The sequence below is a fragment of the Amblyomma americanum genome, chromosome 8 (assembly GCF_052857255.1).
Source record: "Amblyomma americanum isolate KBUSLIRL-KWMA chromosome 8, ASM5285725v1, whole genome shotgun sequence".
In the NCBI taxonomy this organism is placed as follows: domain Eukaryota; kingdom Metazoa; phylum Arthropoda; class Arachnida; order Ixodida; family Ixodidae; genus Amblyomma; species Amblyomma americanum.
In genome coordinates this window covers 56824332-56896420 of record NC_135504.1, presented here as the reverse complement: position 1 = coordinate 56896420, position 72089 = coordinate 56824332, and the positions used below count along the sequence as shown (strand labels likewise).

Genomic DNA, 72089 nt, shown 5'->3' with positions numbered 1-72089 from the left:
ACAGCAGTAACAGAACTACGGGATATCCTCTAGACGTCGACCAGCCGGCGGAGGCTGGGTGTGTCCTGCCATTTGAGAGGAACGCATCAACTCGATGGACACATCCTAAGGCGTACGGACGGAGCGCCAACGCTGGAGCGCATACCCTGGAGCCTGTCAGCGCGTGCTCGAGCAGGGCGCTGATATCTGTGCATCGTAGACGCCAGCGCCTGAGCGCGCGTCGGAAGCAGGGTCTCGAGGACTGTTTTTTCATGGCTTGTGGAGCTCTTTTAGGTTCCCCCTACAAACCCCTTTTCTTCGCGCCTTGAAATTCCTTCTGTCGGCTTGAGAGGCGAAGCGAGCCAGCGCCAGGAGAATGGAGATGAAAACCCCTTTCGACGTCCGTCGAGGCACGGCGCGGCGCTAGGCGCGAAGGCGCTCCGCCCGTGGGCGAGGAAGTGTTCATTGAGTTAAAGCGACAACTCCAAAGGCGCTTCCTGAACGTTGTTTACTAGGAAGCGCAAAAAAACGGACGACGGACGGAGTAGGGACACAAAAACACGTTTACGCCCCCTACTCTGTACTTGATCCGTTTTTGCGCTTCCTAGTAAACAGCATGCACCACCAACAAGCCCGGCAGCTTGCTCTCCTTCCCGGACGTACGCGGCATACGCCGGAAACGGTCTGCGCATGCACACTGCAGGAAACGCCAGGGAACACAGGCGAGGTGCCGTGAGCTTTCCATGCTAGATATCGGCGCCTGCGCACGGGCCCTCGCGAGTGCGTCAGAAGCGCCGTCCGGTTTACAACAATCGGGGGACAGAGGAGCTCTCGGTAACCCTTCATGGCTTGAAGCTCTTTCAGGTTCCCCCAACTTTTCTTGGAATCATTTTAGCTTCCCAACCTCTTGTGCTCATGGCTTGTCATTCTTTCAGGCGGCTCGAGAAGAGAGAAGCGACAACTTTCAGAATATCGTTTCTGTATTTCCAACCGAAAACCATCGTCCGCAGACGGCAATCTCGCACTGTTGTTCGAAAAGGGAGAAGGGGGATGTCCCTTTATCTCTATGAGAGGGAGGTACTTGAATGTACACAATAGAGCAGGCTTTGAGAACGCCAGGAACGGGCCGAGACAGCTACTCGTCAAGGGAATGCATCATTGTAACCTTTGGAAAATTTCCCCTTATGCTGTACCTGGAAAGCTGGTGCAGACAGTCATGGCTATGGGTTCACGCAGATTAGAGGGCAACCCCCCTTCACGATAACGCCTATCGTCAGCGGAGCAGAAAGTGAAAAAGCGGTCTGCGAACGGGAGTCTTTGGTTGCAAAAAAACTTTCCTGCAGTCAGCTTCCCTACAATGAGCTGTCTATTAAAAAACCTGCCGAGATAAGTCCATGCCACATAACGGTACCACCAAAAGGGCGCTTACGCGCGCTTCAAAAGCGGTGTACCGTTCCAAACACCAATTCCGAAAGCCGCTAGAGAGTTTTAGTTTCACGTACGTAAAGCACTTACGGGTGACCAGTGCGCATGCGCAGAACGCAAAGGGTATGCGCGAGTCTCACGTACGTACGTGAGATTCGGATTTTTACGTTGCGGTCTTTGCGTTGCTTGCGTATAGCGTTGACAAACATGGCGGCGCCCTGTCCGCCGTTTCACAGCGATAACGGCTTCGTCGCTAATCCCTCGACGCGATATCGTGTTTTAAACTGCTGTTTCGCCATCCATTTGCCCATTCTTACCCTCGCATAAAGTTTCAAGCGACAAATAGCTTTTGTTTTTCAGGTATAATGGCGATTTCCCAGCTCTTAAGCCTAACGAAGCAGGGCTCCGACGCCATAGAGTTTCTTACTATTAACTAGAGGGAAAGCTGGCGCCCCGCCTATGGGAGTTGGCGTGGAGCTTCCTCGAGACAACCTGGACCACCATGGGCGCTATAAGCATCATGGGGCGGAGAGCTACCGACTGCAGAACTACAACTTTTGGCCAAAAAATAATGAAGAAACAAATGTTCGATAATAAATAATGTCCCAAAATTCAATGTCCTGTCTATAAATTGCAACAAACGAGCACAAAAGCATGTAAATGCAAAGTTTCACAATATTAAACGATGGCTTGCTCTCCTATTGGTCAAGCATTGCAGACCACAAAAGCCAATATTTCGTGCTTAACATTCGCACTATTAAAAAGAAATATGTTCTTGAAAAAAATGTTGTCGTTTCAGCAAATTGAAAGGTTTTCCACAGCATTTCGGAAAACAAAAAAAACCTTTTATTCGCGTCGTGTGCTCTTACGGTCTCGTTGCTATGGCTTTCGCGCACTACTTTTGCGCCAAATTCGTCTGCGCGCGTAGCGCGCCGTGGATATGGAATGGGACATCTATGTAACGCCACTCTGTGTCCCTGAAAAAAACCTACTCTCCTGCACCAAGTAGCTCATCGCCCCATGATGCTTTGCGCTCCCGTGGAGGTACAGGTGCAGTGCCGCCAGCTTTCCCTCTAGTTAATAGTGAGAAACTATGTCCGACGCAGTTCGACTGGTTTTTCTTTGACTTGTCTTAGAGTGGCTACAGCAGTGTCTTCATCTGTCAGTAGATGGCGCTAGGAAGAACGCGCGACATCTGTCGCGTACGTGCAACTAAAAGTGTTTGAAACGACATGCGCGCATGCTACGTAGACTTTTCACGTTTGCGTACGCGAACTCTGTACGCACGTGAAATTAAAACTCTCTACTATTTGAGATCTTACCTGAGCAATGTCTTCGGTACTGTCCCCCACAGGGGACTCCATTACGAGCTCAAGGGCATCGCTGACCGGGCTTAGATCTGTGGACGAAAAAAGCATGCTACAGCACATTCCCGCGTTTATGGGAAACGCAGTGTCCTTATTTATATTTACTACCGCAACACTACAGACGCATGGCCAGACGCATTGCCAGAGCATGATCGTAATGAATGTTATGCCAACAGATGCAAGATTATCAACCACTCTAGCCGCCGCGGTGGTTCAGGGGTTATGGCTCTCGGCTGCTCACCCGAAAGACGAGGATTCGACCCCAGCCGCGGCGGTCCAATTTCGATGGAGGCAAAATTCTAGAGGCCGTGTAATTTGCGATGTCAGTGCCCCTTAAAGAACCCCATGCGGCCGAAATTTACGAAGCCCTTAACTACGGCATTCATCATAGCCTGAGTCGATTTGGAATGTTAAGACCCGCAAAAACCATAAACGAAAATGAACTACGCTGTAAGTGGCTGCAGGGCCACCCAGCCGGCAAGAGGATATTATAGGTCTGTGCGGTTCATCGTAGCGCTCGAGCTCCTTATAGAAGATACTACTGGAAAATCGCTTACTTAGGATCGATGTCAGGGCCTTCGTGGCCAGGGATAGCTTCCAGGCGAGCCACGAAGCCCATCCTAGCCTCCGATTCTTGCAGGTAAGAGAGCAGCCGGATTCCGACGACGTTGGTGGCACCGACGCGAAGGGCTCCATGACAAATGTCTGTGATAGACTTCTCGGTGAAGAGGGAATAGAGCCGTACAGGGCTCCCTATTTAAATCAAACCCCGCCCTATAGACTTCTCGGTGAAGAGTGAATAGAGCCGTACAGGGCTCCCTATTTAAAGCAAACCCCACCCTAGCTCATTGGTTTGTCGGAAAAAGTAGCGGAGAGGGGCCATACGGAATTCGCTCCGCCCATGGCGCCCTCTCCCTAATCCCGATTCGTGCTTACATCGTTCTCTTTTGCATGTCCAGTCAGGGACAGCACTGGGCGAAAGTGACTTCCCGTTTCTGCTGCGTAAAAGGCTTCAGACAGCTGGCCAACACAAAAGATAGCCCACTCAAGAGACACAAAGGGATACACGTCCCGCCAGGAGTCCAGGAATGGCTGTGGTTTATCGAGGCTCTTTTGCCCATCTCAGATGACAAGTGCAGCCTTTGGACAAGTGCAGAGGGATTAGTCTGCATGTGAGAGTGCATGGGCCTGACATTTCGGAAAGTGCATCTGTCCATGACCAAAGGCTTTTCTGGAAAGCCTAGCCTAATCTCCTCTCCCTGTGGGCGTGGTGATAACCAGTGTTTGTTAAGCCATGACTCACTGGCCACATCCGCACCATCCATGAGATAAAGTGCCATTTTCGAGGGATGGTTATAAGACCAACAAAAAAAAACGAGTCAAAGATATTCTTTTCCAATTATTCAAAGAAATAAACGCCACGAACCAGCGAAAATGGCTGTTCGTTTTCTCCAAGTCAACTCAGATATGAACTTGCTATGTGAATAGGCGGATACACTTAAGTACCACAAAAAGGAGGTAAGTCCTATTCCACCTCCAGCTGTGTAAATTGCACCGCGACACAAAAGCAGTAGATCTTAGGCGTACAAAAATATCGGACAGAACTTTTCGTGGATATTCGGCCAAAGCTCGGAAACTGAAGCACAAAAGAAGTAACCCCTCTCAAGCTTAAGTTTCTTCGCACCTTCTCTGCTAAGATTAATTTACAATGATGGGGTGGGGTTCCTTTGCATCCAGTATTTTATTTTATTTATTTAATTTACAGATACCTTAGAGACCTCCGGAGAGGCATTTTGTCAGGGGGGTCAAATACAAAAGCTTGTGAAAAATAGGTTAGAAATCAAAAAGCATAGTAAAGTACAGGAAAACACAAAAAACTGGTGAGTGTAGATGCTATATCGCAGTTCACAAAAAGAGATAAAAATAAAAAGCAACTATGCGTCAGGTAACAAAAATAGGGCACATGCACAAAAAGTTATACAAAAGCAAAAGAGTATATCAGGCATACATAAGGAAAGCTGCGCATCAACAGAACCAAAGAGGAAATAGTCTCAAGCAGCTGAAAACGAAGTTATACGCACCGTGAGTATATAAATGACGCGCTAAGCGTTATCAATGAAGTGCTCGAGTAGATGTTTGCGAAAGGTATCACGATTACCCTGCTGGGCGATGCAGTCCGGAAGATCGTTCCAGAGACGGATGGCACGCGGGAGTGATGAGAAGTTAAAAGCATGCGTGTTGCCATAAATGCAGGCATAGCTATATTTATTATGTAATCTATGTGATAAGTAGGAGGGACGTTGCAGATGTGCTGGCGGTGAATCAGTGGCACGGACGTATTTGTGAAAGATAGATAAAAGGGCAATCTCACGATGAATTTGCAACGAATGGAGCGAAATTTCGATCTTCAGTTAAGATACACTGGAATGATAATTGTAATTTTGCGAAATGAAACGACAAGCCCTATTCTGGACCGCTTCCATCTTCTGTATTGGATATTTCTGATGGGTTGACCAGATGGATGAAGTGTACTCTAGCTGCGGTCTGACAAAAGTAATATAGGCTTGTTTACGCACGTGAGCGGTTGTGCACTTCAGGTTACGGCGAAGGAAACCTAATGACCGGGAAGCATTAGCGAAAATGGTGTTTATGTGTTCAGCCCAATAAAGGTTTGATGAAATATGGACGCCTAGATACTTATACTGCGTAGTCCGAGCCAATGTATCGTTATTAATGTGGTAGGGAAAATCCGAATTGACTGATTTACGGGTAAAGGAAATTATCTTACACTTAGAAATGTTTAAGGTCATTAACCACGTTTTACACCAGTCGTTAATGCGATCGAGGTCTCTTTGAAGTGCAAGGTGGTCGTTAGTACTTTTTATTGGTCGATGAATAATGCAGCCGTTAGAAAATATGCGTATCCAAGATGAGATGCTTACTGGCGGGTCATTAATGTAAATTAAGAAGAGCACTGGAGCAAGGATGCTTCCTTGCGTAACGCCCGATGTGACGTCGGAGAGAAGAGAGGAATAATTATTAACAGCAGTCAACTGCTGGCGATTAGAAAGAAAATTACGAACCCATGACAGAGTTAAAGAATCTAATTTGAGCGCAGAAAGTTTAGATATTAGTTGTCAATGTGCTACCCGATCAAATGCTTTGGCAAAGTCCAAAAAGATGAAATCAGTTTGTAAGTTATACTGTTCATGTTGAAGTGTAGGTCGGTTGTAAACTCAAATAACTGCGTCTCCAAGAAAAGCCTTTTCTGAAACCATGCTGCTTAGTGAAAAAAAAAATAATTAGACCCCAGGTGATCGGAGATGTGTGATGCGAAAATGTGTTCAAGCATCTTGCAACAGATGCAAGTAAGTGAGATTTGCCGGTAGTTTTCGTGTGAGTGTTTGTTGCCACATTTTTAAAACCGGTACAACCTTTCCTATTTTCCAATCGGACGGGAGCCCACCTGTAGATGTTGACTGCTTAAAGATATAAAGTAAGATGATGCTGGAGACAGAAATGGTATTTTTTAGTATATTTGAATTAACTTCATCAACACCAGAGGAAGAGAATACTTTAAGTTTATTTATCAGGTGTACTATGCCATCGTGTATAATGTCAACTGGTGCCATGTAGGTGTAACCAACATCTGGCACATACGGGATGTTGGAATTATCTTCTTCGGTGAAAACAGATGCGAAAAACGAGTTCAATGCTTTATGGCAGTCAGCATCAGAGTAAGGGGTGGTGTTTACGTCGTATACTGAGATATCATTACTGACGCTATTCCGAGGTTTTGTTCTTCAGAACTTGTTTGGATTATTCTTATGTAGTGCAGGAAGGTCTCGTGAAAAATATTTACTTTTTGCATTACAAAGGGCGGAACAATATAGGCTTAGGTAGCTTTTATATTTACCCCACGCGCATGGCGTACATTCCTGCCTTGCATTTTTGTGCAACCATTTTTTTCTTATTTCTCATCTGTTGATTCTTTCTTGTAGACCAGGGATTAGATTTGTCATTTGATAGTGTGATAAGTGGAACATGTTTTTCTACAAGTTCGGAGAGCTTGTATCTAAAAAGAATCCAGCTATCTTCTTCTGACCCGTCTTGAAAACAGGGCATCATGATATTATCATAATACACTTAAAGTTCATCATTTATTCGAATGTAATCTCCTCTGTTAGTTTTTTTCCTCGTGATGCCAGTGAACGGAAGTGGAATGTTAATTGTCACTTCAAGTAAACTGTGGTCGCTCAAACCGTCTTAGTTTATGTCACACACTGTATCAGGGGCTGATGTAAAGATGAGGTCTAATGTATTGGCACCACGGGTGGGTTGGGTAACTAGTTGAAAAAGTTTGAAATCTAAAGTCAAATTTATGAAGCTTGTTGAAGCAGTACAAGGGGATGAGAGCTTTGCCCAGTCGATCTGTGGAAAATTAGTCTTCGAGTAGATAAGTTACATGAGCCTGGAACAGCTCAAATGCGATCGTAAGGCTTACACCTAGCTTATCTGAGAATGAGTCATCGGAGTTCGGTGCGCGGTAACAGTTGTCTACCAAAAGTTTGACGGAGGAAGAAATGCAAGCTGTCCAAATAATCTCAAGATCGGAATCGGTATTGATAGCAAATGATGCGATAATTTTTTTATGCGTACGAGTACACCCTCGCCTCGCTTATGAATGCGGTCAAGCCTGTATATATTATATGAGTTGGAGCCAGAAAGAACTTCGCTCTTTTATATGGGGATTTAGCCATGTTTCGGTGAAAGATATAATATCGGAGTCACTGTCTTCCAGAAAAGATTAGGCATGAGCGCTCTTGGATAAGATACTTCGGATATTAGTAAATGATTCCGATAAAGGGGAAGATATGAAAGGTTTAGTTTTTTTTTTTTGTGGATATGCGTACTACTGCCTCGTATGATTGGTTTGGTTTATGGGGTTTTTTACGTCCCAAAGCAACTCAGGCTATGAGGGACGCCGTAGTGGAGGGCTCCCGAAATTTCGACCACCTGGGGTTTTTTAATGTGCACTGACATCGCACAGTACACGGGCCTCTAGAATTTCGCCTCCATCGAAATTCGACTGCCGCGGCCGGGATCGAACCCGCGTCTTTCGGGTCAGCAGCCGAGCGCCGTAACCACTGAGCCACCGCGGCGGCTATTGCCTCGTATGATCTACTGACCTAACTGCACGACAGCGTCAGTAGCTACATTGTAGATGTACGTTTTTGAGCCCATACGCAGTTTATCAACTGCTAACTTATACTTCAACTTATGCTGCTTTGCGAACTTGGTCAGCTTTGACCTTGCCTTGCGCGTTTTAAGCGAAAAATCCTCACGGACTGCAATATCTCTTCCCTTAGGCTTAGGCCGCGATGACAGGAGCAGTTCTTTGTCCTTAAAAAAGGTAAACTTTGCAATTATTGGCCTCCGCTTCTCAGCGTTATATTTACCCAGTCGGCGAACCCGCTCAAACTGATGGTTGGTAGCGGTAATTTCTAACTTTTCCGTGCAGAAATTTATAATTTTCTCCACCGACATTGCCCGGTCTACATACGATTCATCTTCTATTTCGCCTAGCCACAAAAGATAGGCGCGAGTCATTTTGTGAACCACCCTGGGCACACCGCCCCCATAATACAGTATATGTTTGAGGCCGGCACATATTCCGCCGTGGCCACGCGGAATACAAGCCAGGTGGCCGTGCATGAGTGTTGACCTTATTGACGGAAGGAGAGCAACCCATTGGCATCGTGTGCTCCTGAACTTTTACATGTAGTGCTCCTGAACCTTTATCGTGCGAGCTAATGGACACTATGTGTTTGCGCTCTTAATGTTTTGCATTGTCCGTGATCTTGTTGACCTTACTTTTCGGTAAATCACACGGCCAATGCTTTTTTGAGAGGGTAATAATGCCGCGCAACTGTAAAATCAAATGCCGCGCAAAAAGGCAGAAATAGTTGAGAAATACAACCAAAGCAAAATAAAAAGGAAAGAAGGAAGTGAAGTTCATTCAAGTTCCAAGAAAAACCTGCGCGCACTAATAAAGACAACCAGGAAGTTGGTGGTAGAGTGTAGTAGAGACAAAATAGACTGACGCAAGAGGCAGCCATGTCGTATAAGTTAAATTTGGCGCACATTTCAAATGCCCGCAGAAAATACATGCACAAATTTCGTTGCCAATAAAACGCAAGCAATAGGTTCAATATAAATGAAAACTGTTGCATAACAATCAAGAAATAGACGAAGAGAAGAAACTTTTTACTGGGGAAATTTGGATATTTAGCTTAGTTTTTCCACAACATAACATGAAAGACCAACATATATTTAAGCACATTTTTTTGGACATTTACCTCGGTTGTGTAAAAAATATGAAACAGAAAATAAGAACTGTCCGCAACACTTCCCCGTCTAACTAAAGACTAAAGCGCTGCCACAAACTCCGCGAAAATTGCACCCCATTTGGACTGCGCTGCAATGGTCCTATGGACACTGGCACTGGTGAACCCTTTGACAGCATACCCTTTCCAGTTCTTCGAAATTCGGCAGGGATTCATTAGCCTGCGCTTAAGCCCAGCCATCTATCCACAAAGCAAGGCAGTACACCTGTACAGACTATGGCCCTTACCTTCTGAAACAATTCCCGTTATTTTTTTAATTGGTTTTTTTGGAGGGAAAGGAAATGGCGCAGCATCTGTCTCATATATCGTTGGACACCTGAACCGCGCCGTAAGGGAAGGGATAAAGGAGGGAGTGAAAGAAGAAAGGAAAAGAGAGGTGCCGTAGTGGAGGGCTCCGGAATAATTTCGACCACCTGGGGATCTTTAACGTGCACTGACATCGCACAGCACACGGGCGCCTTAGCGTTTTTCCTCCATAAAAACACAGCCGCCGCGGTCGGGTTCGAACCCCGGAGCTCCGGATCAGTAGTCGAGCGCCCTAACCACTGAGCCACCGCGGCGGGTCGATTGCCGTTATTGGTTCGCTTTCTGGCACATTCTAGGGCTAGAAATAAAACAATGGACTTTCGCATCATCTCCGCTCGCCTACAACAAAATAGACCATTGATCGCGCCTTGAGCGCTGCACTGGACAACTGCATTGATTTCCACAGTGCATTCCAATTTTCTGTCTCCGCTCTCGGCTGCAGTTTTCGGGACGGGCGTGCAGTAAAGGGGCTGGAGGGTGGACTTTCTTCGGGTTTTCGCCATCCCGTGGACAAGAGAGCGTGTATGGTGCTGCTGCGCGGGACAAAATGCGCGCTTACTTCACGTGCAATGGGGCTTTGTCATGGCAGCGAGAGTCTGGCAATTTTGGCACAATATTCCCACAGCCGAGCACTCAAGAGAAGTGAACTGTGGGACTGAATTGTGCAACTGTGACTAAGAAGACAAATATTCAACACAATTTGTGCTGCACAGGGCGATGAAATAAATAAAAAATGCTGGAGGACTCCAATGCTCCGCTTACGAGTTGACGCGATTTCTCGCTTCGTCTGATGATGCGACTCTTAAAAAATTTTTTTCTGAACAATCTTTTATTAGAACGACAATAAAACTGGTAGTTAGCCGCAGCGGTGGCTGAGAGGTTACGGCACTCGGCTGCTGGCCCGTAAGACGCGGGTTCCATCCCGGTCGCGGCGGTCGAATATCGATGGAGGCGAAATTCTAGAGGCCCGGTTACTGTGCGATGTGAGTGCACGTTAAACAACCCCAGGTGGTTGAAATTCCCGAAACCCTTCACTACGGCGTCTCTCATGGCCTGAGTCGCTTCGGGAAGTTAAACCCCCATAAACCAAACTAAACCGACCAAATCTGGTAGTTAGCATGATCAGCATACATTGGCTTTCCATTCTGAGGAGTTTGACACCTTTGAATGCATTTTTACTGTTTTACATAAGTAATTGATCAATTAAACCCGCTTGATATTCTTAATTAGAATGACCAAGCACTGCCTTTTCATTCTGAGCACTTTGCCACCTTTGAGCTTCCCTTTTTTTGTTTTTGATTATCTGATTAATCAATTAATTACAATGATTTCATTAACTCGTCATCGCATATCTCTAACGAATGAGTCATCAGTCACTGGAACTGCTGAGAATAACAGGGCTGCACAAGGAACATACTGCTGTTATTCCCAGAAGTATGTACCAACTAGCTCAACGCTCCGTTTTACTGGAATCACCGAAACCACAAGCTACCATGATACGACTTTTTTGTTTACGCAGCCCCCGATTATTTGCGACACGCGGTGCCGACTACGCCGACGGCTTTTCGACCGAACGAGCTGAATACGCTGTCGCGTAAAAATCGGTAAGCCAACGCCTGGACCATTTATTCTCTGCCGAAGTGTATTTGTAGCACATCAAGGGATTCCTTTCTGGCAGCGAATAAGCTTTATAGCACTTAGACATCATCATATCGCGGATGTTTTTTGCAAAGTGTTCACGGCATAGCTGCCCTCCGCTGGCTGCACTGCCCCGCAATGGTTGCGAGTAAACGCTCAGATGCTCCTCCCACTTCTCTGAGCGCCTGCTTTGTTTGGTCCTTGTGGCCAAGGGTGACAGGCTTGCTGGGCCGAGCAGAACAAAGGCTGCTGGCGTAGGAGTAGCTTATGCACTGAGGTTTTAATGCATGGAATTTTCGATAAATGGAAGTATTAAGGCGAAAACATTTAATGGCTCATGCTCGCGTTCGCCCGTCCGTCCATTATACTATTGCGCCCATTGCCTCCGAGAGCACGCACCATGGCCATAATCTCGGAGGCCATGTTGCGCCACTGCTAGTTCACTGCGCATACGGAAGATAGCGGCACCTGTGCGCGCGCCGCGCTTCGGCCTTGCAGCTGTCGACGGAGTCGGGTGTCGCGCAACATGCCTCCTTGCGCAACGCGTATGTAGCAAGAATTGTGTACTTAATTTACATCTTAACTACACATCACTGACACAAGCAGCAACCACTCGCTAAAGGCTTTCGCCGCACCGCACTTTAGGTCAACAAAGTGCCCCCCTGAATTTTTTTTAAATCCCTTTCGTGTTCGATATATCCAGGTTCGACTATTAACTCAAACAAAGAAACAAGGCAGACAAAGACACTGTGCTTCGGTAGAAAGGATCAAGTGGTTGAAGTACAGGAGGAAGAGAACGTTCGCTTTCGTTCTCCCGTAAGCACTGTGCTGAGTATTTAAATATTTTTTTTTTCTTTTTCAATTTCTTACTCTCCGGTTCTCTCATCGTGCAGCGCCGGTGACAGCACAACACCGCCTTTCTTTCCCACTCTCTCGGATTCGTCTCCCCTCTGTGCCGCAGCCTGCTCGAAAGGTCACACTGAATCGAATGACATTAGTTTTCTGAATCCACCATCCTGACATTTTGTTTCAGGTAACAGCAACGTGTAGGTATCATGGAACATTCTAAAGCTCAAAGCGGATCATCGTTGAGACCTCCTTAAAGAGCAGCTAGCCCTCAACAGTTGCCTGACTTTCCAAAAACACAAAACAGTGGGCATAATGTTAGCCGAATGAACATAATTTATTACTTCGGTCGAAAATGATGTCAAAGCTTTTCTTGCACGTGATGCGCAAGGTAAGCGCAGCAGCCATCTTGAGATATCTTGATGAAACCAGGAGATAGCAGAGTGGCGGATCATGCAGTGCGAACTAGGAAACGGCGTCCTCTTCTAAGCCTGTAAATATTGGAGGAAATGGGGGCAAGATTAGCCAAAGCCTTCGTGAATTCAAATGGTAAGATAAGGACAACGCAGCGAGCTTTGGAAAAAAATGGTAGTCGTTACATCAAGATACGGGAAGAGGGCAGAGTGGGTCAGCGAACAAGGGCGAGTTAATGAGATAGTCAAAATCAAGAGGAAGAAATGGCCTTAGACAAGGCATGCAGTGCGAAGGCAAAATAATCAATCGTGCTTAACGGTAACGGACTCGATTCCCTGAGAAGGCAAGCGTAGCAGGGGCCGGCAGAATGTTACGGGGATGGATGAGATTAAGAAGTTGTGCGGATATGGTAGCTGCAGTTGGCAAAGGCCCTTGTTAATTGGAGCGACGTGGCAGAGGCCTTTGCCCAGGAATGGGCGAAGTCAGACTGATGATGAGAGATGTAACAGGTGCTGGTGCAAGTAGCACAAGTATCACATCAGCACTAGTGCTTTAAAGTGTCGTCTCCAAACAACGATAGAAAAGAGTGACGCAACAGCTGCACCAAAAAAACTGCGGGATGTACACTATAGGCATCGACCAGTCGGCGGAGGCAGGGTGTGTCCTGCCATCAAAGGGTAATGGGTAACGGTTGCGAATGTGATACAGGTAACATTGGCCAGTTGCCCATGGCTAAGCTGGCTGAGTTGGCATCACTGAGCTGGCATCAGTGAAGGCTCCGCATTACTTGTGCACACCTTGAGGAAACCAGCAATAAGGCAAGAGTGACTAAACGAACAGAGGTTACGCAAAACTGCGCTTCCAACAGCCGAAGCATAAACGAGGCCCGCGACAAACTTCTTAGGACTTCATCCCTCCTTGGAATCAACCCCATTATAAGCACGCAGGTTGCGAAAGCAGCACACAAATAAAAGCTGGTAAGCCTAGGTGGGCAGCCATTTGTAAGCTCGTACTGAGATCTATCAGCTCATACCACCTACGAATTACAAAAAGTGCAAAGACAGATCCTAAAAATCAAAATTTGAAGAGTAAAGAATTAGCGTTCTTACCTGAACAATTCCTTCAGTACTGTTCCTTGCGGACGACTCCGTTTGCACAGTCCTTATTCCGCTGATCCGGCTGCGGTTGAAATTTGAGAAAAAAACAGTATGCCACCGTAAGCACATTCCTGCGTTTATAAAAGAAACTTAGTGCCCTCGCCTACAGTACAGCACCACTACAGACTCATGGAAGCCGTCATTGCGAACACGGCATGGCGATATCATGCCAAAAGGTGCAAGGGTATCAACCACGCCGTCATGACAATCTCTCGATGCCACTGGCTGTTCTGGCATATGTCGCTTCATTTTTTAGGCGAACAGAGTACATAATCAATACTGGGAATAGTAGGTGATGATTCCACTGAAGAATCGCTTACCCATCATCGATGCTAGTGTTCTGGTGACTAGGGAAAGCCTGTATGCCAGTCATGACGCCCACCCTCCATGGACTCGGGCTGCAGCGGGCAGGCGAGCTGGAGTACCCTGCCGCAGGAGACAGCGTCATAGTCACGACCTGAAGCGGCTTCTCGACTGAGATAGTTGTTTCAGCCTGTCCGCTCATTGGCTTGACAGCAACAGTCCGGGAGAGAGGCCAAAGTGACGTGCCGCCTCAATTCGCGCACCCTTCCGCATTGTCCCCAAGCAGGATTCGCCACTCTTTTGAAGCCCAGAAACCACTCTTCCGTTCCCTGCCTAAGATTTCCCTGCACGCTCAGTTCCCCATCCTGCATCTTCGTCCAGACGATGGCTTGTACCTAAGAACTAGAATTTCCCCGCAAGAGCGGAGTTAGGTGGCCCCCAGAGCAATGTTAATTATCGTGGCTTGCCGTGACCAAGCAGAAGAAGCGTCCAGCTTTGCTGTACCTGGCCACGGAGTCACTTGTCGGCGCGGCAAGTCCCGCAGTTTACCGCCGCGCTCGTTAAAGGATTTTCGTGTACAAACAAGGGATGTTGGGCCTTGGGGGGAAATACCTTAAAAAAACGAAGCAGTGCATGACTGATCAGTAACAAAGGAACTAAAATTCAACAAAACCAATAAAAGTACAAAAATAATAATAACAACCTTAAACACTGGCTCAGTAATCGCCCCATAAAATAAATGCAGGGGTCCGAACAGGAGATTACTGGCCTAAAATACCTAAAAAGTGCTAAAAGTTGCAAGAGGTGTCGAGGGAAAAGCCTACAGGTCACCAGCTGCGCGAAGCGGCTAAGCATGATGTTGCTTCCCGCGAGTCCTAGCAGAGACCCATCCAAGGACGGCCTTTGTAAGACCAAGGACCCCACCAACCTTGGCGGTGTCCCTGCAGAGCATTTACCGGGCCCCGAAAGCCATCCCCCAAAACTTGACAGTCTCACCCGGGAAATGAAGGCGGAGCTTCTCATACTTTGCTGCCTTGTAGGCACGCATGCTTTTTAGGATACAGACATTGGTATCCCAGGTGACGGCAATGTCTACTACGTGAACAATCCCGTCCTTCCGAACAATCATGTCAGGGCGCAGTCGGGAGCCACTGGAGGTGTGAATGGTTACTCACGTTTAATAATCGCAGTGGGGTCATTTTCCAAGATCATCCTGGCGACATTCTTTGCTATCAAGTTATGGCGCTCGGTGCGATGCAGAGAAATGGATGTGCACACCTGCAAAATATGGTATACACTTTCAGGAGCGCCCCCGCAGCGCCGGTATAGACGATCGTCAGGATTTTCTGAATGGTTGGACAAAGTTCTGGTTGGGTAAAGGCTGGTACGCAACAGCAGTGCCTTTATCTTATCGCCATTTTTCTTCAGATTTGAGTTGCAGAAAACTGGTCTTTGAAGGCAATCTGATATTTGTTAGAATATTTTGCCGCCAGCTTCTTCCACCAACGAACTGAACCCTTCTTGATATCTAGCGTGAGTTCTTTGCGAGATGCGATCCCGTCAGGAACTCCAAACTGCTGAGCAATTCGATTGAAGCAAGTTTGAAAGACATGTTCGAAAATAATGTCTACGAAGTCGTCTCCTAGGCGAATGAGATGACCTAGGGCGTTAAGCTAAACTGCTTGAGCAACGCGCTGCAATTGCCGGATGCCGAGTCCACCACATCTCGGCGGCAACCACAAGTGGGTGTTTGGAAAGCTGTGTGGTAGATGCAGGGCTTTTTTCACTATACCGCCCAGCAATTTGTCGAGGCTTCCAGCCTCACTTCGGAGGTTCAATGTGTTAGATGCCGTATACAGAAGAGCTGGGACCTCCAGCTGACGGAAGCAATGAAGCTTCTGAAAAGGCTTCAAACTGGCAGTGCTTATGAGGCGGACCAGGGAGCGTGCCTTAGCAGTTTGCACTTCTGGTAGTTTTGCGAGGTGGATTCCTAACCCAAAGTACTTGATCAGCGTGCCTTAAGCCACAGGTTGCACCTGTGCACAGCCAAAGGAAACCGGCGGCAGCTAGTACCTGCAGCTTTTGGGGCAATGATCGTAGCGCCAACTAAAGTATTGAGATATACATGGGTTGAGGCGCAACCCCGCATTCTGGAGATATTCCTCAGTCTCCCGAAGCTGAGATTGGAGACCCTCGAATGTGTCCGACTTCAAAACCATGTCGTCGGAAAATGCTAGGGCACTGATAGATGCACCTCGAAGGTGCACCCCAAGCCACGAGGAATTCAACTGCTGAAGCAGGGGTCCAGAACACAGTTGAAGGGAAAAGGGGATAATGGATCCCCTAGCTTGATGCCTCTCCGAAGAGGAACTCTTATGTAGCCGGTCGTACCGTCAGGCAAAAATGTATTGGTCCTAAACTTATACATGTCACGGATGAACGAATGCCGCGAATATTTGCGGTTTTTGTTCTTTTTTTTCTTCTAAAAGACGTGTTTTTCTGATTGGATGGCTCCGCACGCACGTGGTACGAAAACTACGAGTCGTCCCTTACGACATGGCAGCAATTCAAGAGAGAACTATTGAAGGTATTCACCAGTGTCGTGAGGAAAGAAAGAACCGAGCGACTCCTCGAGTCCAGCTTCCGAATGAGCCTGTCCGCGGTTACGTCGGGGAGATGAAGCGCCTATTTTGCCGCGCCGATCCCGAGATGACCGAGGAAAAGAAAGTTCAGTTTTTAATGCGCGGCGCAAGAAAACTTTTGCAAGCCTCGTCCGCCAGCCGCCAAAAACAGTCGAGGACTTCATGCAAGAAGCCTGCACGATTGAAAATGACAACCCCGACCACGACGCAAACTGCATGCAAAACGATGGCGCCACCCAGAAAAGCTTCGACCACACGTCACACCCGCGACTCGCATACGGAACGAAGCCGTGACCCGACACCGAGAGCGACATGCAATGCAACAGCCAGGACCTCCGCCTTAGAAGTGGCTATCGACGGCCGGAAAGTTACCGCTCTAGTCGACACAGGAGCCGATTACTCAGTGATGAATGGAACATTCGCTGCGCATCTGAGAAAAGTCACAACGGCTTGGGACGGCCCACAAATTCTCACCGCAGGGGGCCACCTCATTACGCCATCAGGACGATGCACATCGCGAGTGACAGTCAAAGGACATACCTATCGTGCGACCTTTGTTGTGCTACCGCAGTGCTCCCGCGAAGTGATCTTGGGTATGGATTTCCTTAATGAGCACCAGGCGATCACCGACCTGCGATCCAAGCTGATCACGGTTTCGACGGACGAAGCCATCGCTTCGATGAAAACTGGGGAAAATCACGTTGCCCTGAGTGTCCTGGAGGAAGAAATGAGCGTCCCACCCAGATCAAGCGTTATCGTGACCGTAGGCGCCACGAAAGCCATTAACGCTGAAGCCATCATCGAGGGCAACATGCAGTTGCTCCTAGACCGAGGAATGAGCATCGCAAGAGGCATCGCACATTTGCGCAATGGGCAGGCCGAAGTACTGCTGACTTACTTCAGCGAAGAATACGGACACATTAACAGAGGAACGACGATTGCTTTCTTCGACGAAATATCCGACGTACGAGACTCCTTCGCCCTCTCCGACCCCTCCGCAGAAGATTCGCTTGACCAAGAGAATTCGCCCACTTTCGATATCAACCCAGCCCTGCACCGGAACAGACAGGACCAGATCCGCAATCTGCTTCAAAGCAACAGTGACTGTTTTTCGACATCGCCGAAGCTGCGACAGACGCCAATTGCCAAGCATCGCATTATAACGGACCAACACGTCCGACCTCTCCGTCAAAGCCCCTACCGTGTGTCACCGCGAGAACGACAAGCCATCCGGGACCAAGTCGAAGAAATGCTTCGCCACGACGTCATCCAGCCTTCAAACAGCCCATCGGCGGCACCGGTTGTTCTAGTGAGAAAGAAAGACGGCGCACTTCGATTCTGCGTGGATTACCGCCGCTTGAACAACATAATTAAGAAGGACGTCTACCCCCTCCCCCGCACCGACGACACACTGGGCCGCCTCTGCAACGCCAAATATTTGTCATCGATGGACCTCAGGAGCGGTTACTGGCAAATTGAGGTCGACGAAAGAGATCGCGAGAAGACAGCATTCATCACTCCGGATGGGTTGTTGGAGTTCAAGGTGATGCCATTTGGTCTCTGTTCCGCACCAGCGACGTTTCGGCGAGTAATGGATACAGTGCTGGCAGGCCTGAAGTGGCAGATTTGTCTGGTATATTTAGATGACGTCGTTGTCTTCGCCTCGAACTTTGAAGAGCACCTCAAAAGACTTCGAACAGTACTAGACGCAATCAAGTCGTCTGGCCTAACCTTAAAAGCAGAGAAATGCCACTTTGCCTACGAAGAGCTGCTGTTTCTAGGCCACATCGTTAGCAAGGAGGGAGTACGCCCAGACCCGCAGAAAACAGCTTCTATTGAACAGTTTCCACCGCCAGCCGATAAGAAAGCAGTGCGCAGATTTCACGGACTGTGCGCATATTACAGACGATTTGTGAAAAACTTTTCGCGCATCGCTGAGCCGCTGACCCAACTGACGGAGGCAGACGTGCCGTTCAAATGGGAAGCGCCGCAAGCAGAAGCCTTCAAGGAACTTCAGCGTCGTTTACAGTCCCCACCGATCCTTGCGCATTTTGATGAAAACGCCGATACTGAAGTTCATACCGATGCAAGCAGCGTGGGACGAGGCGCCGTCCTCGTTCAAAAATTGACAAGCTGGAGAAAGTCATCGCATACGCTAGCCGTTCCCTTTCCAAATCCGAGGCTAACTATTCGACAACTGAGAAGGAGTTCCTTGCCATCATCTGGGCTACGTCGAAATTCCGCCCCTACCTCTATGGACGACTGTTCAAGGTGGTCAGCGACCACCATGCACTCTGCTGGCTTGCCAATTTGAAGGACCTCTCTGGCCGACTTGCTCGATGGAGTCTGCGTCTCCAGGAATTTCACGTCACCGTCGTTTACAAGTCCGGACGCAAGCACTCCAACGCCGATTGCCTCTCACGAGCCCCTGTAGATACACCGTCGCCGGACGACGATGAGGACGCCTTCCTGGGACCCATCAGCCCCAGCTCTTTTGCTCTGCAGCAACGCTTGGTCCCCGACCTAAAAGGCCTTATCGAGTACCTGGAAGGCAAGGTTTCGGCACCGCCCCCCCCCCCCCCCGCTTCAATCAAGCGAGGACTGTCTTCCTTCTGTGTGCAGAATGATCGAGGTCCTTGTGAAGAAGAACTTTACAGCGAACAAAACAGCCTACCTCCTTGTTCTACCTGCTCGTCTCCGCGACGAAGTTCTACAGGCTTCACACGACGAGCCGACAGATGGACATCTCGGGTTTACTCGCACCCTCCGCCGCATTCAAGACAAGTATTACTGGCCCCGACTGTCTGCCGATGTCGCACACTATGTGAAAACCTGCCGAGATTGTCCGCGACGAAAGACCCCTCCCACACGACCAGCAAGATTTCTGAACCCCATTGAACCTCCCTCAAGGCCCTTTCAGCAGATCGGCATGGACGTGCTTGGCCCTTTTCCAACGTCAACATCTGGAAATAAGTGCATCATCATAGCGACCGACTACCTGACCCGCTACGCCGAGGCGAAAGCCCTACCGAACGGAACAGCAGCATAAGTCGCTAAATTTTTCGTGGAGTGCATTCTTCTTCGACATGGTGCCCCCGATGTGCTCATCACGGACAGAGGAACAGCATTCACTGCAGAACGGACGCAAGCCATCCTGCGTTACAGCCAAACCAGCCACCGGAGGACAACTGCTTACCATCCGCAGGCCAACGGACTGACCGAGCGCCTGAACAAAACCATCGCCGATATGCTCGCTATGTATGTCGATGCCGAACACAAAACCTGGGATGTCATCCTGCCTTACGTCGTCTTCGCCTACAACACCGATGTACAGGAGACCACCCAGATGACGCCTTTTAGACTCGTCCATGGCAGGGAGGCCACGACCACGCTAGACGCCATGCTGCCCAACGTTACAAAAGAAGAGAACGTCGACGTTGCCGCCTACCTTCAACGCGCAGAACAAGCTCCAAGGCTTGCGTGATTACAGATCAAAGGTTAGCAGCGGTCCGACGCCAGACGCTACAACCTACGAATACGCAACGCGGAATACAAGCCAGGAGACCAAGACTGTGTGTGGACGCCCATTCGCCGCTGTGGTTTGAGTGAAAAGCTTTTGCGCCACTATTTCGGCCCGTACAAAATTCTTCGTCGGCTAGGTGAACTGGATTATGAAGTCATCCCTGACGCAATGACTGCATCCCAGCGACGCCGCGTACGACCAGAAGTTGTCCATGTAGTCTTTCTGAAGCCGTATTATGCGCGCTAAAAGCCACTGCATTTCCGTGCTCTATTTTCGCAAGATCCGTTTTTTTTCTCTTGCTAGTCGCATTATTTATTCTACTGCATCGGGTCGATGCTTCTTTGAGAGGGAAGTAATGCCGCGAATATTTGCAGTGTTCTTTTTTTAAATCTGCCGCCACACCAATTTATTCATTTGTTTGCGACGCAAGACGCGACTAGATTTATCTCGATTGATCGCAGCCAGGCACAGCTGATTCTACGTAGTTCCGGAAAGTTCTAGTAACTTTGCACGCTTCATCTCGAAAGTTCGCTATCATCTTTAAATTGAGCACGGCCGACAGCGGCGGGCATTCTGTTCGACGATTGCCTAGCACGCTTGTCGCTTCGCCTCCGCCAAGTGATTCAGTTCATTTCGGGTGCATGTCAGCCCAATAAACAGTTTTCTTTTAGAAGACCCTTTCGGCCGTCTTCATCACTGCTTCGACTGCCGTCACCACTACGTGACACGATATAAACCGCGGGGGGACGTTTCTCACTTCCAGGGCCGCAAACAAGGCATGGTGCGATACCGTGTCGAATGCTTTCTGGTGGTCCAAAGTGACGGCAAAGAGTGGACGGTGAAGTTTTTTCATGGTTCTCATGAGAGCTTGCAGGATGAGTAGATTAGAGGAAGCAGATTTGTCCTCCGAGAAGCCAGCTTGGAATTTGTGAGATTTATTCCCTACTGATAGCCTTGCAAGCACCATTTTCGCGAAGAGTCGATACAAAACAGGCGATATTGTGATCGGCCGGTAGTCGCTCAGCGGTGCCGGTTTTGCACACTTTCGGATAAATACTGTTCGCCAAACATTGAAATCGTAAGCAACTGCACCGAAAGCCTACCAATTGTTAAAGACGAGTACCAGAACCTCGGCTGGCACCTTTCTCAGTTCAGTCACCGAGACCTCTTCGGGGCCAGAGGCTGATGTAGTAGGAAAAAGTCGTAAGGCCTTGGCTACCTCATCCAGTGAAAAGTCTGATGATGTTCAACGACAATGCCAGTAGCATGCCCCCGCGGGTCCACTATCAGGTAACACACTCGGTAGAGGTTGTAAAGTCTTGAGTAGCAGTGTTCAGCAATTCTCGAAGTATCAAGTTGTACTTGCTGGATCCACGAATATAATCAATGGCATCTTCAGTTCTGGTTCGAAAATTTTGGGAAAGAGTCTGCAGCAGAGGGTGAATGTCACGATACAAAAAGTCCAGCCTGGCCAACTCCCGCATTTCCTGATCCGACCAGCGTCTTCTTGTCGTTGGGACATATTGGCGACGACCAGGCCCCGTGCTGGCCTCGTTCGGACCAAGTGATGCAGTTGGATGAGAGTCGTGTTGCTCAGGGTACACTTGACTTAGTGGAGTAAACAGGCCCTAGCTGGAAGTAAGCTCGTAATGAACGCGAGAAGCCTGGTTTACAGAAGCTGGCTGACTTGCATCAGAAGAGGCACGCACATGAGCATTTCAGGATACAGTCGAAGTATAATGACACACGATGGAGCAGTATGAATGGGTAAATCTATGCCCAATGAATCTGGTGCGGTCCTAGGCATCGGCTCTAAGTCCAATGCGGCAGTATTAGGGCCGTCAACTGGCGGCTCAGAACCAGGATGGAGCGGGTCTACTGAAGCAGCAGACGCTGAGGCCCTTACATCAGCACTAGAACTTGGGTGATTGGAACCAGCAGTAGCACCCTACTGGTGGGAACCCTTAGGTTTATTCATCAAAGGGCACTTGGAGCAATGAGAGGAGGCCTGCTGTGAGCACCTCCAATCTTTTCCACAAAAGACAACGCCACAATAGCTAAACGTTGTGGATGAAGTAATAGGCCTCTAGTTTCAGCCGTGATGTGACCGTTGTGTTGCAAATATGATATACATGAGCCGCGGCCTGAGACCCAGTCTTTGGACCGATAATGAAGTCCGTACATATGTGGCCATGACCTAGCAATGACCACCACAATCACCCGCACACACCACCAAAAAAAAAACAATACGACTTGTATTAATGATTGACCTAATGAGTGATGAAAATGCTAACCCTAATGCAGGGCTGGGAATTAAATTAAAAAATAAAACTTCGCTGTGAATAAGACTATTGACCAGCAATAGCCCAATGACCACCAAACCAGTAACACTAACGCAGAGGAGAGAAAAAAAAGCGCTACCACCACTTTGCGGTCGCCAGCACTAATGAAAAGACAAATGAAAAGCTAATGACTAATGATAAACTAATGAGTCTAGCACACTATTAATACAATCCTGTATGCCAAAAACCAACCAGGGCTCCTGTACAAAACGACCCAAGCAACTAACCAGAGGAAGGGCTCGACGTTGTGTGGGGACTACCCCCGAGCGATACTGAAGTAACACAATCGAAGTGTAGCCTATGTCTGCTCGGGTGAAACCCGCGATGCATAAGCAGCTAGACAGCACAACACGACCCGAAGTCTGTCTAGGCAGTAGCCACTAAAAACACACTAAGCACACCAAAAAAGGAAAACACAACTTCGGTGTTTTCCAAAGTAGATACGAAGCAAACTATCTATGCACATGCTGCAAGAAATTCAATGATCAGTGAATACGGGAAAGAAAAAAAAGACGTAATACACACAACTCGCAAAACCTTGTCTGCCGGGTCAGTCACCCAAACAAAATAAAGGACTACCACCTAACGCTCGCGAAACACCAGAGAGCTGACACCAGGTCAGCAATCCAATGGGGCGAACCGTCTGCCCCGGTTTCACGGAGGCGCCATTTTAGACCCGTCGGTGACGGCGCGCGACGATCCCGAAACAGTCCACGGGCGAAGCCCCTTCCCACCGATGTGGAGCGCTCCTTCGACCAATTTGTGGACGAGCGAACCCTTAGCAACTCAAGCTGCCCTTCCTCCGCAAAGCAGAGGGCACCGTTTTTGAAACTTCTAAAACCCTTCGGGACCACGACGAACCCATCTGGAAAACTGCGTGAAAAACCAGAGGTAGCCAAAGGTCTAATATAAGTGTAGGCTGTGCCTCTACTGTTTAAGAGACGTGCTCAGGGCACAGTGAAACCCGACACACAAGATGAACCACTTAGAGACGAGTACCAGGTGGATAAGTCAATAAAATGTAGCTGCTCACCAACCCTGCTGCCCAGATAAGAAAGATTGGCTGCGCTGGTGCGCAACGCCCCTACTGTTTTAGAGACGACTCTGGGCACAGTGCAGCCCGACACTAAAAACGAACTGTCACCAGTGATCTGTCGAAGAGCACTGTTCAAGGTACAGCGAACCAGACACCAAGAAAGAAAGACTTGCTGTGCTGACGCACATCGTCCCTGCTGTTTAAGGGCACAGTGCAGCCCGTCACTAATTTGTGAGGCCGAAGCACCTACTGCAGATTAGAGCAAACTGCAACAACTTGCTCAAGGTCACAGTGCACAAACACGAAAATCGGTAAGCTGCGCTGCTGCGCTGATGTGTCGGGTCCCCTTCGGCTGCTTGCCGGATGCCCGGAGAATTGCACGAGTACAAAATTTTCGCCCCATTAAGGCCTTTTACACAAGCCTTTTATGTGGCGCACGCTAAATTAGGTAGTCAATCGTGCGCCACGGTCCGCATTTAGCTCTCCCCAAGCAGAGCACACAGTCCACCTGAGGCCAGGGATCACCACGAGGAGGTACCGGACATCGATCCCCTTCCCCAATCGATGTGAACCGATGCACACACCCCTCCCGCCACTGCCGTCTTCGTTGCTATTGAAACAGACAACTATAGTCGTCTGCTGAGCAGAGCACGAACCCAAGCGGACTGGTCTCGGCGGGCTTATTGGCGTCCTCGGCCAGACACCCATCAGCGCTGGCTGCGTACGTTGGGCTATGCTGTGCTATCACTGTTTGCAGATGAGCATCAGAATTGTATGCGTGATGTATACAACGGATTTCAAAATACCTCCATCGAGAAAGAGCAAGGACCAAAAAAGAAGCCAAGTATCAAACTGAAGCATAAAATACTGTAACAAATAGGCAGCACATTAGGGCTGGCGTTCGTATCGGAACGTTTGCGTTTTTTTTTGTGTGGTGAACATTAGTCTTAGGCATAATGTAGTCTGCTGAGCCGGCTTTATGAACGCGGCCAGCCGCAATAAGTGGGCGAGAAAACCAGCATGTCTTCAGCGATCAAACTCCCGCCTATCTGGGTTAGACAATATTCTTGTCTGAAAACTCTAGTGGGACACAAGGCTAACGAATAAAGGAGCAGACGCACCTCAGAGAAGGAGTTAATTGAATTGATATGGGAGAGGCCTTTGCCCTCCAGTGGGTGTAGCCAGGCTGACGATGTTGGGTGGCATTTTTGCCCTGGAACTAAGCGGTCGTTCTGCTACGTACACGTGGTTCTGTTTATCGCCCCTGTGTTGTTCCTTTGCAAAAAAGACAGGAACGCGGGCGATGCACGGTCGCCGAGGAAAATCGCTTACCGCTTATCGTTGTGAATTCCTCGGTGGACATTGATACCGAGCAAACGACCAACACACGCATCCATGCCCCCAAGTTAGGCTTCGTGCTGCTGCGGGAAGACTAGCTGCACGACGCAGTTGACTGCGACAACTGCAGGGTCATGGCGAAGACCTGAAACAGACTTTTTGATCAAGAGACTGCAGTCTGATGAAACTCAAGAACGAAGCAGCTTTTCCACGTTAGAGGACCCCCTTGCAGATGTGCCTTGCAGGCAACGTTCTGGCTGCTGTGCTGCGAGGTTGGCGCATGGCGACACCTCCTTGCTCCTACCTATACCCTTTTCTCGCAGTGATGTCGCGAGACTTCTGGCTACAAAATTCTGGAAGACGCTATGTTTTTTGTGGTTTGATCCACAGCGTCAATGTAGACCCGTCTTCGTATCTACCCCCATTGAACTTCCGCATGCCACGCAATTTAGATAAACGTGATCGCAATTGCCTGCACCGAATTCGCCTGGACGTTGCCTTCAATAAACCTCATCTATAAAAGTGGTGCGTCAAGCAGCCCTCTGTACGCATATGTGGTGCGCCCGAGGGTCGACCACACTTAATCCGCCACTGCCAAATCTTTAACAACCATTGTAAGGCACTGCGAAGTGCTTTAGGAATCTAACAGGACTCCCGTAGCGGTAATGAATGATGATACTGGTAACACAGACCGGGTGCCCATAACTGAGCATGCAGCACGAGGCAGTGACCGATCAGCCAGTCACTTCTGGTTTGAGAACCAGCGAGATGGGCACACCGGTAAGCACGGAACCCCCGTTTATGTTCAGAGTAGAGCGACAGAAACCAAAGGTCTGTCTGCAACGGCCTGTGCATCAGACGTCAAGCAGCAAAAGATAGACGCGGACATCTTCTCCACAGAAGACATTTTCACTGCGGGTACGTGTGAACAAGAACCGGAAGTTTGAAACCACGTGCACTCCAGTAACGCGTAAAAAACTTTCCGGTTACATTTTCTGGCAGAACAAAGTGGAAATGCGTTCACGAGTGTTCATGCGCCATTGTTTTGAGGGGCCGGTAAAATAGGAGAAGCACGGTTTCCGCAACATGCACAAAACGACACTACTGGACGCTGACTAATGCGAGAGACATCAGCTACACAAAGTTAGATCCTGACTCCGGCACGACGAGCTGAAAGCGAGCATGAGGGAACTTTACAGTGAGGTTGGCGACCCTAGCAAACGAAGCAAAGGCGCGACGACGTTCATTAAAGAGAGCCGGAAACTATACTCTTTAGCCCAACATGGTCTTTCAGCAGATGGCCTCATGGCCACAAACGGGCACATGACCACAAACGGGCACATGACCACAAACGGGCACATGACCACAAACGGGCACATGACCACAAACGGGCACATGACCACAAACGGGCACATGACCACAAACGGGCACATGACCACAAACGGGCACATGACCACAAACGGGCACATAACCACAAACGGGCACATAACCACAAACGGGCACATAACCACAAACGGGCTTCTACCGCACAAAACGGATTTAGTGTCTCTTGACGGCGGAACTTATCTCTGATCCGCCATGGCAACGGTTTGGCCAAAGACCTTTTTGCCAGTCCTCTCATCCAGTTTCCGCTAACAGCTTTAGCAGGCACGGCTGGACTAACAGCACAGATGAAAGCCCGCAGGATATCCTGCAGATCTTTGTTGCAGCTGTTACGTCACTATTCTCTATTGCTGTATGGAGTCGACATTTTGCAGCACTCGTGATGGCGTGATACTTGTACGCTTTTTCACCGGCGCCTTTTCCTCTGTCATCGTGGTTTTAAGCCTGACTGCGCCAATGCTGGGCAAATGCCTATCGAATGTCTCTCTAATTAACCCTGTCGTTCTTAATGTCATCCGCCCACCTAACCTTCTGCCGCCCCTGCTACGCTTCCTTTCCCTTGGAATCCAGTCTGTTGCCCTTAATGACCATCGATTATCTTGGCTTCGCGTTACATGCTATAACCAAGCCCATTACTTCCTCTTGATTTCGACTAGGATGTCAGTAACCCAGGTTTATCCTAGAACACCCACTAGCCTATTCCTATCTTTTAACGTTACACCTATCATTTTCCTTCCATAGCTAGTTGCGCTGCCCATTTGACCCGTTCTCGTTAGCCCCACTTTTCTGTCCCATAGGTATGTAGCGGAGAACACAGGTGTTGTGTTCTTTTCTCTTGAGGGATATTGGTATGCTGCCATTCATGATCGGGGAGAACTTGCCGAATGCTCTCCACCCCATTATTATTCTTGCATTTATTTCCCTCTGGGGTTCTGGCTTTGTGATCACTACCCGTCCTAAGTAGGCGCAGTCCCTTACCACTCCCAGCGCCTCGCTACCAGTTGAGACCAGCTGTCTGCTGCTGTTCCCTTGCGAGGCTTGAACATTACCTTGGTTGTCCGCATATTAATTTTAAGAGCCACCGTTGTGCTCTAGCTGCCGAACTTATTGATCCTGGTTTGCAGCTAATCTCCTGAGGGACTTAGGAAGGCGAAGTTATCAGCGAAATGCTGATTACTCAGGTATCTACCATTAACTCTTATCGCCAACTGTTCGCAATCCAGGCATCAAAATACTCCTGAAAACTGGTGATGAATAGGATTAGGGAGATCATGTCTCCCTGCGCGACAGCCTGTCTTTTTGGAATTTTATTGCTGGCTTTAGGGAGTACAGTGGTAGCTGTGCATCCTATATACATATCGTCCAATAATTTTAGTTAATGCTCTTCTACATCCAGAGGCCGCTATGCCTGCATGACTGCTAAAATTTCGACGGAATCAAATGGCTTCCCGTAATCTATATAGGCTGCATAGAGGGTATAATTATACTTTGTGCGTTTGTGTATCGCCTGATTGATAGTGTGAATATGATATATTGCAGAATATCCTTTACGGAAGCCTGCCTAATGATTTGGTTGATTTAAGATTAAGGTTGCCCTGACTATTAGTGGCTACTTTTGTAGATACCTTAAAAGCTGTTCGACATCTAGCTGTTCGAGTCCTTGACGTCTTCTTTCTAAGGAATCAAGATGATGTTGGTGTTCTTCAAGATTCTGGAACACTCGAGGTCATAAGGGATTGCGTATACAAGGTGGCTAGTTGTTCTGGCACAATCTCCCCTTCGTCCTTCAACAGATATGCTGTTACCTGATCCTGACCGGCTGCTCTGCCTTTGCATTGCTCCGAAGGCTTTTTTTACTGTGTCTGCCGTTACTGTCGGAATTTAGCATTGCTGTCTGATATTGCTAATCTGACTTACATCCCGAAAACTTTGTCTACTGTATAGGTTCGTGTAGAACACTTCGGCTATTTTAGCCGTCTTATAAATATTACTTATGACATATTATCACGATAGACGGAAACGCGAATAACGCAGCGCCTACAAGCTCCGCTGTTCGAATTCCTCTTGATCGCAATTCGACTCCAGTGACAAGAAAAACACTACAATAATCCGTAATACATTCCAGGATGGCTCTAACTTCTTTTTGGTACCACCGAGGTAAAAGCGCGATGAAATAAAATTCGTTTCTCTCGATGGAGATAGTATATCGGCTTTCGTCTTTAATGCTTTTAATCTACCTCCGCTCTTTAATGCATGCTTGATGGACTCATGATAAAGATATAGAATAGTGACGGAACAGAGGTAACAGAACTGCGGGATGTTCTCTAGAAGTCGACCAGCCGGCGGAGGCTGGGTGGGCCCGGCTACTCGAGAGTGAAGCCCCAACTCGAACACATCCTAAGCGTACGCTGGAGCCTGTCTCCGCATGCGCGAGCGGGGCGCAGATATCTGCATGTCGGATATCGGCGCCTGCGCGCGGGCGCTCGTGTCGGAAGCGGGTTTTGGTTTTTGAACAATTGGAGGACCGCGTAGCGCTTGGTGGTTTTCTTCATGGCTTGAACCTCTTTCAGGTTTCCGCAATGTTTTTTTAGAAACCTTTCAGCTTCCTAACCTCTTGTGCTCACGGCTTTTCATTCATTCAGTCGGCTAAGGAAGGGGGAAGTGATGGTTGCAAGAAAACTTCATATAAGTTACCTTTCCTGAACTGTTGCAAGTTGCACATCAAAATAGGTGACGCGATCTATCCATGCTAGACATCGGCGCCAGATCACGGCGCGTCAGACTCCAAAGACAAATTCCAAAAATCACTATTTGAAGATTGCGACGAGATCTTACCTAAACAATGTCTTCAATACTGCTCGCTCCGGGAGACTCCACTATGGTATCGTTTACCGGTCTGTGCCTCTGATCTTTGGGCGAGAAAACCAGCATCTACAGCACATTCCCGCGTTTATGAGCAACGCAGTGTCCTTGCCTATATTTACTACATCAAAGCTACAGACGCATAGAAGTCGTCATTACGTTCACGTACTGGCTATGTTACGCCAACGGCTGCAATGCCCTCAGCCAATGTAGCCGCCCCGGTGGCTCAGTGGTTATGGCGGTAGGCTGCTGACCCGAAAAACACGGGTTCAATGCCGGGCGCGGTGGTCAAATATCGAAATAGCGAAATTCTAGAGGCCCGTGCAGTGTGCGATATCAATGCAAGTTAAAGAACTGCAGGAGGTTGAAATGTTCGGAGCACACCATTACGGCGTCCCTTATAGCTTATGTCGATTTGGGACGCTAAGCCCAAATCGCAGCCGCAGCCTAGTGGTTTGGTCGCCCGCGTCGGCTTCCAAACTGGCGACCGGTTTTTTCAGAGGACGCCGTCCCGGTGAGGCTCCGTAAATCCCGCTGCACCGTTCAGGGACATGCCGAGTTTCAAACATCAGCCCGAAAAAGGTGGCGCGATATGCGTTTATGTGTTTTGCTAGTGTTTGTATCAGTCGCGTTTGTTATGTGTTAACCCCTCTCAAGGGGGACGGCCATGCAAAATATGGCGGGTAGAACCACATGAACTAAAGCCGCGCCGCCCTTACGCAAGCAGAATCGCATATAACGCCATACTACGCGCTGTCCAGATACCGCTAACAGCCTTAGCAGACACGGCCGGACTGACAGCACAGGTGAAAGCCAGCGCGTTGGATCCTGATAACGTGTCTGACGAAGGAAGCAGTGTAGGCACAACACCGACAGGATGCAGGAGCAGCCGCACAAGTGAGCAGGATTTTTCTGCACTCAACCATCACACACACAATGTGTACACTGGAAATAGATGGCAACCTGTTGTTGCGGCACCAGCGATACAGTTCAGGATAAAGCCACCTTAGCAAATGACTAGCTGGAGCTCCATTGCACCAGGAGGTCGTGGATCTTGCAAAGCGCAGCGAACAGATGTTCCTAAACGTAGTTCGAAACATGGCTTATGTCCAGGAGAGATGAATAATAGGACAAAACAAAGGGAAAAGGTCTCAGTAAGCAGAAACTGGCATGTTCGACCAGGCACCTGTCAGCGCATGCTGCGTATATTACGCTACGTATAGGGCTTACAATCTCTGCTGGCAAATCCGTAAGAATGGCATGCGCGTTGTGTACAATCGCTTTCCAAAATTTGGCTATCAGGAAACAGCAAGCGCAAGACAAAAATAAATAACAATCCAAATCATAAAGTAATGCAACAAATAAGCCGCCAATTAGGGCGCACTCGTATCAGAACAGTAGCGGTTTTAGTGAACATTAGCGTTAGAAGTCATTTAGTGCTTGCCCAGCTTTGTAAATGCGGCCAGTGCAAATATGTGGGCGAGCAAACCACCATATCTTCAGCAGCCCCCCCCCCCTCCCCCTATCTAGGAAAGACGATATTTCCCCTCAACAACACTCGGACCATGATTCTTCGGTCCTCGGTCCATAAATAGCCCGTCATCCAGTGGAGACGACTGGTAGCAGAGGGATGCTTCTAGCTTTAATCACACAGTCAAGAATTATGCGCACTCGAACAGCAACGAAAGCGCCTATACCCACTCGCAGCGTCAGAAACACGAAAGTCTCGGCACACCCAGGTTCGGCTTACCTGAGCGCGTCCGCAGCAGCCGGCCTGAAGACGCCCGTTGCTTCCAGCACAAAATGCACACCGTTCGCCCCTCGCAATAAGCACCGCGCAGCGACGCCCCCTTCTGTCCAGTACCCGCTCATGCCGCCGGTCGTCTCTGTATCACCGACCCGCCGCCGCGCCATCTAGCAATATCTTTTGCAGGGTCACCCATCATCCAGATAAGCGTCCGCTCCGGGGACCAGAAACCAGCAATTCTTGTGCCGCTGACAATTTCGCAATCACGGTGGTCATGACCGCGGCTCTTTTAGGTCAAAGCCGACACACTGCAGTCGGATACAACCCACTACGTCGCTTTTACGCAGCCGAAAAAATAGCACCCCCCTCCGACTTTTTTCCAACCTTTTTCAAGTTTCAAGTGTTCGAAAAAACTTTCTTCGAAATTTTTCAAAACAAAAAAAGAAGCGTACGAGTGGAGGTTGTTTTTTTCGCACCTGCAAAGCTAGCAAGATTCCGTATGCGCGTCAAGAATCTTCCGTGGGCGCTGTGTTCAGTGTCAGATGTTGCAGGACCGCTCGTACCTCGCCTTGACGACGTTCGAGTCGGGGGGCGGGTTAGCCCTACTGGCGAACAGATAGCCTGCACACCGCTGTCGTAGTGCCGTGCTAATGTGTCTGTTCTGAAACCTGTTTGTTGGCGCAAAACTCTTCTAATGCACGAGCTTCGCTATCGCTTTCGTGGGCTCCGATTTTGAGTCTGTTTTGGCCGTGCCCAGTGCGGCCTGCAAGCGTATGTGTTGTTTTAGCGTCCAATTCTGTTTTACTATCTCCGGCGCCTAATCAATCTTAGATCCTTCCCACTGAGCAAGTATGCTGGGATCGAGATTCGAAGCTGACTAACTTCCTTTAATATGTTTAGTCGCCTTGTGAAGGTCTGCGTAGAGCTACTTGATCAAGAGTCCTAGAGACGTCGCCTCTCTAAAGATACAGACAGACATTTTATTATGAGCGTTTTTCAAAAGCCAAACCATCTTGAAGAGCACACACTAGGTCAACTGCAAACACCATACAGTAACAAAATAAATAGCTAGAAATGAAATTCAAAACGAAAATGCGAAAACATACATCCAACGAAAGCAAAAAACACAGCATTAAAAGTGGCAAATGAAGGCAGTATGTGCGTGTTATCAAACGTCGAATTATAGGTAACTTGCAAACGAGTTATTGGCAGAATAGCATGCTTGTCAGGATAAAATTTGTCGAAGAATTTGGCGGCTTTTCTATGAAAGCACATCAAATCGCAGTGACGTCAGTAACTGGTCACCGTCAACGGAACCGCGCGCTTGCACCTTTCTAGAAACTCCTTGTCACGCACGAGTCGCCTGCAATGAGGATATGCATACTGAGTGCTGCTAAGAGAAAATCATAGTCATAGGAACGAGGGCAGCCATTATAACACGAACCATGAATGTGAGCTTGGGTGAACATTTCCAATTGTATTGCTATGGCTGCCAGAGACGTAATTCCAGGCTATACAGATGCGAACTGTGAGCGTGGTACCACGACAGGTGGTATTGCCTTGAAGGGGACTAAAGAAGTTTCTAAGTGAGGGTTGACTGATAGGGTAGGCTTACCTGTTAGCAAATATGTCATTTTTGGTGAAAATAATGTTTTCATAAGGAGGAAAATTGCGTAAAAACGAGGTGAACGTGGCGCCGCCTTTAGAAGTTTCGCGCAGCGGCGGCGATTTACGTATTCAAGTGCGAAGAGCGGTGCACATAAGAATATCTGAAAGACTTGTCAAACCGCACGGTGGAGCTCAAGTCGGGGCATACATTGTTAGGAAGCAGGGGTACGCCGCAGGGATCGGTCTTGTGCCCCTGTGAGGTGCACAAATGATCCTCGGAGGATTTGTAAACGCGGTCCGTGGACAGTGGTGCGTCGGACAGCGGAGCGCTGCGCGTGCCAGCCCAGCGTTGCGCGTGTGCGCGTACGAAGGGCGTGTGCGAGGCGACGGCAACAAAGAGCGTGGCGAGCACGAGAGAACACAGCGCAACAGAGACCGGATTATTCAAGCGTGGAGGTGGCAGCCGTGGGACATTGGGTCCGTGCTGCCGCTAACACCCTTGGATCACCGACGCAAGCCTCCTGCGTTTCTTGCAAGCGTGGAGGTGGCAGCCGATGGACCGAGTGTCCGTGCTGCCGAACGGCACTCCTGGATAGCCTGCTTTAAGCCTGCGACGTTTCGGGCCGCCGTCGACGGGGTCTGCCTACGGTTCTCCTGCCGCTGCCAAGTTCTTCGGACTGTTGACTGAAGACCACCGGCGTCTTCCTGCAGTTTTCACCGCTCATAATACCACCTGGCTCCCATCCGCCACTTCCTTCGACATATCGGCAGCGACACGGCGCAGTTAATCATCCAGCGTTCAATCCTGTCTGCAAGGCATGCCCGCTTCACCTGGGACGCTGGGTACCTGGTGAACTCTTTATTCTGTAGTGTTATACGCGTGTAGTGTTTTTCCTGTTTTCGTTTCCGTTTCTTTTTGGCCCTTTTCTTTTAAATTATAAATACGACTTCATTTTGTTTCTTTAGATCTCTTTTTTCTCTTGTTCTCTTGTTCGAACCTGCACGCAATAGCGTTCCATTTCGGAAAGTCGGGGACGCGCTACAGACCGCGACAGCCCCTTCCTTTTCAATACCGTGATGCATGGCTACGCTCCCTGGGATGCTGGACCGCATACAGGGAGACAGATACATATTGTACGCAGATGACGTCACGATCTGGACGAGTCGATGGTCGAACGATAACATTGAAGCTGCGGTACAGGAAGCAGCTGATGTGGTGGATGCGCATACTTGCGGTCCGGGCGTGAAGTGTTCACTGCTGAAGTCGGTACTTAATGGTTATCCTAAGAACGGTAAGCCAAGGAAATTGGCACCGAGCAGAATTTCCCTCAAAGTTCGGGGAACGACATCCCCGGAGTTTATACCATACGCGTGTTGGGAATGTATATTGCAGTGAACAAACCGCAACGATATGCTCAAAATTTCCGCGGTTGTGTAGTCACGTGTGATAGGCCCAGCTATGACGCGTGGCTGGTGACGTTCCTTTTGAATCAAAAACTTCACGCAGCGGCACATGATGCAAGTGTCTGTAGATTAACGAAGCTGAATAGCGAATGCGAGAAAAACAAATGTGAAAGAAACTTATAAAAGCGAGGTCGAGCACAATAAAGGAAAGAAATACTCGGATTGAATTTCTGTAATTTTATTGCAACGCCAGGGTGAGGTGACCTAGAAGTGCTGGAGTACTTGAGCAAATACATAAGGTGTCATTATGCGAGCTGCACTGAAGGCTTTGATGCCAGCGAGCCCCGAAGGCCGCTTGGCCTGGCGGCCATCAGCGGCAATCCCCACAACCGCGGTAATGGCCTATTTTGTCTAATATTTCCTTCGTGCGTTCCTAAGCCTTACAAATAATTCAGCGAAATTCCCTGCACAATAAATCAACAAACAGTACCACTTTGCAACGCTGAAAAGAATATTTGCAGAGCCGCATTAAGTCCCAGTTTACCGCGCTTTAACTTGCGCACCTCATACGCGTTCCGTTAATAGACTGGGATGTAACCTCCACAGAACTAAGTGGACACCTACTCTTGCATTATCAACAACCTGACCGATTAGCTGCCACTCTGCACTTACGTCAGGAGAATAGATTTCACGGCGAAGTACAGGCTTAGGAAAGGTGCGCCAGTGTGGCGATTAAGTTTGGGAGAGTTGCTCGGTTACGGTGCCCGCAATCGGCGCAGAAAAGGGCTTACTGGCTATCAATAGGACAGACTTTTGTGCAACATTGCACGTAACACTAGTGATAGTGACTTTACTGGCTTATGAAGATTACAGCACGAGTACACCAGCACGGAGCGAGTTACTCAGGATTCTTAGTTCAAAAGCATCCATCACTGAATTGGTACGTGTGGAATAAGGTTTAAGGACTTTCTCGCCTCATGAGTGCTGGGCGCCAACTATTATGAAGGAAGTTTCCCTTGGTTATGCGGTTTAACGTCCCAAAGCGACTCAGGCAATGAGGGACGCCGTAGAGGAGGGTTCCGGAAAGTTTTGACCATCGCGGGTTCGAACCTTAACGTGCACATTACGCGTCATTCGGTTCAGTAGCCGAACACCATAGCTGTTAGGCCTTTAAGGCTTACTAATAAAGTAGAATGAGTGAAAACGAATGCGATATTTAATCGTGTGTGTGTCTGTACGAATCCCGTTATTCATTAACATGGATGGCCAAAGCCTGGCGGCATGACAGGCAAGCGGCGCTTGTAGCAATGGCGCCTAGTAGGAAAATTCCGCCGTGTAATTCTGGTTCTCAGAGAACATCCAGTCCGGCAGCCGGTGGAGGTCGCTGTTGAGGTTGACCGTCAGCAGGATCATGATCAGAGCCGTGATCTTCATTGCAAAGCCATTGAGTAGCTGCAAAGAGGAGACGGGCAAAGAAAAGGAAAATACCATCTGTAAACCAGCCCTTGTAAAGACCGACACTAAGCATTACACTATTGTGTACCTCGCGTAATTGACTCCCCTCTATTCGCGCATGGTATATATAGCAACAAAAAAATTCCAGGCTATTTTTTGCTGCACCTGGATTACCACTAAAGCGTCAAATGCAGAAGGTTATTCGTTTATTGGGCACCTAGCTGGCATGTTTACGTTGCGCTTCTCTAAAAGGAGGTGTCATACAGATTCTCGCAGGCTGTCACCTCAGTTTTTGGATAGAAGGCTGCTCTGTTGCTATGCAGGGGAGCTTAGAGCTGTTTTGATGAGCTCGGCTCCCACTGAAGCACGTATCTTAGGCTACTAGCTATGTAAGGGACATTGGCGGTTTCAGGTTCAAAGCATAAGCAGAATGGCAGAGCAGGGATAATATTTTCAAGCAATTTCATTCCACGTGGCTAAATATCGGTGTGACTAAGTAAACAGCAGGTGGCGTGGCAAACGGCCGTTTGCAGGCACATCCGCCATGTGCGCGGTGCCGAAGCCAGCCACATTTATAGGGCGGCAGGCCGATATTGTGTCTGTCAAGACCGTCAAGCGTATTAAACGCGTCACCGTTCCCCGTTATTCGTCATTGTCGGCCCGCTAGTGCGAAATGGGCGCGGAATCTGTTTAAACAAGCAAATAGCGAAATTAACAGTTTTGTCACGGACAGCGTGATGTCGTCTCCCGTAGCCTGCGTCATTGGGAACAGCAAAAAGTGAACGAGGACCAAATGAACGGAAAATGAAAGAGATCGTTAAAAATCACGGTTCCAGTGGTATAGATGGACGTCTGTACTGGTCCACTTGTTCCTCTGACCAGTTAGGGAGAGGGAAAATGGCCGCATAAGAGAGTTCGGGGGAGGAGGAGGAGGATAATTACATAAGCAGTAGTCAGGATTGAACCTGGTATAATGAATTGCGTATATTATTACACTTCACGAGAAGGAGCCAGACTTTCAAGCCTTATCGTACTTATTACGCCAGCCTCTCTGCTTAGAATTTACGGATTTGAAGTTGTCACTTTCTCTTGGCTAATCAGGGCGATACTAGCAATGACGCATGAATTTGAGGTGACGGTGAAGGCAATCATACGGCACTAGCAATGCCCTGACTTGGCAATTTCTTTATAAAAAGCGGATGCCGTGATGAAATATTCTCACGATGTTATTTTTGTTTTAAAGATCAGTGCCGAAATTTTCTTGCGCGAGGGTACCATGTCCATGACCTACCGTCTATGCTATTGATCTGATGCCCCGAATTTCGCACAAAGCTTCCTTTTCACAGAGAACAGTCTTACTCTACGTCACGCCTCCTTTGTATATGTGATGGAGAGGAAGGTAAGATCCGCAGATGTAGACCCGCTAAAAAAGTTCGGCGAAGCGCCTCACCAGCTGCACGGGTCCGACGTCGATCATGTTGCAGAGCACGGCGATGCCGACGCCCGATGTTGGCAGCACGAGCGATGTGGATGCAGCCACCGCCACAGGGATAGCGAAGTAGAGGGGGTTGCAGGGCGCCGTCACCGCCTGCGCATTTCAACGTGGCTAATGAATCACTCGGACACAGCAGGCATTGGCAGTTTGCAGGCACGGAAATACACCACGATTCAGCGGCAAAGTTGCGCTGGTATGAATGGATGAGCAAAAGGAAGGAGCTTAAATTAAGAGAAACGCAGACAGGTATAGCAAGGAAAATAATAGGTGTAGCGGAAAGAGACCGGAAGAGGGCAGGGTGGGTCACAGAACAAACTGGGTTAATGACATTCTTGTCGAAATCAAGAAGAAGAAATGGGGTTGAGTAGGACACGTAAAGAAAGGCAAGATAACCGATCTTCATTAAGGACAGTGCATTTTATTCCAAGAAAATACAATCATAACAGGGCTCGGCAGGTTAAGTGGGCGGATGAGATAAAGAAATCTGCGGGGGACGGTGGCCGCAGCCGGCGCAGGATATGGTTAACTGGAGAGATATGGGAGATGCCGAAGTCCTTCAGTGGTCGTAGCCAGGCTGGATGATAATGAATTGTGCCACACGGGAAAACATTAGGCCGTAACTAGGCGAAAATGTTTCAACGCCTAATGACAAATCTAGCACAGGTTCCTCTAAGATTGGAAGGATCACAAGGCGCCAAGAAACTTGAACCATGAAGATCGGTAAATCCACTAGAATAGAGAATTGGCGCGCGTGCCACATACTTTACACCAGTTGTATGGGCTTTAAGTTCGCTTATTCAGGTGCACGAGCGAAACAGCCCGAGGTTTCCCCAGACGCCTGACCGATTTTAGGGTTGGGGTAGTTGTACAGCCCCCTACAGAAGTACACATGCCAAGGGCTCCGGTAACAACTGTAGCAACGTTAATGTTATCACAGTAATATAAATCCGTTATATGCAATGTTTACGGATGCTATTTATGTGATATATTCGGCATATATTACTCAAGTATTGAGTGATTGTGTTTAGTGCTTCAATTTGTACCTATAATAATTTCTTGTTGGTCATCGTTTTTGTAAGTCTCCTGAAATCGCCGGAACCTATATGCTGCATACGATACGCTTCCATAAAAATTCTATGATGATTATAAATCCTGCAACTGTTTTCCACCTCTATTATGATTTTATAGTGTCACCTTTATTTCTATCACTGGGTAAACATTCCTGCACTATCTCTCGATCAGCTGCGACAACGACATGTCTACTCATGCTCTGCAGATTTATCCTTTTTCCGAAGGGTAATAACTCGCTAGTCGCACGATGCATCCCGTGGCGGGACTGGACCAATCACAGATGCTCTAAAGAATTAAAGTAGAAGCGCAAGCCTATATTCTTTGGAGTATAGTGTGTGCCAAATACTCACAACATCGACGGCGACTGGCAGCAGCAAGGAGAGGGCTGAGGAGTTGCTGACCAACTCGGTGACTATCGAGGCGGACACGGCCAGGATGGACTGCTTGACCAGCAGTCCCGCCGTGCTGCGTTTCAAGTGCGCCGTCAGCCACAGTCCGAAGCCGGTCTCCTGCGGGGGGGGAGACGAAACCCGTTAGCACCTGACGGATAGTGAGTTGGAGGCCGCTGGAAGAGAGTGTTCGCATGAATCTACGTTGTTTGAAACTTGTGTACGTTCTAGATACCGCAATGAAGACTTTCAAACGAAGCGACAACTGCAAATATAATTTGGAAAGAGTGAACAAGCGGTGATTCAATGGCGATTAAAGAATGATGTGCCGCAAGGAAAACCCTACCTTCCTGCACCGGGACTGAGCTGAGTGGTGCACGCTTACAGAGAAAACACGAATCTAAAGAAATGGTGCTTTGAGACCAAAACACAGGGTCAATGGGGCAAAGTTAGTCCTGTCCCGCCTAGCGTCTACGGCGTCATATAGAGTAATTAGTTTTGATAAACGGCCAGCAGGTGCCGCTAAGCGTCAGCTTACTGCGTGTTGAAAAAACAGCAGGAATCTCGCGATGCGAACTTCCGTAAAACATTCTGATTGGCTTTTGTACAGTGGCTGTTCCGCCAAAAAGGAGCGAAATTGTTTGGAGCCGTGCAGAAACGTGGCTGTGAATTACTGCGACAATGTACGAATTTGTGTTCTTAATTAAAGGTTTGTAAAATGCAGGCGGCGCGCTGCGGCGTGATGTAAGCCGATGCCTCGACACTAGCAATTCTACCTCGACATGGCTCTACTTAACCGCCGCAACCCTTCTAGTCTGCGTGTTAACTTCGTGAAGGCAGTCGCCGTCGTAGCGAGGCCCACGCTCCGCCTTAAGTGTATGAAGCGATAACTAATGGTTTAATGCCCATATGAACCGAATTGGTCGTTCTAAACTTAATATTTACAGATGCTTGGAAGTCGTCATACCACTTCTGGCGCAGTGGTGCGGCGGTTAAGCGCTCGCCACTGCCCTGGGATGGCATCTGCTGCCTGCATTGGGACTTGTGCAATTCATGTTGTGCCAAGAAACTTCGCGCGACCATTCATTAATTCATCCGCCGCCTCCAAGTTTGCATGAAGATGCCATATTTTAACGCGATAGCGTTTATTCCCCTGTTCACCAGAAAATACGGTGTCAGCGTTGTCCGCATCGGCATCGGCATTGTGAGCGAAACATCACGAGCACAACTCTGGCAACTGCGCAGAGAGCAACCTAGGAGGCCGGTCGGCCACCTAGTCCACGTGACCTTGTGGTTTTATCACAACTTGCCCACCGGATAGTGAGCAAACTGCCTACAGTAGCATGTGGCAGTTAACGATTGGTCACGAGAGGTTGGTTAGGAAGAGAAACTTGGGCCTGACAAGCAGCTGGACCAATAGCAGCACCTACCGTCGGAGGGCAGAGGCACATCGCTTAGCCGCAGCGCCACTGCGCCATCAGTGAATGACCAATACTGCTTATGTGGTCATAACCCATTAACACCATGGCGTCATACCCTTATGGATGAAGCTTAAGTGTCTCCTACATTTTTTTTGCTGAATTGTCATGTTAAGCAGTAGCTTAGTGAATGAGCCTCATCTGGACAACTGAGATTTGGACAGTGTCGCCGTCCTGGTTAGCTCAGTTGGTAGAGCGACTTCTGCGGTGAACTTGAGCTCCTGGGGTCGAACCCCGGACCAGGACGAATTTTTCTTTAAACGCGAAGTTTCTGCGAAGTTTCTGTATAGCTTTCCTTCGTAGCTGCATAGCTACACTTGACTGGATGCCAATGAGTAATTACTCCCTTATTAGATATTTAAAAATCTACTCTAACCTTGACGACGAGCGAGATGGCGCCGCTGCCGGCGACGGTGATGATGACGCCCCAGGGCAGACTCCGCGCGAGGCCGCCGACGCCTCCGATGGCCCCGTGATGGCTCCAGGGCACCGAGTAGGCCAGCACAAGGCACAGCATGCCAAGGGGGTGCCTGACGAATGATTATGGGAGACCTCGATGAGCTCTCGGCTTGAATTCCTAATTTTAATTCTTTAGTTATGGAATGCACTGCAACATTTTTTTATTAACAAAAGTACAGGTTGTCTACGCAAGCAAGTATTTGTGACCTCTTTCCCTGTTCATTCCATTTCTTCCCAAAGCTGCAGGGCTTGGACCCTTGTTTTTTCTCATTTATAATACTTATCATTCTGCCAACATTACCTCTGCTTGCCATTACTTGATGAGGAGTGTGTTTTTAATACTGAAACTTTAACAGCACTGACCTCAATACACTACTACATTTCCCGAATTGAAACTTGGTGCTAACAACAGTTAATGTCTCTTAATATTGATAACTAGTGTTTGATCTCTTTTCATCGCAGGTAATAACACATATCTACTCGATAAGTTCATTCTTTATTCCAAACATACACTTCTTACGCCCGAGGCGGATACTCAATCGCTGCGTCATCTATTAAGTTTCGGCTTACTTTATGGCCTCTTTTGCATGCGTCTTACGCGAATCTCCCACACATCGCAAAGAAAGGCAGATGCTCTCCACTGCATCGCATGCGACTGCGTCTTGTTCCAACGCTTGCGAACGGTAGAAAGGGGCGCCGCTGGCGTGAAGAAAACTACTCGAAACTTTAGGAGGCAGCCGCAGACTGCAGAAAAAACTGCTGACTGCGCTCACGCACTTAGTTGTACATCGTTGTAGACGACTCGAGCGCGTCGCCTTCGGTGCAGTCTGTGCTGTCGTGAAGTGTACAGGTAAATTGCGAGTGATCCTATTATTCATGCGTGTATAGCAGACATGCGCTAACCTGTTTCATTCGTCACATCCTCGTGAAACATCGCATGCGCATTTGTCATCAAACGGAGCATTGTGCTGTCAATTATCCCCTGTGTTTCGATTGATTGCGCAGTATGCTTGCAGACTGCTCTTATGATTGAGACGGGGTCACCACAATTTTTACATTCGTGTACGGCATTCTGTGAACTGTAAGCGGAAAAGAATCGGGGTACGTTCTGTTCAACTGCAGCCTGCCGTTTCTGTTGGCAAGAATTGTAGGCATAATCAGAACGAACGCACATAAGCAAGTTGAACGTTTCTGTCCGGGAAATGTGTTTACCGTGAATGCAAATTCATCTGCATATCACATGCTACAGCTCCTACCTACAGAGAACGAGCACGAACGAAAGTTGCTTAACATTAACAGGTGAAATAATGTTCCACGACAAAACACATAAAAATGTTAACAGTGGAAGTTTTATTCATCATCACGTGGTGGCGTCACGAGTACTAAGACGTTTTATGGCTTATAAAAGCTACGTTTCGGTTTTGCAAACTTAACAGTCTAGCCAGACTTAGTATTACCCCTTATTATCCCATTGCCGCCAAGAGCTGCACATGGGCTATGAAGGACGCCTTAGTGGAGGACAACAGGATAATTTCGATCACATGGGGTTCGTTACCACGCTCTGGTATAGCACAGTAAACAGCCGCAAATGCATCCTACGTGCATTAGAATTCAGCAGCCGCTTCAAATATTCCCTCAAGAGCCGAGTGCAACAGCAGATAAGCCAGCGCTGTGGGCTGCTGCTCTCCAGCTGTTGAGGTTATGGGTGACTAAGTGGAATATACTGCTTATCAGCCGACAGATAATTGCGCCGCTTACAGTTCGTCAACGCTGGTCTTGACGCCGACATGCTTGTCGGCGACGGCGAGGATTACGATCCAGGAGCCGAACAGCAGGAGCCGCAGGCATTCCACGGGCCTAAAGCATGACGAAGGAGAAATAACTGTTGTGAGGCCTTTTTATTGATTGAACAGTGCAGATAGTCAGTCAGTCAGTCAGTCAGTCAGTCAGTTTTTTGCAGGAATATCACATCATCCTGCAGGTGGCAAAGACTAAAGGCATGGTTACCTGACGAGGTCTCTGCCCCCGTAACAAAAGGAGCAGCCTACAGCAGTACAGCACAGACATGGTACAAAAAAGTGAAGCTGCGTTACAGATAGTACACGTATACATCCTATGCAACGTATGTCCTATGTCGATAGGGCTGTACTTAAGCCCTATGGACATTTTTTTTTAAATCACATTGAAGATTCGCTAAAATATCACAAAAACACGTAAAAAGAAGTCAACAATTGAGAAAAAATTTACATTGTCATTGCTACTTAACAATCTCTGCGGAAAACAAAATTGCCCGCAGTTCACGTTTGAACGTTGTTCTGGGTAAGCTGAAATCTAAAATAGGAGCAGAGCTATTTAGCATGTCTATTACCTGGTCTTCCAGATCTTGTTTTCTATAATTTGTTCTGACTTTTTTATTTCTGCCTTTGGGGTTGCGGATATCATATTGAGCCAGAACAGGTGTGTAAACACCCTCCAATTAACCCTGTCCTTTGCCAGCTGCGTCCACCGTATCCCCGCAAACTTCTTCATCTCATCCGCCCACCTATCTTTCTGCCGCCCCGTGTGTTTACAATTTCGAAAACGCGCTTACGCTCGGCACTGCGGCCCAACAGATTTTGTCTGTTTCCACGTGTTAAGTGCACTGGAGTGGTTGCTTTGCCTGCAAGCTTCAATGAAAGCGAGTGTATTTTGGCGCGATGTAGCCAGAATTTGTTGGGCGCTCAAGGTAACCACGATTTCGAAATTCTAATAGCTGATACGGATATTACATACAGTGGTCGACATGCTTCTGAATAATTAAGGAGCCGAGCAGTAATACTTAAAAGTTCAGCATTCAATTTTTCTTAACCAGCCTTGGAGTTAGCACCTCTTATCTGTATTCTGATTTACTACACCACCGACAATTAATGCCATGCCGACAAAAGCAACCTTTCAACTAAAGACTATTTTTAAAAATTGTGTAAAGACTTAGATGAAACATCCTGTATTCTACGAACAAGGCAAGAAAATCTGGGTGCATCTGTGAGGGCAAAGCACAGGGTTGCTCAACTAGGATGATGTGGACGTTCGAGTTGTCCACAAAAACGATAAATACGATGTATCAAAAAGCGTCAGTTTATAATTTCGAAGTAACGAAACAAACACTCGCCGAGGAATTTTGCTTACTTTAAACTGAAGGGCAATGGAGCGGTGTAAAATTTAAACTGTTAAACGTTACTGCTGTTCTTTCGATCCACGTAAAAAAAAAATCGGTGGACACTTTTCCTCCGCCTGAAGAGTAAGGCGCGATAGCTTTCTAAGCGTAGCGTGCATTTAGGTGATGTAATTAAGAAGGCAAGTAAAGCGAAGACCTACAATATGCAATGCGATTACTCAGAAGAATGCGAAGCAAAAAGTAAGAATGCGGAACGAACACAGGCAGCGACTAACTGCAATTCAGCCAAGAGAGAAAACTGATTCGTTCTGTTAAGGTCACTGCGAACTTAGTTCTGGCGGCCGCCGCCTGTTGGCGCCACTGGAGGAATCAATTTCGACAAACTGCCACTCCAGCAGACCAAGACGGGATTTTAAAGCGATAGCATTTTGGCTCACGGCCAACGCACGGTCAACACCGACGAAGGCTGCTTTTGTGCATAACGGAAATAATATCGCTTTAAAAGATGCCTTCAAATACCAAATATCTGTTGAGAACGAAACCTTATTTCGAAAACGAACAGTAGGCAAACATTGCAGTCTATAATTTTTTTTCTCACCAAAAGTCAATATCCTCTTTGCATCCGACTTAAGCAAACCTAAACGACCCAGCACAATACAAAAAAAAACATGACGTGCGCAGAAGTGCATACAATTTATTACATATTATAACGATTGCCTCATGTACTGCGGTAAACCAAAACGAGTAACAAATTGAAACATGTGAGTGACCCATGACTAGCAGGTAGAGATAAAATGGCCGGTATTAAAGCCTTAATAAACGAGGACTTCAGGAGACCCGAAGAAATGCCCTGATTATAGAAAGATCAAGCCTCTTTCATTCCTCCAGCCATCTGCCGAAACAACGAAAAGTGAGAAAATTGGTTAAGCATCGCGATGAGAATACGTTGCACGCACGGCGAGAAGCCGATTAGGACCGCGCAGTTTCTGCGTACTGGAAAAAGAAAGCGGAAGTAAGGGAGCAATGACCAGTGACGCGCCATTAGAGTGTTTGCCAGCGGCGCACTGCTGGGTTAGGACGGGTGGCACATGCGTGGCCATATCCACCAGGACAAAAGGGCGGCTAAGTTCAGAAAGCGAAACTAAGAGGCCCAGCTATTTTCTCACCTGGCGACAGGGGTCTGACTGTGGTCGTCACGGCTGCCATTATGCACTTATCACAGGAGCGTTAGTTACAATGAGCCTAACGATGGGCGCATTTTTCACTCATTTCACTCTACCACTTGCCATAATTAACCCCTCGACCTCCCCCCTCCCCCCGCCCCCCTTGGGGATCCCTATGCAAAATACAGCGAGTAGGATTTGCGGCGTGTCACAGTTGTTTAAAGCTGTGTGGCGCAGCACAGGTTTGAATAGTTTTAAAAGCGGAAAAACAGGTGTTATAAGCGGAGTCATTAGGTGTGTAGCAAATTATGGAAGACAAAAAAAACATATAACACGCCCTACCTTGTTGCAATTGCTCGTAGCGTGTGGTTGACCATCAAGTTCTCATCCCGTGAGATATGCGGAAAGCCGGCTAACAGAATTTCACACTACGTCCAACTATTAGCGTCCGAATATTACCGGTCCAAGCGATAAAAGGCAGAGAAGAGGGCGTATACGTAATAAGCTTCTGTGCAGTTATCCTTTGAACTTTAAACTCGATGTTCCAAAAATTTGGCCAGACATTTTATTCTGGCACGGTCACACTAACATCACTGCTAAATATTCAGAATTTTTCGAGTATTTGATTAATCTCAAATACTGATTTCTTTTTCATCATTTCCGAGAAACATAATAGTAGCAATAGTAGTTGTAAAAACTGTTTATTCATAGGAAATTGGGGCACGCCGCTGGGCCCTCGCACGGCCCCATTGCAATCAAGCTATGATGTGCCTGCAGTTCAAGACGTCGGCAGCCCGTTCCATGGCGGGCTTCCGCTGTACCTGTCCTCGGAGCGTAGCAGGGTCTGCCATTGCTCTCAGGTGGTAAGGTACTCCAGGCCGCACGGCGAATGATCCGCCAGGCATTGGAATAAGATGTGGGCGGGGGTGGCAGTGGGGTGGTTGCAGAGGGTGCAGGAGGGGTGGGTGCGGGCTTTGTGGTAACAGGACCTAATATAAAAGGATGGGAGGCTTGGTGTCTGGAGCCGGCGCCATAAACTTTGCTGGTAATTTTCTACGGAGGAGTGTGGTGATGGGCAAAGCTGTCTCTCGGCTCGGTAAGCCGGCCGATCACTGAAGATGTGGATACGCTCCCGGGAAAACACGACGCGTGGGACGTCTTAACCTGTGTATCAGACCTCGGGCAAAGCCGTCTATTCCGTACACAGGTCAACCAAACTCCACCCCCAGTTTCGAGATTAAGGAAGCGGAAGTCTGAGTGGCCCTTCTGACTCTCCGTACTCCCTCCGCTCCTGGTGTCGACAAAATCTCAAACTCCAAGCTCCGCAACCTGGATGGTCGTCGGTCACCCATATTACGGACTACTTTAACAAATAATGGACGAAGGACACCCTGCTCCTGTCTTGGCGTCACGCTGAGGTTATATTCATCCCATAAGCAAACAAGCCACTCGCGCTATTCTACGTTCGCCCAATCTCTCTTACTTCGTGTCTCGGGAATCTTTTCGAACACGTCGTGCTGTCGAGACTCAGTCAACACTTGACGGACCAGAACCTCTACCCCCACAGCATAATGGGCTTTCGTCTCCATTTGTCGGCGCAGAATACGTTATTACTGCTAACCTCCGACAACTTTGAACCGGTCATCCCGGGCCACACAAAGAGTGTCCTGGCTTTGGATTTGTCCGAATTCTTTGATCGCGTTGCCCTTCAGAAAATCATGACTGCGTTCTCCCCTCGTTTACATTGGTGTACGTACGTACCCTATATATGAGCTTCCCTTACCAACCGCCCTGCTGAGCTCCACATTGCTGACACGCAACACCTCCTTACTCCCACAATAGGAGTCGAATCCACTCGGGCCTCAGTTCTCTCCTCTTTGCTTTTCAGCATGACCATGCTCCCCCTCGCCGAAAAACAACTGGCCACAATACCACACCTCCGGCACACCCTCTATGTCGATGACATCACGCTGCTGCGGACCACCCACGGGAGTGATGGTGACACAGAGGACACACTACAAACCGCCGCGACATTCACACAATGACAAGCTCAAGGCATCGGACCCTCGTGCTCGCCAGATAAATTCAAAAGCAAAGTTCAGATTCACACTACATATACGCGCAGAGCCTAAGCTTTAGCGCTTAGTATCTCTCAATGCACGGCAGGCATAAAAGTTATAAATTCTTATGTAGTCTGTCCGTTCGAGGCTTGATGATTTAAACAAGTCACCCCTGTTGTATTAGTAGGGCAACCGTTCATCTGATCATCTCATTCATCATGGTGGCAGTAATTTCACCTTCTGTCCATTCTAACCATACTCGGCTGCCCCGCGTAACTTTAAGATGGCCCCGCGAAATGCAACAGACGAAGAAGCCGGAAGTGCTGCGTCACGAGAGCTCCCGTTATTTCCGCACCCATTAAAAATACGCACCCGATGTGCCCCATGCCTCGGCGTTTCCGCTGTAGAAACATCTGGATGCTGGCGTCGGCGCTCTTGCTCAGCTCCCCGTCACTGCGAGAAGGAGTGGAACAGGCGAAAGGCTCAGAGATCACTACGCAATGAATGGCGTAAGATTGCGTTTACATTTGGCAGTGTTCAGAAGTTTTTAGCATACCCATGACGTACTAGCATAGACGTATACCGATTTACCGAACGCCTCCTGCGCACGCGCAGTGGCCACAATTCCACAATCACAACAATTCCACTGCGCGTGTGCAGGAGTAGTAGTAGTAATAGGTTCATTAAAATAGTAATAAAAAGGGAGGAAAATATTTTTGCTAGCCCCGGCATCAGCCATCGATACTGATGCGCCTGAGCTGGGGCAGCGGAAATAAACGATAGCAGGCAGAATGGAGAAATGAAATGGACGAGGTTCGCAGGAGGGCTACGGTAAACCGGTATGCGTCTTGCAGATTCCATTCCGTTTTCAGACTGCACCTCGCTCACGAGTCACAACAAGTAGCGCACCAGGCTTTCGGTCTGTCTCATAGCTGACCCAACTGGATTTGCCCGAAATAATAGAGCTCTCTTTAATTCTATTTGCTTCACAATCAGCGGGATACCCAGAAACGAGCATCAGTACCAAAGTCCTCAAAAGCACCAAGGAAATCACTAGTGTTATTTTGTCCCACCTTTTTCAGCAGTCACTGTCATCCAGCATTGTCCCTCATGATTGGAAGGTGGGTAAGATTGTTCCAGTTCCAAAGCCAGGTTCTACTAACTACCGGCCCATATCTCTAAACAGCATCTGTTCTAAAATTATGAAGCACGTTATTTACTCGCAATTCACAAATTTCCTTACATCTGTTAAGTTCCTTCACCCTAACCAGCACGGATTTCAAAAAGGACTTTCATATGACACTCAACATGCCTTATTCCTTCACGACATAAGTGCTAATGTAGACCTTAACATACCTGTTGACGCTCTCTTCATCGACTTCGAGAAGGCTTTCGACAAAGTCTCTCACAAACGCCTACTACTAAAGCTTTCACAACTAAATCTTACCCGCTCGTCTTCAACTGGATACAGGCTTTCCTCACTAATCGTCGGCAGTTTGTTGAAGCCAACAACAAATCTTCTTCACTCTCTGACGTACTCTCTGGTGTGCCGCAAGGTACAGTTCTTGGCCCTCTGCTTTTCTTAATTTACATCAATGACTTTCCTAATGATATCTCATCAAACATCCGCTTATTCGCCGACGATTGTGTTATTTGCCGTTCTATTAATAGCGCAGCAGATAATAATGTTCTTCAATTTGATCTATTAAGGCTGGAGGAGTGGTGTCGTAGATGGCTGATGGTCTTAAACACTAACAAAACTGCGCTTTTTTCCTTTCACAGACGACAAAATTACCCTACCCCAAATTATCTTCTGAACGGTTCTACTGTTTTACCCCGCAACTGCATTAAGTATCTTGGTGTTGACATCTCGGGTACCCTTAACTGGTCTACCCATATAACGCGGATAATTAACAATGTTAACAAAACTCTCGGCTACTCACGTCGTAATTTACGTCTAGCTTCACCAGCAGTTAAATTGCTAGCTTATCAAACATTACTTCGGCCAAAGTTAGAGTACGCATCAGCCTTCTGGGACCCCGCTCAACTTAACCTAACCCACTGTGTTGAACTTGCGCAAAATCGCGCCGTTAGATTCATCTACTCAAACTACTTATAATCCACCAGTGTTACCTCCCTGAAAATTAATGCATGCCTACCTAACCTTAAGCAACGCCGTATTGTAGCAGGGCTATGCTTGTATCACAAAATATATCATAACTTTACTCACAAGTGTCCTATCCAAACTGCTCTTCGTTCTTCAGCCCGCACAAGCCACCACAAGGCCGTTTACCCACCTCCTGCTCGCACCGTGCCCCATCTTCATTGCTTCTTCATCAAAACAGCGCGTGACTGGAACAGTCTTCCCACCAGTACCATCCTTCTTACAAACCCAGACCATTTCAAGAAAGCCATCGAAACTATGTTATATTAACACCAGGTTGTTAGCCCACCCCTCATGTAAAGCCCTCAAGGACCCTTGAGGTATCTATAATAAATAAATAAATAAATAAATAAATAAATAAATAAATAAATAAATAAAATAAGTTACCGTAACCGACCGCGGTTGCTCAGTGGCTTAAGTTATAGGCTGCTGCTCCCGATGTCATGGGATCAAATGTCGGCCGCGGCGACCCCGTTTTGATAGAATATAATTACGAAAACGCTATTGTGCTGTGCGATGCCACCGTACTTTAAGGAGCCCCAGATGGCATCAACTTATACGGTGTACTCCCCTCTGGAGTCCCTTCAGCCCACGGGTCGCTTCGGGACGTTAAACCAAGTCCACTGTATTGGCAGAATTCTTGTAACTGTATTCGCTAGGCAGCTGTGGAGTATTGTTAGGTACTGTTATAAAAGTATTGACGATAATTGCCATTCTTCCGATGCACAGCAAAATTATTCTTTTGAAGTTTCTACATCGCTGGCATCGAGTAGTAAAGACTGGCATAGGATATCAATGGGGAACGTTTTTGACGCTAGAAGACGCGTTGATAGCCAAATATGCAAGCCTGGGGGGCGGGGGCGGGAGAGGAGAGGTACTGATATTTTGATTGTTATGGTGGAATGTTATATAAATAAAATGCTTTCATAAAAACCTTCTTGTAAAAAAATTTCCTCGTCCAGAAAAACTTGGTATGCTCCACAAATTACTATTTGCAGGTTTTGAGAAGTTCTTGGCTCCCACTCCTGGCTTTGCCACTTGGCAGATAGATCAAGACGCGCTACTTTTATCGGTGACAGGGGATGCGTGCCTTGTAATGCAGTTAGCAGTCTAAGTGGTAAAGACATTGCGTCATGTGATACAAACTTTCACTGAAGCATAAAAACATAATTACAGCGAGTAAACACTCCATGTTTCTTTAAGAACATGTAAATACACCCATGCAGATACAATGGTGTGATGTGGCGGGGCGGTGATAGAATAGGTGCAAGCTTTGCCCTGGTCTGGTGCTTGGCTTATCTGGGGTGAAATGCTTGGGAAATTGGTCTTTTGACCCCACCTTGAGTTAAAGAAATACCTTGCGCCATGGCGCTCTTTGGCCACAGACGCAGTTTCGCCATACAAATTCATCATCATCATCATCATCACCCGTGCAAATACATATTTACCGTTCGACATCTGCAAAAAAAGTGCATGAGTAGTCGCGACATCTTTGGGTTAAGTCATCCAATCGCATGAGTATTTGCACGTCCAATGAAACGCTGAGCGGTACTCTATAACAAATGATTCTACCTGTGATGTTTCTGTGCCCTGCTTCCTTAATACAAAGAGCAGACATTATTCGCCGCAAGATAAACGTAGAGATCAAATATCGCGGTGTTAAAATATTTCCGTTCTTTTCCTATATGAAAGGTTAGCTACGCATCTACAGCATCGAGAGTGAGGCGGCACAGGTTTCAAACCCGTAAGGCGACATAGCAGGCCACTCACAAATAGCGCAGCACGCAGGTTCGAATCTGCAGCCAAGCCAACAGCCATGAGACGTATTCCATGGGCAGCAGCATCGCGGTCCACACCAGGGTGTTGGTGACCTCCGCCTTGAAGCGGCTGCAAAGCCACCAACAGAATAACAGCCAAGCCCTGCCTCAGGACCTAGCGCTCCAAGTGTTCGGACACAGAAACGCTATTCGGCCGAATGAATGAAACAGAAATTCAGGACAACGTCCATGCAATGTCGCACGGGCTAACGGCCTAAGGGCTTCAATGGGAGACACTGGGTCCATCTCTTTCTTTATTACGGTACGGACGATGTCAACGCATTGTTTTTTATTGTTCAAAGCAATGCGCCACCTGATGGCAGCCAATGGAACTTGAAGTGCTTGCCCCAAAATTATGGTAATGACTGAGAATCTTGATGGGGTAGGGTCTGCAGCAAACTCTTATACACAGCCATGTCTAAGCTGACTTACGCGCGAAAGTACTCCGTGAAGAAGACGCTCGCGCGGTTCCGGTTCAGGCTGATGGCTGAGGCAAGCGTGCAGGTGAGCACAGCGGCTCTGGCCAGCTGCTCGTGTATCGTGCAGAGCTTCCTGCGAACAGAAAATGCGCTCTGTAGCCCTTAAAAGCACTTAACACTTTGACTTAGGGTAGGCCCAAAAGCACCATGTATTATGTTCGACGGTATACGTTCCGAATGTTGCTGGCGTGGGCAAAATTCTCTCTGGCGAGCACGCTCAGTGAATCTGTACCGGAATTCAGAAAGTCGAAACGAGCAGCTGAGCAATGTAGTACAAGGCGTTACAAATTATTTTGCCTCCCTTTTTCTTTTTAGAAAATGCTGTTCTGTCAAGTAGGTCACGCAACCAGGCGGACACCAAGTGAGCGGACGATTGTCATTGCCGGTCGCCTAATTAAATATTGATAATAAACTTCTAGTCATTTACAACGCATGCATGTTTGCGCTGAAAACGTAGAGGCTGTCACTGTGCTGCACCAATATCCGTAGTAAAGTTTTAGCACGCACGCTTTTCGAGACATTCGACTGTATGTGTTCCACCCGCTATTCGTAATTGCGTATACAAGATGGTGACGGACGACGCCACGCTTTTGCCGTTGAGACGCGGCTGTTTCGCTTGCAGTTTCGCTTGCCAATGGCGTTGATCATAAGGCGAAGCAGTTAGCTATGCAGCCCACTCTATCAGCAAGCGAAATCGACGAAACGCCGCATACAACAACCTGGTCACTCTGGGGAGGAGTTTGGCGTCAATCGCTGCCGCCTTGGAAACGTCAATACGCGGACTAAGTTTAAAATAGAAGCCAAACGTACATGAAATACATGCGTGCTAGAGAAATTCTGCGAACGGTCACAGTTTAAAAGCGCGACCACTCCTAATTTATCAATTTAAACATGCGCGTTAATTTCAGCGGCGAAAAAATGTATCACATGATTATTGTTAATTGAAAGGTCGAAAACAACAACTATGCTCACACTTTCCGTTCGCTGGGCGCATTATTTCATTGCAAAAATTGCGTTCTCATGCAATTTTTCGTGTTTTTAAAAAACTGAAATAAATTTTCAACGCCCTGAATAAAATCGCCCATGGAGTCGGCGAGAATAGCTCCGACATTTTGACTTGTGCGAAGAAAAATGTTCACGGTGAGTTTGATCCGATTTATGCAGAGAGGAATGCGTTAGCATGTGGGCTCTTTTTTCATGATCACTGTTTTTTCGAACTGAGTCAGTCACAGCAATGAAAACGTTTTTTTTTTTGTTCTCCTGCTGCGGTGGTCCAAGTCTCCCGCCATTCCGAGTGTCTTGCTCATGCTCGTCATATGGCACTTCCTTGCATCTTTTTTGAGGGGATTTTTTTTTTGCGTTGTGGGGGGGGGGGGGAGGGTACAAATGGCCTCCTGCTCTTCCACTTAGAAGCGGTCGCACAAAAGCGGCCACGCGTTAGACCTTGGCTAATACGTGTAAGTGTCCGAATGCTCTTGCGCTTGGGCTGACTCGAGCTCCCACGTTCAACATTCTCTGAAGAAATTTGGAATACTGGATAATTATAAGGTACAGTTATGGAAATATTGAAGGTATTGACCTAGTCTTCCAGTGTATAGCAAAATCTTTCCTTTACAGCGTTTCCATTGGTCGCATCGGCCAGTTTGGACTGCATTAGGAAACGAACAGGGAACGCTTTTTGACATAGCAAAAACGTCAATAACAACAAATGCAAGTAGGCCTACGGGGGGGCCTGCGGGTATTGATTTTTAGATTGAAATCTTGCAATATATGAAAAAAATTGCTGTCATAATCTCTTTCCCTCTCAAAAAGGCTTTTGTCCAGAACTGTTGAGTATGAATATTCAAAGCGTGGCGAGAGAGGCTAGAAGTTTACCACCCGGGAGAATGGCTGCAGCGATAGGATATTATTATTTGAAGTTAACATTATTGTACTGGTATTGCTATTTTTACTCTTTTTAATTTGTTGACCATGAACAGGAAATAAATTTTAAAAAGTGGCGGGCGAAAGGTCTCAGGCAGCGGCAAGCGGTGAAAACTAAAGAGGTGGTGTGTGGTCTCTATACTACCCCATCTGACAGAATTATCATCATAGAAGGCACATTTTCCGAGATATTTGTCACCAGGTGCATAGCTCAATTCGTTTTTTTTACAAGGCCAGACACCAGACACCTCATAAGTGAGACACAGCTGCGTATGGCGTTTCTTCCTCTTTGCTGGCCGGAAGTGAAGGGACAACAGATGTTATTTATAAACGCCACACTCAAGAGTTTGTCACATCAGGAAGAGTTATACGCCAAGAATGTCGACGCCATCAACGCCGGCTGAGATTCAAATTGAGTTGCGAAGATTTCCGAATACCAGGCGTCAACAAGAATTGTACCAAACGAAATAGTTTATTAATAGGAACGTCTCAGTTTTCAGGTCAAAGGTGCACTTGAACTGCCGTAACTAAACGTTTGACTGATATATTACAGTTATTCAAAAATTCAGAACGAGAATTATCTTCTAACTTTCTGTCCAACTCGTCGCATAAACTACGTGGAAGCGTTTTCGTGTTATGTTAACGTTTATTCATTAAAGTATTCAGAATTCCCAAAAATGTGCCCCATGAACTCGAAAATAGGATATTTTTCTTGTTATTTTTTTAAAGGGTGGAAAAGTTCCACGAGGGATAATTGCAAAGGATGTATTAACTTTCGAACCTGAAAAACAAGTGCGAAAGTTGATAAGCAAGAAAAGGATCTTCTTACTGAAATTTCCAGTCAAAGCTGTCCTTCATCGGTCGTCTCGAAGCAGAGTGGAAGCCTGCAACAATTTTCAAAGTATTCTGATTGAGACACGAGCGTATTTGCGCAACATAATACAACGTACCTCAGCATTCAGTGAACACTTTGTGCCTTAAGCACGACTCGCATGAAGACTCATCCTCTTAGAAGGTCTCATTTTTTGGTCACTTTGAACTAAGTGCAGGCTCGAATGATAAACCCAACTATGTAATTAAAGCCCAAAATTTAGGCTGCAAAAGATCAATTTCCCTCGAAGTGAGGTACTGAGGCTGCGCGCAAAAATTTTGCCCGACCAGATCCAGGACTATAATTTGATGAGGTCTCTTCAGAATGTTAACTTTTATGTAAATGTAATGCTCTAATAAAATTAGCAGAAGTACAAAATTTACCACGGAAGTTGCTGAAAATGTATTTTGTATACTGTGCGTGTTTTCCGCCTTACTTTTTTTTTATTTTCTCATTAATATACAAGCGTTTCAGCGAATCTCGTCACTAATTAAAGAAAGGTTTTTTTGAAGTAAAGAGAAGCCTTTCCGGCATTGCGTTAGAAATGTATTATTTTTAAGGAATGTGTGACATTCCTAGCACAAACCTCTGTGAGATTATTGCATCACACAGCTTTTCCACTTGGGATAGCAGCTATTTATCAATGTGCGCTGCAGCTAGCAGTGATACCAGGCTTTCGGGCGAATTTAGCATGCCTACTTTCGTTGTTACGCTGCTCTTTTGGGCTCACTAGCGACCACAATATATGTTTCTCAAAACAATGAGCGTGCTAGCATGGTCACCGCCATTTTCCCCAAACGGAATTTGTAAAGAGCAATCTCAGGCGTATTTTTGCCCAGTTTAGGGCAAAATGTTCATTTCCGAAGCATAAAATGATTCCACGGCCCCTCGACTCTTAGACAATTTAAGGAATTCTGTCGTGACTGTATGTAAGCGCTATGACAGTATGAAAGAACATTTGTCAATCATCGTAAAACAAACCACTGGTATTGTGCGCTTGAATGCTAAGTGCCTTTATTGAAGCCTGAACACGCTATTTGCGTATTTATGTGGGAAAACATTTACTTTTGACTGAAAGTATCAGTGGTGCCTGGAAACGTTAACCTGCTCGTAACCTCTGCTTAGCTATGCGAGCGGCTTCATTTGTCTGCTGTGTACCTCCGCGGCCGTTCTGTCACTTACACAGACGTCTAGGTACCAGTGAAGAGTTTATAGAGCAGTTCACTTTTCTCTAATGAACACTTCAGCTGTGAACTAAACGCCCCCCTTCATTTTTGTGTAGGACAATGAGCAGCCAGCGATAGCAGGTCATCCACAGGAAGCGCACCTTTTCCTTTCACTAGAACGTGCACTCACCGCTGATGGAGTCCACTTGAACCGCGGTGGGCTTGGGCGTGGGGGAAGAGACACCGGGCAGAACCACCTTACCACCCTCCACGATAGAGGTCCGCTTACTGCCCTGCAACGTGCGTAGTCACAGGCGTCGTGAGCAGCGACAGGGCTAGGCTCAGGAGGGTCATTGCATTTGTTTGGGTCCTCAGCTCTTGCATTTGAAAAATCATCGATGGCTCAGCGCCCTGCTACTCCCTCACCTTAGCTACTGTGTGTGCCACGAGGGTCAAGAATTAGCAGCCGAGTTAAGTACCTAATCCGGACGTCTTTCGGAATCAATATGAAAATGACCACAATAAGCTTACCCTACTCAGATCAAGTGATGTATTGCAATTCATATTCGCATCAAGAGCTCAATATACATGAGCATTGGTAGCTCATTGGCAATCCCGCTCATCACTTACCTTTTGTCAGTGAGCAATTTCACATCACCACAAAAAGTTTCTGCTATTCTTCTGCCGATGCGAAAGTGGTCCCAATCACATCGTTGTCCACTTCGATTCTTCACGGTGGGAGTGCTAGTTATAATAAGTTACAGCTTAGTGTTACCGCACACATCTGCAGGAACAATGAGGTGGCAGCCACGCTAAGTCACAGCGCGCATTGCGCATGCGCGTGGTGCAGGTGCGTAGCCAGCCGTTAACGACACCGTTGATAGGTATAATTCAAGAGCTATTATAAATTTTTATATTAAAATAAAAAAGAACTCCTGCGCTCAGCTGCTGCCCAGAAACATGGTTGTGTTTGTTATCGCAACCCACGATGGGCATGTTGGTGCACGGGTGGCGACAGAGGGCGCCACCTGTCGTCATCCGGTCCACGGAGCCGTGCAGTGATGAGGAGGAAAAGTGAGTTGTTTGATCCAATAGCTGCCACTTATTCACACACACAAAAAGAGTGCGACAATCCGAGGAGTTTCTCTGATATTAGTGGAACGAAAACTGGGTTCTAACATTCTGGTGCGATTGCCTTTGCAGCCCACAGAGAGTTGACTCCTCCTGAACCACTGAGCTACACATGTGGTCCAAGGGCTGGCTCCTTCCTCATATTTATTACGCCACTGAAAGGCGAAAAAAAATTGGCTGCTGTTTAGCTCTGGTCAAACCTAGAGTGACGCAAGAGCTACATCTTGCCGAGTGGAACTCGCACAGTCGAATTGCAAAGTCAGTCTTTCGCCGCTCCATTTCTTCTTCTTCTTCTTCTTCTTCTCCTCAAGTAATATGGCACATACCCACGTGGGGGGGATTGGCCAAGGTATAGAGTAGAATGCCAATAAGCATTTGCGCGGGGAAGGAAACGTCAGAAGACTGAATCAAGATAAAAAAAAAGGAAAAATAAAATGAATTCAAGAGGTATGAGTCATCCGGAATAGAATCAATCTAGCCTTTTTTGGACATGCGAAAGAATTTTGTATATAGCTAACAAGATAATCGATTAGTTGCAATTATGTAATCGTGAATGTAGCCGCATACACTGCTTAACGGGAATCCCTTGGCACTCGCACCGAACGATAGAAGAACTGTAAGAGACAGAGGCAGTCCTAGTCTCGAAAGAGGAACCTCCAGATATTGCTTTCTCTGAACCGCGAACCGCCGGCAAGAGAGGAGAAAATAATCGATTGATTCAACTTGCCCACATGATACACAAAGGTTTGTCGCAGCGAACCCGCACCTGCATAAGTACAAGTTTAAGTGAGGGATTCTACATCGCAGGAGCGTCATGGACACTTCACAAAGCCTTGACTTACACCACCGGATATTCCACGGGTATCAGCCACCTCGTTAAAATAGACGCCTGAATGCCCAGGTACCCAGACCAAACGGATCTCGCGCACTGTGCTCGGAACAAAAAACCTAAGTGAACGAGTCAAGAAAGATTTTTCCGAATTTTGGAGAGAGACAATAACTGAAAGGCAGTCTGTAAGAATAAGAACCCGTGCGACATGTCTGGGAATTTTGAGAAGAGCCAAACCAATGGCCAAAAACTCTGCGAAAAATATAGGAGTATAATCAGGGATACGAACGGAGTAGCTCCAAGCTAGATCCTGTGAATATATGCCAATCGCCGCCTTCTCACAGCTGCCGGAGGCATCAGTGGAGAGAACAGTATGATGTGGAAAATTCTGTAGGTGTTCAGAAAGAAGACCATTTAGGGTATATGCGGGCATATGCTTCGCATGGGACGGGAAAATAAAGTCGTAATAGAAGACGGGATCAGCCTGCGTGTCAGCAACTCGTTGCAAGAAGATCAGATCAACCTGAAGCGGAGCTAACAGATTCTGCGTGAACCTAACTTGCGGAAGCTGATAACGTGGCCAGTGATTAGTCAAAAAAAGGTGTGGTTGGGATACAAAAATTGGAATACTAACGCCTGGGGCCGGGCCAAAGACTTGAGGAAAGTACGCACTGTTAGAAGTTGGAAGCGGGAATAGAGGTTGGGGATACGGGCTTCCAGATAAAGGACAGCGTTGGAAGCTGATTTTGGGAGCCCGAGGCATAGCCGTAGGGCACGCCTTTCCAGTAAGGCTAATGGCTGCAGCTTGTAGTTCGCGCTACCAGAGAACAAGGGGCAACCAAATTCCAGAATCGGTCTCATATAAGCCTTATAGAGCAGCAGTAGCGTGTCACGACGCATGCCAAACTTTTTATTGCCAACTCGGGTCAAACGGCCCAGTGCACGTTCTCCTTTAATAACATTATTCTTAATATGGTGTCGCCAGTCCAAATTTTGGTCATAAGTAACACCTAGGTATTTAACCGACTCCACCTGCGGAATTGGAGTGGAGCGGTAGGCTAGCGAGATGTACATAGGAGCGTCGGGTGGAAATACCAGCACGCCACATTTGCTGACATTAAGTGATAAATTGATTTGGTCCAACCAGACTTCCAGAGCATTCAGATATGCCTGCACATGAATATCCTTTGCTGATGCGAAAAAAGCTATATCATCTGCGTATACATAAACTGTAACGTTAGGATGAATGGGGATGTCCCGAACTAATATGTTGAAAAGCAGCGGAGCGTTTCTTCTTCCTCGTCGTTGCTGAACGAGAATTCAACCCCCCCCCCCCCGGGTCGACACGAAGCAGCAGCTGCTCCGCACCGCGTGACCCCGGCGCTACCACGGAGATCATGGGGTGCCACGCTCTGAAGGCTCGAAGAGCTGGCGTAGTATAGCTCTCGCTACTAAAAACAGCCCCATCTCGCCAACTTGGAACGAAGGAGGGACACTGGCGGCATTGCAGGACGGTCTTTCTCAACCACGTCTCCTTTCAGAGCGAAAGCTTTACTGGCCGCGAACTTGCCATTTCGCATGACGTCACACCACGCGGCTCACCACGCCGCCGTTTGGTATGACGTCACACCACGTTCCTCGTCGTTGTGCTCGCCTCCGCTCGCTTCGCCAGCTGCGTTGCATGCTGATAGCAAATCGGACGATCGAAAAGGAGAGCTCGCGTACGCCGCAACCACAGTTGTTTCGTCTTTAATGCGACAACAACATAGCTAGACAACCAGACTAACCTGGACTTGCAATCCAGATCAACCAAGGCTAACCATGCTATGCCTTAGCTTTCGCTACGTATATCCTTGCCTGTGCGAGCTAAGCCACTGTCAATTTTTTTCTGTCTTTCAGAGTCCTGCGTCCCAGCATGCCAGGGAAACCTATTCATCGGAGAAAATGTGTACCGCCCATAGAGTTTTGGTTCCACAGCTTGATAAAGCCGTGGTCTTTGGATGCGTTCTTCGTAACTGTGTGACCCTACCTTTCAGGCCGTAGTAAGCATTTAAAGATTACACATGAGCTCTGCCTCTTGATGCTGTGTGATCTGACTGGAGATTTCATCTCCCACCTATTTAAGCATACCACAGGCACTTACCGAACCCATGCTAGAATGTTACACAAATTATAGGACTGAACAGGACTCTATTGAGTAAAGTAAATGATCTTCTTACTCAGTAAAGGAAAAAAGGAAGAATAAAACAAAGTTTTCTTGAATAGTGTGAACAAAGAAATCTATCTTGGTAGAACTTAAAGCTATTTAAAGCAACGGTTACTATTGTGAAATTGCAAGTGAAGAGAGAGGGGGGTTAAGGGAGATTTATAACGCTTACAGGATGCCGTATTGCTTCACTTTAATTGTTCTGGATGAGTCTTTGAAAGGAGGGAGCACATCGTGCAAATTTTATATTTTAAAGTGGCGCTGTGCTGGTAGTATTTTCTCAGCAGGCCTTCCTCTAGACTGATCAGTTTAGAGATCCCCGTACAGCGCTGGCGTGTCGCTAGCCGCATTGCCTTCATTCCGACGACCGCGGCCCGAGAGAGGGAGAAACCGCTCTCATGTTGTCTTTGTTGCCGGTGCCGTTGTCTGATGACCCTTCGATGAAATATCAGCTAGGACATGGAGGTTCAAGCACTAGCCACCTTTGGCGTGATTTCAGTGACTGCGGTCGACTTATTGTCTGCAGATGCGTGAAGTAAATGCCACGGCAGGCAAAAGGAGTGAAGATTAGCAGAGTTATCCACCTCGCCCAATCCAAGGACAACCAGCTTCGGAATCGGCGCTTGACGGGGATCGATAAATTGACAAGTCGAGCGAAGGGCCAGTTGGAGACGAAGTTACGCATCCACTGCACACGTCAACAGCTAATCATTAGTGCGGCTAGGCGGCGCAGGGTGCATTAAAAGCCACATCGTCCCGTGCTTGTGTTTAATTTCGAACTGGTAGTAGGTTTGTGCAAAGCACTGAACGGACTGCGCCGGAAACTTTGCGGGAGTGGTTGTCCTTTCTGACCTCAATCTACTATTGTATTGGTAACCCCACAACAAGCAAAAGTAACATTCATGGGCCAAAGATGAACGTTATCTAATTTTCATAATTAATGATGGCGAACATTTATTTTGTTCGAATTTCCAAATACACTTTGCAGCGCCCCACTATGATAAAGAGAACGCCCTTGATATCACGCGCCTGGGGCGTGACAATTTTTAAGCCATGGTCCAAATTACATGACACGCTCTGTATAAACAAAAAAATTCCGTTTATTCATTGAATTAATCAATATCTGTTATGACATACACAATAGGTCTGCTTGAAAATTGATATAGTGACCAATAAAGCGAATGGTTATTGTCTTTATTTGTTAAAGAGTGGTATAAGACATTGCACTTATATTTAAATGAACCGGCTTCACGCTCTGCGCCCAGCTGAACTTGCCTCAGCTGTATTCACAACTGTCTTCTGTTTCCTTCCTTTAACGTTAAAAAAACTCACCAACTAATCAGCCCACGTAAGCGCATAATTGACGTTCGGACTTGGCTGGCCCACCTTCTTGGAGCTCTTGGTGGAGCTTAGCGACGACTTCCGAGGCGGCGCTCCCACGTGCAGACGCCCTTCAATGGATGCCTTGCGGCCGAAGCAGTGGTGCGGCTGGGAGGCGAGGCCCAGCCAGGCACCATCCGCTCCGTGGTCCGAGATCCTGCTTGGCCCCGCGTTCGAAATCGAAGACGTACCGACGGTCCCTGCCGAATCGTCACCGGCAGGCTGCTGCTCGGCGGGCGCTGGCAACCGGCAGCTAGGGTCTGCAACATCAGAGGTCATTTTGAGCCGCGTAGAATGATTGATACGCATATGTGGCATGAACGAGGGAAGAGTACGCGAATTCCCTACTTGAGGAAGGAGCAAAGTAGCTTGGTTCTGTCCAAAAGGCAATATCGCAACGCGTCATCAGTTCGTATCTTTCATGACTCATGACCCCGTTATGACGTTTTTGTGTTTATCACCTTGTGTCGCTATCTTTCCAGTGAATTACGCTAACTCGTGAGGTTGAAAAAAATTTGTACTCAGTAAGCAGGTATACTGGCTTGACTGCAGGTTGATCTTCAGCCGCAATGTCGGGAGGCGCTTGAACTTGCGCCAGTCATGAAGCGCTCACAGGAAGTGTCTTTGAATTGAAGCCCACGAAACTTAAGCGGGTTCTTTCACACGCGGGTAAAGATCACCTCGAGGGAAACTTCTCCGGTTGCTTCATGAGTGGGCATTTGTATCGTTTACAAGATGGAAATCATATTTGGTAGGGCCATCTCTAAGAGCCCTAAAGGCGCAGACAGGAAGCAGATGCTGCAGTGCCTGAGCGAAGCATGAGAGAGGCTCTAATAAGCATTAATAATACAGTTAGTGCCGAAACTACACATAAGAGAATGCATGAGAAAAACATTACGGGCAGAAAGCTTGGTCGATCTGAGGAATAACCGTCTCGTCTGCCCTGCTTGGTCCCCCGTAACATGTGTTGTGTGCAGGCGCATCGTCAATTTTCTTACCAAAGGTAAAGAACAGATATAGGTTGCATCTTCCCTCGAGCACCCTTGAATGTGGATGGTTTTGTACATACTTGTCTCTCCTGCTCCTTGTCTTTACTGGCCTGATAATTTCTGCACTGTTCCGGGCTCCACCTAGAGCGAGGAATTTATTGCGCCTTTCCTTTCCTCATAGCCTCCTCCTCCTCCATTCTGGCGTTCTAGGCATCCACACTGAGAGACCGCCCAGCTCAGCTGCAGGCATTCATCTGCACCACAGCTTCAAATATCCTTCCTGCGTCTTCGCGTCCGCACCGAGGGATTCACAGGCAGACCATTGAAGTGGAGGAGCTAATAATGGCTCACGACAACCGGCCTTTGTGAAAGACGGATGGGAAAAACGCTTATACTGAGAGCTTTTTTTTTTGTGCGCTTTTCCAAGCAACAACCAAAGCTTGAGTGCCGTAGTGCTACCGGCATAGCAAAACAGAGGGCCCCATGCAGAAGAGCACATTATGCGTGGTTTCTTTTGCACGTAATGTTTTGTGAGCACTTCATCATTAACTGATGCCGCCGCGTTAGCTCAGTGGCTATGGCGCTCGGCTGCTGAACCGAAAGACGCGGGTTCGATCCCGGCCGCGGCGGTCGCATTTTGATGGAGGCGAAATACTACTCCCGTGTACTGTGCGATATCAGTGCACGTTAAAGAACCCCAGGAGGTCGAAATTTTCGGAGACCTTCACTACGGCGTCCCTCATAGCCTGAGTCGCTTTGGAACGTTAAATCACCATAAACCATTAACTGATGTATATTTTCAAGCCATCGCTGTGTAGCATTTGTCGGGTCTAGGATGAAATCGATGATAGTTCACACAGGGGCGTTGGTGTAAGTTGCCGTTGCTTACAGACCCGTTTTAGAACGCGCCTCATCCGTAATTTTTGTTAGTCCTGCGGTTTATCTTCCGCGAAGTGACATGTAACTCCCATTATGTGATTTCATGTTTTAAAAAGCCTGGTACTGTGATCATCAGCCAATTCTGCTGCGTTCGAGGTTTCTGAAATAGGCTGATCACCGTGTGACGCCAAAGGCAGGCACCAAACCTCTTATGCACTGTGGCTGTATATTCGGCTGCAACTCTAAAACACAATGGAAGATACTCCTCGAAGGAGGCTCTCCAACCAGTGGCGGCGGGCTCTACTTATGGCGTCGTCGTCGCTAGCATTGCAGCTTCAAGCCACCTTCGCAAGAACAAGGTCGTTGGAAGTGCCGCCGTCAAATTGGCCGAGGAGCTGAATGGAGGGCTTTCATTGAGGAGCATCTGCTTCTTAGCTTCTTTGTTACATCCGACTACGTGAACCATAACGATAGTCGCACATGAAAGAGTGCGTACAAGTTGGATTCTCAGCTGGCTGCGAGACGTTGGTGGTGGCTCCCGATCGCGCGGCTGCGTCCCGTTCCTCTCTGGAGGTCAATCCCCGTGGAGGGACAGGCGACGCCGGGGATTCCACGTCCGCGGGCAATCGCTGTGCCGGCCGACTGCTGCTGGGCGCCGGGTTGGCGTTCGCACCGCCAGTAGAATCGTCAGAACGCCCACGTGGCAATGCATGCACCTCGTTCCATGGCAGCTCTTGAGCCTGGAATGCCATCATCGACTGCGGAGAAAGCAGCGTCAGAGTTATGCAGATTAGTAGTTTCGTTACTCTGGAACACTTGGCGGTCGGTCAAGTGTTGACAAAAGATGAGCGGACACAAAATACCGTACCGCTGCCGCAGCTTCGAAGTAATAGAAAAGATTATTTAGGATAAAGTTGTTCCAGTTAAGGTGACAGTTGCGCTACCTCTGCGGTCGTTTGAATACTTTGCTCACTCGCCTTCACGTGAACGCTAAACTTTTAAAAGCGCCGTCTGTCTAACCGGTATTAAAATGGCACGACGTTTGACAATGCACCCAAGTAATAATATACGAGATCGTTTCGAGGAGAACACCGGATGGAGGGGTGGAACATTAAATGAACTATAAGCTATATATATGCCCAGACTCACGATATTATGAAACAAATTACAGTTGAATGTGCTACACGCACACACGAAAGCACAGATAAATGAGCGAGCATTAAACAAATATAATTAACAAAAACAGCTGCGGCCGGGCCCCATAGGTTCGTCCGAGAAAATTTTAATACGGTATTAAGACGAGAAAGTTTACAGCTTTCTGAGCATCGTAGAATTGTTTAAGGGGCACAAAAATCCTTGGCGTAAAAAATCGAGGATGGGCTGTGCGGAAGCCGCATCACTGTATATCAAATGTCGTTATGGACCTGTTTACTTTTACGACAGCTGTCGGCGGTTTCGTCATTCAGGACCGCCGCGCATCAAAATGAAGAAAGTGACATAGCTTCATATTGAAGGCGGTTGCTTTATCCACAGTTACGGCAGCAGGTGGTGCTGCTCAGTGCCATAATAACCTCGTCCACAACTGTCGATAACATCTTGTCCACAACTACACTCCAAAAGCATGATAGCAATGTACAAAGGATGCTTGAGACTCTTGCGATTCACTTTGGTGACTGTCAATTCGAGGGAGGCGAGTACTGTGTTTCCTGATTTCGTGAGATGTACAGTTACTGGCGGCCATCGAAAGCAGATGATAAGAGAGATGCTCGAGGCATTGGAGATCGGAGATTTAGTGACTACGTAAGCATGTCATCAGTCGTTCTTTCGCAAAAGGATATTCGGTATCGGTGCACTAACCAATTGACAACATGAATTTAGTTCAGTGTTGTAAGCTCTTTGTTTCTTTTTCCTTTCCTTTCCCTTTTTCTTCCCTGTCATATTCCTATATATTTTAGCCAATATTTAGAACACGATTCAGTTCGAAGTTAACGCTTTTCTGTGTCTTTTCCCGTCTTCGTGTTCGTCGTTTTTAGCGGCGTTTGCTGCCAAGAACTGAGCTTCCCCTTTCGTTTGCCGCCTGTCGCAGCCTCCATGCCTGAACAAGACCTTTTGAAGCTCACGTTCGCCATCTTACTACCCTCCGTAATGCACACCATCGCGGTCTTCACCAGTGCTTCTCCCTCGGAGTGAATGCCCTATTTAACCACTGCCTGCGAGGGCAGCACTTTTCAAGATGAAGACGAGTCGTATTGTAAAATCTTGTCTAGCGCCCTGCGACTCGCCGCCAACCATATGGTGAAATTTAAACATCAGAAGTCTAGGGAAAATTAAGCCTTTTGTTCCTAAATTTATTCGGAGAATGACTCGATTCATGTACCATGCAGGGTCACGTATAGCACTCACGTTTCCTGCATTCCCGGACATCAAAACAGAGCGTCTACTGTTGGCCGATGGTAAATTACACCGCTTACTTAAAAATAATCTCTTAAAATTTCAGTTGTGGGAAAACTGGAGTCACGAGGTATACTGCTCCTACATAGTGGTTATTATAGCCGACTCTTGCTGAAAAATTTGACCTATAAAATGCGTTCTCCGCTCACAGCAACTGTTTCCGAGCGCCATCAAAAATGAAAGCGATGTATTGAACATCCGAAATTCCCGCGGTTATTTAGAGAGTACAGCACCACTCGGCATGTTGTGGCAGCTATGCAAACAAGAAGCGTTTGTACGGATTTAGTGGGCTTGCGCGCAGAGCAGGCACACGCAAGATTTTAGGGCACAGGTTCCATGTTGCATCGCTCGTATTATTACGCAGCCTGCGACTCTGTTTCGGCCACGTCGTGTCTACTTGGTCTATCGCTCTGTTGTATGGCGGCCTTAATAAGGTCTGCGCACAGACCACTGGGACCCGCATATTGCATGCATAGTTGCCTTGTGAAAACACGCTATTTTGCGTCCGAACTTCGCAGGTACTCTTTTGCATCCGCAATATAACTCTTTCTTGAATATGATGTTGATTTCTATCTTAGACGAATAGCGATAATAGCGCCGATTTCCTAAAAAGCTCCCTCATCACTCATGCGAAAGAGGAGGGAAACAGTTTACACGTGTTATACACATCACTATGAGAAAGTCGTGAGGTAATATTGAAGTGGGAGCCGAAGGAAACCGTCTCGATGAAATACAAGGCTATTACATTAACTATGGCAGCAGCGTTCGGCTTTTGTAACTGCAATATATTCTTTATTTTCGTCACATATGATCCTTCTCTATTTTAGGATTTCATGCGTCCTCTTCATACGAAGTAAGGAATTAACAGTTCATTCCTCCACATTCATACTCTCTAATGAGTAGATGCTGATATTGATACTTGCTAAATAAAGCCTTTGTATGTTTTGTTGTTTTGTTCACTGCAAGTCCAAACTTATGTAAAATGTGCACGGTATGCATGACGTTGCCACAGCAGGCCTATGCTGATGTCAATAAAAGTCTTACAAAAAGTATCCGGTCTACCACTTTCACGTGTGTTTCTAATGCAGGCGTTCAGCGCATCCATCCTGCGAGAAAAAGGGAGTCCAGCCATGCGACAATGGCATCCTCGGGAACCCATCCCATCCCTACTCTCACCCGGCGAGAAACCCCCACCTGCAGGTTCTCGTTCATGAAGTCGAAGACGAGTCGCCTGACGAGCGCCAGCACGAGCAGCACGGCGAGAGTGTCGTGGACCAGGAGTGGCACGACCACGGCTGCCGACAGGCACACCAGCGCCACGTTGCGGAGCCGTGTGCCGAACTCCTCAAGCAGGAACAGCGAGAGGCGCTGCAGGACGCTGGTGGAGCCCAGCACGCGCACCATCATCACGTCCACCAGCACGACCAGCAGGCTGCCCTGCACCGCAGCACACACAGGTCCCGCACGCAAGGCTTGCGGGATGCTTACCGGTGTGCTGAAGCCGCGAGCCACAACTCACCACCACAACGGGTACTACACATTTAAAAGAACCCGGAAATGATTTTGAGGTGCATATTCTAGTGCAACTGATCAGTAGAAGTGGCCTTTGTGGGTATTCGAGGCTAATTGGAAAGTTCTGCATGGACCCTATAGTTATGAAATATTTTTTGTTTAGTCGCTGCTCGCCGTAGCTCACACCCGATTAGGGCGACACACCTCACCACGCGTTCCCTACCCCGATGACGTCACTGGGAAGAAGAGCTGGACTTCAAGCTCGCCGCGTCTGCCCCCTAATGTCATCCGGATAAGGGACGCGCGGAGGGGTGTGTCGCCCTAATCGGCTGCGAGCTGCTGCGAGCAGCGATTATTATATATTATTTCTAAATAATAGGGTCTACGCAGAGCTTTCAAATTTGACTCGAATACCCACAAAGACCATCTCTACAGATCTGTTGCGCTAGAATATGCCCATAGACAAAATTCCAGGGTCCCTTTAAAAAATGCGATCGGCTACCTGTATGCAGCTGCAGACCGATATCTTAAACTTCTATTTGCTATGATATATTTGAACATATCATACACCCTCGCGTGGTATAAAAATTACACAAGAACAAATTTATTACCTATTCACCAAGGCACTGACGCCAGTTCGTCGTTTTTAATTTCAGTTACCGAATTTGCACTTGATATTTCAGCCAGCTTGGACCAGGATCGATATATGTATTGTTCGAATAGTTGTAAACGAGTATAGGCACACTCCCTAGACTCGCGAAAGGCATTTGACGTTGTTAACAGGAACGTCGTTTGTAAAAATTATGACCCTTGACCATTCATTATAATACTTTCTGCGGGACAACTGGTTCATCACCTTTCCGTCACCAGTATGCATGTTGGTGTGCAGTGTTATGTCAGTTGCAGTGCATGGGCTATTGAAAGCGACACAATGCTTCTTATAAGGGTCACTTTTATGCCTTGTGCCTATTAATGAATTACCTGCTGGCAAAGAGTCTACCGTTACGTAAAATGCCGACGAGTGCGTCGTTGTATATACGGTTAAATGCGTCGACGGTATGTCTGTTTTGCAGTCTTAACTCATAACGCTGTCCTTCAAGTGCGACCGAAAGCAGGAAACCTTAATCTTGAAAAATATTTACCTCTAGTTAAAACAAAAGAGAGAATAAGCTCCCCAGTTCATACAAAGTGAAGGTTTCGGTCAAGCTGAAAATACATTAAAGATTCTGTCATCACGATTGTTGAAATACTCGGCTGATGTTTTTACATTCATTCTCTACAAGGGAAACTTATCATCACAGAAAGCCTTTAAAACAATTTTTAGGCTTACAGAGTCTCTCCTGGAAGAAAAAGTGTTGTTGGCAAGTATTGCAGGATTTCAACAAGATGCATGCGTAATCTGGCATCCGTACACAAAACACGTCACAGATAAACTAGAACTAGCGAAAAAACGCGAAGCACGATTTGTCGCAGGAAATGGTTGTTTTGCCCCCAGAACTTCCGAAAAACGAAGAGGCCTGGTTTGAACCAAGCTACCTGCGCGCTGGAAATTGCTACGATTTGAAGTTTCTCACAACACGTTTTTCACACGTCAGGCATCCCACGAGCCTCACTCAGCTTACGAGACTACCTAACTTTTCGACTGTTCGACCAGATGTCGATGACGGCTGAAATGGGAAGCACCTCCTTTTCTACGCGTGAAATACTTCGCAGGCTTGTACTCATTCTCTGAAAGCCACAGTGGGTCAAACGTTGTTTATTCTAAAACTGCTGCCTCATGACACTATGAATCGGAGGTCATGCTTCTGGATGGAACCAATGGGCGCGTCATGTTCACACTTCTTTAACGGCGCATTGCTCGTGTACGTTTCGCACTCTCGAATCCCACCGCTTTAATATTGTCTGTTGCCGAAAGCCTTACACCTTGGCGTTATGGCACAAAATAACATTGTCACGCTCAATACTGCTCTATTATCCTGCGGGCGAAAAAAAACACAATTTAGCGAAGAAATTTAGATGCGCAGCCGGCTAAGAGCTTACCTTCCTGAGACGTGCAGCTCTCTCGCACGCCACGGGTGGTATTGAACCCTAACGCCCGTATTGAACCCATTCAATGCGCAGGTAATGCTGCTTCCGCCGGATAGTTTTTATTATGCGCTCAATGATATTTCAGTACAACAAGGTCTCCGACTGTATGTAGGCTCCTCTGCGCTATGTCCATAAAAACCATTGAACTGAGGCTCATGCGTGAGCTCTTGCAACACAAAAATTAGGTACTGAATAAACTAATATGGTTTAACTAAATCACTCGAAGCAAGATATACTGTTGACAAACTGTATTAAACACTGTTGCTTGAGACTACAGTAAGCCGGAGACGAAAGAGCGCTTTTTTCAGTCCACGGTCTCTTCTTCCTAGAGTTTGAGGACAGGGAAGGCTCCTTTCGGCGCTCCGCAAGAATATAAACACAGATTCGCGAAGCCGCCGCGAATCACGTGGACCAACCAAGGAAAGTCGTTTAACAAGCGTAGAGCATCGCCCATCGAAAATGCACGCGCCCCTTGTGTGTGTGCAAATTGTTTCTTCTTAACCGCTCCTATCAGCGGTACATAAATTGCTCACACCTTCAATGTATATACGCGCTGATTTTACACCAGACTTGTGCATTAGATATTTAATAATTTTATTAGGAGTACGCATAACTGTGAAACGCATTTCTCACGAATTTCCGTAAACGCTTCCTCAAACTAGCGCAGGACACTCAACAGAATTTCGCGTCTCTGCCAGGAGAGCGACGAGGCATTCTTCGGCGGTGATTCAGGACGCTGTCCGCCGAAGCGTACCGTCAGCTCGACGTCGGTGCTCGGGGTGGCCTCCAGGTCGGAGAAGACGAAGAGCGGGAGCAGCGCCATGATGGGCGGCGGCAGCGCCTCAGTCAGCTGCAGGATGGACACTGTCGCCAAGCAGAAGCAGCAGCGGGACTTCTGCGTGCACCAACAGTACAAATGAGTGTTATATGTGTCGGTGCCTCTTGTCGACTCAATCAAACGAAAAATTGAATATCGCTTTTTGAGCAAAGGAAATGGCGCGGTAACTGTCTGACATATCTCTGTGGACACCCGAACCGCGTCGTGAGGGAAGGGATAAAGGAGATAGTGAAAGAACAAACGAAGAAATAGGTGCCGTAGAGGAGGGCTCCGGAATAATTTCGACCACTTGGGGATCTGTAACATGCACTCTCATCGCACAGCAAATGGGCGCCTTTTTGCGTCGTCACCACCCCGGCGCAGCCACCTCCCCGCGGAGGTGACTACGCAGAGTGGCCAAAAAGCCACTCGAATCTTCTCGAAGCATCTCCACGCCTGACCAATGGCGACCCGTGCCTCGGCTGGAGAGTGAGAGAACGGCTGTGATGATTATAAGTGTATACGAGTGTGCCTGCCTTGGCGCGATATGACGAAAAGACGGGGCGGCGCCTATAAATTAAGGACGTTTAGCGCCGTCGCTGACCTCATCCCGGAGTTCTAGCACCGAAGAAGCGCTCCCGCATGACTTTCTGGCAAGAATTAGGAATATATTTAGGCGCTGATCCTCAACCCCTGTCGGCACGACCAGATTTATTTCGACGTTACTTGTGCTTCTTTTCAACACGAAGAGAATACTACATGCGATATAGACTTGTAAATTCGCCGAAATGCTGCGGCCATACTACAAGCGCTGCGGCACCGTTCAGGATCGTTGTATTTTTTTAAGTGTGCCAAGGCAGACAAGGACTGAAACTGCTGTCGAAACCGAGTTATTTCACTCTACTTCTTGCTCTGTTGTCTGGAACATGCATAATTGGGCAGACCAGCAGCGACGATTTGGTCTTGTGGTCCTTCGGAGCGCGTTATCGAAACACATTCATTGCAAGATTTTTCCTTTCTTGCGCAGGACTGCTGAGAGCATGCTTAACTGTACCGCCTCTTAAAGATACGCGATCGGCCTAAATGCGCACGCTCTCACATTTGGGCCAAAGAGAATACACATACGCTGAAACATTGCTTGTACAGTGTTAGTTTTCAGACATAAGTGGACCAGCTTACTAAGTAACATTGTGCACGAGTTTTATGATGTCCACCAACACTTGTATTACAAACAAAAGTAATTATCGGCATACTTTAGTCCAGCATCCTGTGGCGAAAATTTCGAATATTAGAAGAATATAAGGTACGGCTAAAGAAACATTGAACGTAATGGTCCATTCTTCCGATGCGTGGCAGAATCTTTGTTTTAAAGTTTCGCATCACTCGCATCCAGTAGTTACGACAGCTATAGAAAACCAAATAGAAACGTTTTGACGATAGCGAAAAGTAAATAGCAAAATAATGCAACCCTGCCGATGGAAGATTTGCGAACATATTGATTGTTATAGTGAAATCTTACAATACATGAAAAAATAGCGTTTATATACTTTTTTTCCGTTCAATAATACTTTTGTCCAGAATTGCTGGGTATGTAAATGTTAATGGCAGGTTTCCAAGAAACACCTGGTACATACTGCAAGCATTTGCGCTTCACTATCACACTTCACATTGAGGCCAAATAAGGCGTTCTCAACGCACAGCGCAATTAGCCAGAATGTAGGAACCAAACACACATTTCGAAAAGACATCCAGACGGATCACAGCGTTCCGGATCTTTCTACAACTTTGTATCTCAAAATTTCCCATGTCACATCGCCTTTGAACCCACCTGGCTTTCTTGGAAGAGCATCGGGCTGAGCAGTAGCGGGCAGGCGACACCAAGGCATGCCAGGTAGCGGAAGTACTGGCCGCCGCCGCCGTGCTGCTTGGCACTCATTGTTCTGCATGCAGATGATTGCATGAATGAATGGAAAAAGTTTATTTTCGTCAGAACGCAAGTGGGGACGATTCCGTGCTAGATGGCCATCAACCAGATGACCATCAGCCCATGAGTATAACAGATGCATTACGCACGAGCGCACCGAATACAAAGAACCCAACTCAAATGCACGGCTCAAAGTAAAATCCAGAGCTGACATACACCATAAGGACACACACCGTGAGGATAGACACTTTTCCTGAGGAAGGAGGTCCTTTATTCCGCCAAGACAAACAACTTGCAAATGCAAGACGGCAATTCTAAAGCAGCTGCCGCTGAATTTTCTCTCGTTCCCATCTTCCTCTGCATCACATAGTAACTCGCTAATGAGAGGCGAACCTGCAGCGTGGCATCCTCACAAGAGCCCAACCAGAGTTCCTAAACCTGACATAATTGGGAATGCATAACGCGTATGGGCTCGTTTCTTCTGGCTCGTTCGCCACGTATGCTCGCAAAGAGCTCATGCAGTTTATAACACACGTCGAAAGCCGTCACCACAAGAGGAACTGATTTCATTCAATGCACTTTCAGTTTCGGCTTTAAGGGGAAACGATTAAGGGCGGAATTTATTATCCGGAAAAAATTCCATGCTACTAAGTCCAACTTCAGCTTCGAGCTACGCATTAGGCAGCCGATACACTTATAATCGTTTGTTTCTCGTAGGTCTGAATCGTCACCCCATCAAACATCCCCCAATGAGGTTGCGAATACCAGGCACTCTTCAAACTTAGGCAATGATGAGAATGATCACCTAAAGAACAAACGGTGTAAGTCCTAAGGTTAAGAAATTCAGACGCTTCTTGATCTTGGCAAAAACAACTTCGCAATACCATGGTTCGGACGCATTAGTTTGGTTTGGTTTGTGGGGGTTTAACGTCCCAAAGCGACTCAGACTATGAGGGACGTCGTAGTGAAGAGCTCCGGAAATTTCGGCCACTTGGGGTGCTTTAACGTGCGC

The 72089-nt window shown here is 47.5% G+C and overlaps 1 protein-coding gene and 1 long non-coding RNA gene across 2 annotated transcripts; both read right to left on the bottom strand.

Annotated features, from left to right (window-relative positions):
• Positions 1-12369: 12369 nt before the first annotated feature.
• On the bottom strand, positions 12370-29009 carry LOC144100733 (uncharacterized). The gene is made up of 4 exons (XR_013307821.1): positions 28942-29009; positions 13860-13965; positions 13492-13561; positions 12370-12459 (listed from the first exon to the last, which is right to left on the bottom strand). It is a non-coding gene; the product is annotated as an uncharacterized LOC144100733 (long non-coding RNA).
• A 5951-nt stretch (positions 29010-34960) lies between these two features.
• LOC144102404 (uncharacterized) lies at positions 34961-71089 on the bottom strand. The gene is made up of 15 exons (XM_077635683.1): positions 70982-71089; positions 69091-69231; positions 65931-66173; positions 62782-63043; positions 60424-60677; positions 55062-55164; positions 53664-53718; positions 50865-50984; positions 50386-50502; positions 46824-46904; positions 41833-41931; positions 39992-40145; positions 38099-38257; positions 36633-36770; positions 34961-35179 (listed from the first exon to the last, which is right to left on the bottom strand). The coding sequence occupies exons 1-15, from the start codon at positions 71087-71089 to the stop codon at positions 35042-35044; spliced, it is 2172 nt and encodes a 723-aa protein (XP_077491809.1). The 3' UTR covers positions 34961-35041.
• Positions 71090-72089: the final 1000 nt, after the last annotated feature.

Excerpts from the sequence above, each read along its gene's own strand:
- LOC144102404 (XM_077635683.1), bottom strand. The coding sequence starts at position 71,089 with ATGAGTGCCAAGCAGCACGGCGGCGGCGGCCAGTACTTCCGCTACCTG. Across the intron at positions 60,678-62,781 it reads GCCAGCTGAGAATCCAACTT|ACCCTAGCTGCCGGTTGCCA; the intron begins GTACGCACTCTT and ends CTGATGTTGCAG. Across the intron at positions 53,719-55,061 it reads TCAAGTGGACTCCATCAGCG|GCTTCCACTCTGCTTCGAGA; the intron begins GTGAGTGCACGT and ends AAATTGTTGCAG.